At 40.3% G+C, this 72089-nt stretch overlaps 1 protein-coding gene, 1 long non-coding RNA gene and 1 other non-coding gene across 3 annotated transcripts; 2 read left to right on the plus strand and 1 right to left on the minus strand.

Moving 5' to 3' along the window:
* Positions 1 to 13251: 13251 nt before the first annotated feature.
* Positions 13252 to 18945, minus strand: LOC128774497 (P antigen family member 3-like). The gene is made up of 5 exons (XM_053893581.1): positions 18839 to 18945; positions 17678 to 17769; positions 16707 to 16815; positions 14758 to 14908; positions 13252 to 13380 (listed from the first exon to the last, which is right to left on the minus strand). Exons 2-5 carry the CDS (start codon positions 17759 to 17761, stop codon positions 13377 to 13379), a joined length of 348 nt encoding a protein of 115 aa, XP_053749556.1. The 5' UTR covers positions 17762 to 17769; positions 18839 to 18945; the 3' UTR covers positions 13252 to 13376.
* Positions 18946 to 35319: 16374 nt separating this feature from the next.
* On the plus strand, positions 35320 to 46140 carry LOC128774491 (uncharacterized). The gene is made up of 2 exons (XR_008419037.1): positions 35320 to 36019; positions 45389 to 46140. It is a non-coding gene; the product is annotated as an uncharacterized LOC128774491 (long non-coding RNA).
* TRNAH-AUG (transfer RNA histidin (anticodon AUG)) lies at positions 36577 to 36661 on the plus strand. The gene has a single exon. It is a non-coding gene; the product is annotated as a tRNA-His (tRNA).
* Positions 46141 to 72089: the final 25949 nt, after the last annotated feature.

Genomic DNA, 72089 nt, shown 5'->3' on the forward strand with positions numbered 1-72089 from the left:
TTTCAAAGAAACAGCTATTGTTTTCATTGATCCATTCTACTGATTTTGTTTGTTTGTTTGTTTGTTTCTATATGATTCATTTCTGCTCTCATTTTTATGAATGGTGCTAGTCTTCATTTATTGTTCTTTTTCCAGCTCCTTTAGGTATAAGGTTAGGTTGTTTATTTGATATTTTGCTTGCTTCTTGAGGTAGATCTGTATTGCTTCCATCTTATACTTCCATCTTATAACCACTTTTGCTGCATCCCAAGGGTTTTGGACTGTCATGTTTTCATTCACTTGTTTCTGTGTATTTTTAAATTTCTTCATTAATTTCTGGTTGACCCACTCATTCTTTAGTATGATGTTCTTTAACCTCCACGTGTTTGTTGTCTTTCCAAATTTTTTCTTGTCATTTTCTCCAAGTTTCATAGTGTTGTGGTTGGAAAATATGCATGGTGTGACTTCGATATTCTTGAACTTGTTGAGGCTTTTTTCGGGGGCCTACTATGTGATCTATTCTGGAGACTTTTCCATGTGCACTTGAACAGAATGTGAATTCTGTTGTTTGAGAATAGAATGTTCTGAATATATCTGTTAAATCCATCTGTTCCAATGTGCCATTCAAAGCCATTGTTTCCTTGTTGATTTTCTGTTTAGATGACCTGTCCATTGCTGTAAGTGGCTTTAAGTTCCCCTACTATTACTGTATTATTATTGATTAGTTCTTTTATGTTTCTTATTAACTGCCTTGTGTATTTTACTCCAGGCATTTTTCAAACTGCTGCTTCTATGCTGTCTCTCTGGGGGCTGTTTGTTATGCTGTCTTTTTAAGAGCAGGGATTCGGTACATTGTCAACCTTAGGCTCTCCAGAGCAGAGCCTGCTGATTTTAAATGCCAGATGTTAAGCTCCACTGATGGTAAGAACTCAGGAAATTAAGCCCCAGTGATTTTCAAAGCCAAATGTCATGAGGATTCATCTTCTCAGTGTGGATCCCCCATGTCTGGGATATCTAGTGTGAGGTTTGCTCCTCTCCCTTCTCCAGGCCTCCAGCGTCCCTCCCTCTGGCAGTCTTGGTGGGTCATTTTGTCTCCCAGCCATGTCTCTTCCCTTCCTACCTGTTTCAATGTGGCTTGTTCTCTACATTTAGCTGTTGAGAGTCTGAGCTGCCACTCCTCAGGTCGTTTTCTGGGCTATTTACACTGGTTTGGGTGTTATCTAGGTGTATCCATGGCATGAGGTGAACTTAGGATCCTCCTACTTGCCATCTTCCCTGGGAGTCCCCATTGGTATTTTGATAGGGATTGCACTGAATGTATAGATGGCTTTAAGTAGTAAGAACACTTTAACAATATTTACTGTTCTAATCAATGAACATGAGATGTAGAATAAAAGCCTCAAATAAACCACCTAACTTTGCATTTCAAGGAACTAGAAAAAAAAAAAACAAAATAAACTAAGCTGAAAGCGGAAGGAAGAACATAGTTATAGGGCAGAATAAATGGGGGAAAAAAAGCCAAAAACTAATTGAAAATATCTTACAGTGGATTTTTTTAAAGAGATAAACATTGATAAAACTTTAGCTAGACTAAGAGAAAAAGAAAGGGGAGTGAAAGAAATTCAGAGCCCAAAGAAGACACATTGTCGTGGATGCCACTGAAGTGAAAAAATTCATAAGAGAATACTATGAACATTTATACTCCAACAAAGGGTATAACTTAACATAAATGGGTAAGTTACTCAAAACCTACATTCTACCAAGACTGACTCATGAAGAAATAGCAATAGAAATTATGAATATACCGATAAATGAGTTAGGAGGTGGAATTAAATATCATAAACCTCCCAAAAAGAAAACTCTATGACCAGATGACTTCACTGGTGAATTCTACCAAATATTTAAAAGATAGTTAATACCAACCCTTCTCAAAGTCTGCCCAAAAATTTGAAGAGAAGAGTAGCTTTCCAAGCTCATTCTACATGGCCAGCATTGTCCTGATACCAAAACCAGATAAAGTCACTATAAGAAAACTGTAGACTAATATCTCTGATGAATACAAACATAAAAAATTTCAACAAAATATTATCAGACCGAATTCAAAAACACATTAAAATGATTATACATCAGGACCCAGTGGCATTTATTCCTAGGATGCCAGAATGGTTAAATATATGCAAATGAATACATGTAATATATTGCATTAACAGAATGAAAGATAAAAATCATGAGATCATTGCAATAAATACAGAAGAAGCATTTAACAAAATTCAACACCCTCTCATGATAAAAGCTTCCAATGCACTGAGCATAAAATGAAAAAAAAAAAAAAAAAAAAAAAAAAGGCAACCCCTCAATGTAATCAAGGCCCAGTACAACAAACCCACAGCTGACATTACCCTCAATGGAGAAAGTTTGAAAGCTTTTTCTCTCAGAAACAAGACAAGGATGCCCACTCTTAGGCAAGACAAAGGGGGAAAAAAGCATCAAAATCAGAAAAGAAGAAGTAACATTGTCACTTTGGGAGATGCTATGATTTTGTATATAGAAAACCTTAAAGATTCATTTAAAAAACTGTTGGAACTAATCAAAAATTTCGATACAGTTGTAGGACATAAAATAAACATAAATGAATCAATTTCATCTTTATACACTAATTATGAAACATTTGATGAGAAAATGAAGGAAACTGGCCCATTCTTAATACGCTCAGAAATAATAAAATACTTTGGAATAGATTTAACCAAGGAGTTAAAAGATGGTGTAGTGGAAACCATAAAGTATTGACCAAAGAAATTAAAAGGACAAATGTGTTGACCCTGAATAAGATCTTCTCTTATTCTTAGTTATTTTTTTAATGAAATGACGATAACTGAGCATACAGATTTTTTTTTTAATGAAAAGGGGCCATTCTGATTACAGTTGATTCTTGGGCAACACAGGTTTGAACTATACAGGTCCACTTATATTCAGACTTAGTTTTTAATAAATACAGTGCAGTGCTTGAAATGTATTTTTCTTCCTCATGATCTTTTTAGTAACATTTTCTTTTCTCTAGCTTACTTTTTTGTAAAAGTACATATATAATACATACAAATAAAATGTACATACAAACAAAGACATACAAACAAAATATGTGTTAGTCGACTGTTCATCAGTAAGGACTCTCATCAAAAATAGCCTATTAGTAGTTGGGGTGCCTGTGTGGCTCAGTCAGTTAAGCGTCCAACACGATGTTAGCTCAGGTCATGATCTCAGGGTTTGTGAGTTCAAGCCCCACAACCGGCTCTGTGGTAACAGTGCGAAGCCTGCTTGGGTTTCCGTCTCCCTCCCCTCTCTCTCTGCCCCTCCTCCGCTTGTTCTCTATCTCTCTCCCAAAACAAATTGAAAAAAAAAAAAAAAAAAAAAAGAAAGAAAAGTAGCCTACCCACTTTTGGGGAGTCAAAAGTTATTCACGGATTTTTGTCTGTGTGGGGCAGCAAGGGGCAGTGTCAGCACCCTTAAACCCTGTGTTGTTCAATGGTCAACTGTATTTAGTCTTTTTTTTAATGTTTATTTATTTTGAGAGAGAGATAGAGAGTGAGCAGGGGAGGGGCAGAAAGAGAGGGAGAGAGAGAATTCCAACAGTGCAGAGCCCAGCGTGGGGCTATGAGATCATGACCTGGGCCAAAACCAAGAGTTGAACGCTTAACTGACTGAGCCACCCAGGCACCCCTATATTTGGTTTTTAAGTGTGATACAAGTCTACTTATTTTGGTTTTAAGTGTGAGGCATAGATGTCACCCAGCCTTCTATCAGCAGGATCATGTATGCAGACACAGGGATCCGTGGATGTGGGAATCCAGGGGACCTCTTTCACTCTAACAGTGAGTCTTCTCTCCTGGTTTTCCTCCTGTTTCCTGGCCACCCAGGAAACTGTTCTTTCTGGGTCCTTTTCCTGTGTTTCTCCTTTGCATGTTACCCCACTTCTCTCTGTTTGTCTGCCCCACCTGTGTTATATCCCTTGTAGCAAGCACTGCACATTGCTGGTTCTTTTAATTTCCAGCATCACAGATATTTCCTGAACCATGTTAGGAATCAATCCGTGTGTACTGAATTAGTTAATATTTTGTAACGATCCTGACAGTAAAAGCACCTGGTCTATATAGGAGTCAATATTACACAACTTATACTTGTAGGAACCGTACATATGGCCCTTTGTTTGGAGGCAGGGACTGTGTGGGACCGTCTCTGCCTTTGTGCCCTGACAACTTTGCATGTCCTTACTTGGGCCACGTAGGCAAAGCTAGACTGCAGGAACCTGAGTTTTGGCAGAACACCATGTGAATCCTCTTGGAGCAAGGGGAGCTAAGCAGTCTAATGAGAAACCGCCACCAGGTAGTTTCACACCTGACTACCTATCTAGCCGGAGGCTGACACAAGTCATTATTCACCCATCCCTGGCTTCAGTCGAGTTTAGGCTTCTGAAAGTACATCTGTGGGCTACAAAGATACTCACTGCATTAGGGTACTGCTGTGAGCTTCTCACCAGCAGAGAGACCCAAGACCTACGGTGTCTGTCACTGAACAACTCTCATTCAGTGTCTATTCCTGGGGGGCTAGGGATGCAGGGTACTGACACTAAGGCAATCTTGCTTTCGCTGTGTCTGTAAGTAATGAACTGTCTGAAACCATTGGTCTCACTGTCATCTTACTAACCCAAGTCTGTGGGACTGTAAAAAGCCAATATAACAGCTGTTGTAGTTAACCATGTGGTCCTGGTAGCATCTGCTGGGCTACTTAAGGATGACCTGACCACATGACAGATAGACTCTGGTTTTGAGTTGTGTGGGTTGCCTGATCAAATATTGACTTATTTTATTTTTGGCATCACACATAAGAAGGAATGCATTTTTTAGCACATGCCATTACTTAGATCAGCCTTGTCTGACCTCAGTTATTTACAAACACACTTTAGATTGGATGCCATGTCTGACATCGTTGTCGTTGCTATTTCATCACTATATTTATTTAAATTAAATAACCTTGTGAAAAGCAGTATGGATGTTCCTTAAAAAATTAAAAATAGAAAAACCATATGATCCAATACTTCTAGTACTGGGTATTTACCCAACTATCATAAAAACACTCATTTTTGCATAGTTTATTGCATAATTTAGAATAGCCAAGATATGTAAGCAACCTAAGTGTCCATAGATGTGGTACACAGTCACATGCGCGCACGCACACACACACACACACACACACACACACACACTGGGATATGATGCGGCCATAAAAAAGAAACAGATCTTGTCATTTGTGACAATATGGATGGAGCTAGAGATGTAGAGAGTATTAGGCTAAGTGAAATAAGTCCAATACCATTTGAGTTCACTTATATGTGTGGAATCTAAAAAAACCTACAAATCAATAAACAAAAACCATAATTATACCTATAAATACAGAGAACAAAGTGATGGTTGCCAGAGAGAAGGGGTATAATGGGAGGGGCAAAATGGGTGAAATGATGTGGGAAAAGAGGCTTTCAGTTATGGAATGAATAAGCCACGAGAACAAACAGCACAGCATAAAGAATGCAGTCAACGATGTGGTAATAGCGTTGTATGGTGACAGATGGTAGCTACCCTTGTGGTGAGCATAGCATAAGATATAGAGAAGTTGAATCATTATGTTGTACACCTGAAGGTAATGTAACATTGTGTTAGCTATACTCAAATAAAAAAAGTAATTAAAACAAGCAAATCAAATAAGTTTCTAGCTCAAATCATTTAAAAAGTTAGCTTTGTATCCCTACTTGAAATTCAAAATATGTGTCTCTTACTAGAGATATAATTGTAATGGTAAATAACATAAAAACTATTTGAAAGTTTAAATGAAAGGAATATAATAAGCCACATCCATTTACAATATAATGCCTATTTCATATATGTTATCTCATTGATTCCTCATAGCAATCATTTAGTGTAAGTATTGTGATTTCTACTTTAGATACGAGGAAATGGTCCCAATGGATGTAAATAATTTTCCCACCATCACACAGTGTGTGTTAGAGGCAGGACTGAACTCCATTGCTATTTTCATGCCTTAGCCTATAGGGAGACAGTAGGCAGTCCCCCTGGTTCCTTTTTCTTTCCTTTTACCTGTGCCCTAGTATATTCATCCAGCTCCACAACATAGAGAACTCCCACATATTTTGTGGCAAAGCAGAACACCCCAACTTAAGTCTCACTTTTAATTTGAACCTTAGACTATCAGTCTTTTTCACCAGGAAATATTTTAAAACTCTGTGAGTACACAATTGTTGCTTGTAATCTACTGCCATTCCGTAAGGATGGTGAATTCTGAGTATATCCCTTAGTTGCAGAAATATTTTTTGGATGTGAGGATGCAAATAGGAGCTCACAGATGTAACTCTTGCATTGTGTACAGTAATAGGGGTGTAAGGTACAGCCAGGCTTCTGTATCGTTAGGGTGATAGAGATGTATGTAGAGGGAAACAGGGATTTGTGGCTTCTCTGATCATGCCATTGTTTACTTTTGGAATTTTACTACAGTTACTAATTTTACTTTTTTAACTTTTTAAATTCCAAATAGTTAACATGCAGTTTAATATTAGTTGTAGGTGTACAATATAGTGATTCAACCCTTCCATACATCAACCAGTGCTCATCACAACAGCACGCCTTTATCCCCATCACCTATTTAACTCACCCCTCAACCTGCCTCCCCTCTGGTAGCCATCAGTTTGCTCTTTGTAGTTAAGTGTCTGTTTCCTGGCTTGACTACCTCTATTTTCTCCCTATGATCATGTGTTTTGTTTCTTAAATTCCACATAGGAGTGAAATCATATGACTTTTGTCTTTCTCTGGCTTATTTTGCTTAGCATAATACTCTCTAGCTCCATCCACATCGTTGCAAATGGCAGGGTTTGATTAGTTTTTATGGCTGAGTAATATTCCATTATATATATATATATATATATATATATATATATATATATATAAAATCTCCTATATATTAAAACAAATTTTTTAAATGTTTGTATTTGAGAGAAAGACAGAGAAAGTGAGAAAGTGGGGGAGGGGCAGAGAGAGCCAGAGACAGAATCTGAAGCAAGATCCAAGCTCTGAGCTGTCAACACGGAGCCCGATGTGGGGATCGAACCCACGAGCTGTGAGATCCTGACCTGAGCCGAAGTTGGACACTTAACCTACTGAGACACCCAGTACCCCTATACTACATCTTTATCCATTCATCATCAGTTGATGGACACTTGGGCTGTTGCCATTGCTTGGGTATTGCAAATAATGCTGCTATAAACATCGGGGTGCATGTATCCCTTTGAATTGGTATTTTTGTATTCTTTCGGTAAATACCTAGTAGTACAACTGCTGGACAATAGGGTAGTTCTACTTTTCACTTTTTGAGGGGCCTCTGTAGTGTTCTCCAGAGTAGCTGCACCAGTTTGCATTCCTACCAAGAGTGCAAGAGGGTTTCCCTTTCTCCACATCCTTGCCAACACCCGTTGCTGCTTCTGCTGCAGTAGACATGATACTCTTGTTTAAACCCCACCCCCCCCCCAAAGCGACTTCACCAAAAGATTGCTACGACTGATACATGAATTTAATAAAGTCACAGGATGCAAAAATCAACATACAGAAATCTGTTGCATTTCTATGCAGCAATAGGGAAGCAGCAGAATGGGAAATTAAGGAATCAATCCCATTTACAATTGCACTGAAAACAATCAGATACCTAGGAATAAACCTACCCAGAGAGGTGAAATACTTGTAGTACTCTGAAGACTAAAACACTGATGAAAGACATTGAAGATGACACAAAGAAATGGAAAGACATTCCATGCTCGTGGGTTGGAAGAACAAATATTGATAAACTGTCAAAACTACGCAAAGCGATCTACACATTTAATGCAATCCCTATCAACATACTGCCAGCATTTGTCACAGACCTAAAACTGGTAGGGAGCCACAAAAGACCCAGAATAGCCAGAGCAACCTTGAAAAGGCAAAGCAAACCCGGAGGCATCACTATTTGGGACATAAAATTGTATTACAAAGCTGTAGTGATCAAAACAGTATGGTGCTGCTACCAAAATAGACACATAGATCGATGGAATGGAATAAAATACCCACAAAGGAACCCACAAATATATGGTCAATTCATTTTTGATAAAGCAGGAAAGAATATCCATGAGGAAAAAGACAGGCTCCTTAACAAATGGTTAGGAAAGCTGGACAACAGCACGCAGAAGAATGAAACTGGACCAGTTTCTTACACCACACACAAAAATGAAATACAAACAGAGAGGGAGGCAAACCAGAGGGACTCTTAAATACAGAGAACAAACAGGGTTGCTGGAGGGGTGGGCGGGTGGGTGGGAGGATGGGTTAAATGGGTGATGGGCATTAAGGAGGGCACTTCTCAGGATGAGCGCTGGCTGTCACACGGGGGAGATGAATCACTGGGTTCTACTCCTGAAGCCAAGACTATACTGTATGTTATCTAGCTTGTATTTAAATAAATTAAAAAATAAAAATTAATTCAAAATGGATCAAAGGCCTAAATGTGCGACCCAAAACCATCAAAATCCTAGAGGAGAACACAGGCAGTAACCTCTTTGACATCCGCTGTAGCAACTTCTTTCTAGATATGTCTCCCGAGGCAAGGGAAACAAAAGCAAAAATAAACCACTGGGACTTCATCAAAATAAACACCTTCTGCACAGGGAAGGAAACCATTAACAAAACTAAAAGGCAACCTACAGAATGGGAGAAGATATTTGCAAATGACATTTCTGATAATGGGTTAGTATCCAAAATATAGAAAGAATTTATAAGACTCAACACCCAAAAAAACATATAACCCAATTTAAAACATGGGCAGAAGACATGAATAGACACTTTTGTAAAGAAGACCTCCAAATTGCCAACAGACACACGAAAAGACGCTCAACATCACTCGTCAAATACAAGTCTATACAAATACAAAATACAGAGCATTGGAGGGTTCCGGAAGATGGCGGCGTAGGAGGACGCTGGGCTCACCGCGCGTCCTGCTGATCACTTAGATTCCACCTACACCTGCCTAAATAACCCAGAAAACCGCCAGAGGATTAGCAGAACGGAGTCTCCGGAGCCAAGCGCACACGAGAGGCCCACGGAAGAGGGTAGGAAGGGCGGCGAGGCGGTGCGCGCTCCACGGACTGGCGGGAGGGAGCCGGGGCGGAGGGGCGGCTCGCCGGCCAAGCGGAGCCCCCGAGTCTGGCTGGCAAAAGCGGAGGGGCCTGACGGACTGTGTTCCGACAGCAAGCGCGACTTAGCGTCTGGGAGGTCCTAAGTTAACAGCTCCGCTCGGAAAGCGGGAAGGCTGGAGGACAAAGGGAGGGAGAGCTGCTGAGCCCCCGGACGGCAGAGTTCAGCTTGGCGGGGAACAAAGGCGCTCGCCAGCGCCATCTCCCCCGCCCATCCCCCAGCCAAAATCCCAAAGGGAACCAGTTCCTGCCAGGGAACTTGCTCGCGCAGCGCAAACACCCAACTCTGTGCTTCTGCGGAGCCAAACCTCCGGCAGCGGATCTGACTCCCTCCCGCTGCCACAGGGCCCCTCCTGAAGGGGATCACCTAAGGAGAAGCGAGCTAAGCCTGCCCCTCCAGCCCCCGTGCACCTTGCCTACCCACCCCAGCTAATACGCCAGATCCCCAGCAACACAAGCCTGGCAGTGTGCAAGTAGCCCAGACGGGCCACGCCACCCCACAGTGAATCCCGCCCAGAGGAGAGGGGAAGAGAAGGCACACACCAGTCTGACTGTGGCCCCAGCGGTGGGCTGGGGGCAGACATCAGGGCGGACTGCGGCCCCGCCCACCGACTCCAGTTATACACCACAGCACAGGGGAAGTGCCCTGCAGGTCCTCACCACTCCAGGGACTCTCCAAAATGACCAAACGGAAGAATTCCCCTCAGAAGAATCTCCAGGAAATAACAACAGCTAATGAACTGATCAAAAAGGATTTAAATAATATGACAGAAAGTGAATTTAGAATAATAGTCATAAAGTTAATTGCTGGGCTTGAAAACAGTATACAGGACAGCAGAGAATCTCTTGCCACAGAGATCAAGGGACTAAGGACCAGTCACGAGGAGCTGAAAAACGCTTTAAACGAAATGCAAAACAAAATGGAAACCACGACGGCTCGGCTTGAAGAGGCAGAGGAGAGAATAGGTGAACTAGAAGATAAAGTTATGGAGAAAGAGGAAGCTGAAAGAAAGAGAGATAAAAAAATCCAGGAGTATGAGGGGAAAATTAGAGAACTAAGTGATACACTAAAAAGAAATAATATACGCATAATTGGTATCCCAGAGGAGGAAGAGAGAGGGAAAGGTGCTGAAGGGGTACTTGAAGAAATTATAGCTGAGAACTTCCCTGACCTGGGGAAGGAAAAAGGCATCGAAACCCAAGAGGCACAGAGAACTCCCTTCAGACGTAACTTGAATCGATCTTCTGCACGACATATCATAGTGAAACTGGCAAAATACAAGGATAAAGAGAAAATTCTGAAAGCAGCAAGGGATAAACGTGCCCTCACATATAAAGGGAGACCTATAAGACTCGTGACTGATCTCTCCTTTGAAACTTGGCAGGCCAGAAAGGCTTGGCGCGATATCTACAGTGTGCTAAACAGAAAAAATATGCAGCCGAGAATCCTTTATCCAGCAAGTCTGTCATTTAGAATAGAAGGAGAGATAAAGGTCTTCCCAAACAAACAAAAACTGAAGGAATTTGTCACCACGAAACCAGCCCTACAAGAGATCCTAAGGGGGATCCTGTGAGACAAAGTACCAGAGACATCACTACAAGCATAAAACATACAGACATCACAATGACTCTAAACCCGTATCTTTCTATAACAACACTGAATGTAAATGGATTAAATGCGCCAACTAAAAGACATAGGGTATCAGAATGGATAAAAAAACAAGACCCATCTATTTGCTGTCTACAAGAGACTCCTTTTAGATCTGAGGACACCTTTAGATTGAGAGTGAGGGGATGGAGAACTATTTATCATGCTCCTGGAAGCCAAAAGAAAGCTGGAGTAGCCATACTTCTATCAGACAAACTAGACTTTAAATTAAAGGCTGTAACAAGAGATGAAGAAGGGCATTATATAATAATCACAGGGTCTATCCATCAGGAAGAGCTAACTATTATAAATGTCTATGCGCCAAATACCGGAGCCCCCAGATATACAAATACAAAATACAAAACTATAATGAGATATCACCTCACACCTGTAAGAATGGCTAATATCCCTGCCATTAAATAACTTTTGAAGAAAGAAGTTTTGCAAGAGATCTGTGTTTTTTTGCCATGGGGCCTGTGACATCATTCTTTGTCTTTGGATAAACTGTTCCAAATAGCTTTGGTGTTGTAGTTATTATAGTATAGCACAGTAAAATAAGTATGCTATTATTTTAAAATTAAAAATTTTTTTTTGTATCAATGAAATCATCTGGAAAACCATGTGAAGTCTGTGTGCCACATTTTGTGAAACCTTTCCTTCAAAAGGACAAAGCCCTTCATGTCAAACATTATAAAATTACTCTAAGTTTTTATGAAAACGTCAGATTGCCAGTATCGTCATCATGTACACCATCAGTTTTCCTGGCCAACATTTCCAGATGTATTTACTTTGAGGATGACCAAGGGCTTCTTAGAACTGAATCCCGAAATCTACTGCTTATTAGAGTCAAAAGTAAGTCGTGGGTACACTCTGACACACCTTTTTGTGAAGATTAAATGAAGTTATACATGTATGGAACCTAGGAGAAAGAAGACACTGACATATAGTATACATGCTATCAATAGAGGAGCTTTTATAGTAACTCATTCTTTAAAAACTCAATAAATGGATCTATTGTCCTAAGCGCACACAATCAGTGGATGGCCAGCTATTCACAATTATAGAGCACAGATCAAAATTATCTAGTTATAACAGAGCCATGACTTTTAACTTTCTGGGAATAGAAGATTAATAACAGCGTAGAAACTGGAGGAGGTAGCTTTCGGAGTGATGGCATCATTAGAGGCATCTTGCAGGGAAGATGGGCACCTCACCAAATTTGAAATGATGCGGATCTGGAGGTTCCTCGCCATTTAGGTAGGGTCCAATTTCCAAGAAAGATGCAATCCAGAGACAGCTGAACATGGGAAACTCTAGTCCAACATTACTCATAGCCTTTCAGGGTCTTCAGATCCAGAGGATAGAAAAAGAGGTCTTACATACCAATAAATTTTATGAAGCCAGTATATCCATGATACTAAAATCCAAGAGTGTATACGAAATAAAAGTAGATGCTAATGTCACTCATGGAGATATTAATACAAATTCTAACCTAATTAATATGATGTAGGTTATTCAGAAAGATCATAGATCATGAACATTCCCTCCCAGCAGCGTATGGTTGACTTAAACATAGGAAAATATTAGGGCGCCTAAGTGGTTCAGTCGGCTAAGCGCCAGACTTCAACTCAGGTCATGATCTCACGGTTTGTGGGTTTGAACCCCACGTCAGACTCTGTGCTGACAGCTCAGAGCCTGGAGCCTGCTCCAGATTCTGTGTCTCACTGTGTCCCTGCAACTTCTCGGCCGACGCTCTGTCTGTCTGTCTCTCTCTCAAAACTAAATAAACATTAAAAAAAATTAAACATACGAAAATATGTACGAAATTCATTACGTTAACAGATTAATGGAAGAAAACCGCTACAACCATCTCAATAAACGTCCTACAAGTGCTTGATGAAAGTCAACATATATTCAACAGAAATGTTGTTAGGAAACTAACCTAAGAATGGAACTTCTTTTATGTCACAGTAAATACAGTCAAATGCTAAAAATTTTCTAATTCCGATCAGAAATAAGACAAGGATGTTCATTATTTACCAATACTTCCCAACACTGTACTGGGTGGGTCTGTCCAATATTGTGAAATGAGAAAACAAAGAGGGGGGATAATGTTTAAAACAGCAGGAACAAACTGTTAGTATTCAAAGATGATAGAATTGCGTATGTTGAAGCTCATAATGGATGTTGACATACACCTCTGGCATTAAATCCTATGCAGCAAGGCTTCTGGAGAGAGTACTGATGTACAGATATATCTGCACTTACCAGCTCAATCAGAATACAAAATTTCAAAAAATGACACAATTTTCAATAGCATCTAATACTTAGAGTAAGTTTAACAAAGGTTTGAAAAGAGTCTTTGGAGAAAGTTGTAAGATTTTATTGAGGGATTTTTAACAGTGAAGTGTCCTTCCTACATGAGAGCAGTTTGCATGGTTTCAGCTTCTTCTTGCTTACACTTTCGGTTGTCCTTCACCTGTAAGACAGACACAGAGTTGGAAACATTACTCAGCAGAATTTATTTACATTAATGATATACAGAGGACACTATAGTTTTTATTTTATAAGATAGAATTCCAAGCGTATGCTTTACCAACATTTTTGGAACACACCACACTTCCTATAGGTACAAGAAAAGAAAAAAACACTTCAGGTTCAGAACAGATAAAATGAAATAAACCTATTAAAAGGTAGTTTCATTTTTGCATCTTTGTGTTTAGATTCAAGTTAGTTAACATCTAGTGTCGCACTGGTTTCAGGAGTAGAGTTTAGGGATTCATCGCTTACATATAACACCCATGCTTGCACCCTACTTGATGTAGGGAGAGTGCAGAAACTAGAAACTAGACTATCTCTTGCCATTTTATCACTCAGTCATTTGAGCCTTCATTGGGGAAAGGTTTCAAAATGCACGTGTTCTGTAAGAGCCACAATAATTTAGAGTCTGACAAAATTTAAGAACAGGTATCCAGGTCTCCATAGAGAAAAACCAACATCAAGCAGTGTGTTTTCTTGTTCTCAGTAGCAATGAAATCTCAACTCAGATGTTAAAATTTGACCAAAGATGTTATCTGATGACAAATAAATCATACAAAATGGAAGATTTTTGTATTCCATGTATATTATCCAATAGAACCACAGAATACAAAAATCAGCAATAAAAACTGACTGCAATATATCTGGTTTGAAATCACTAAATATATGAGCCAAGATGCATTCAGAAGTGAAGGGATCCTCCCAGAATCACACAACTTATGTTAGAGCTGGTATTAGAACCTACTTCAGTGCCTCAGCATATTTCATACAAACTGGTATTTACTCCAAATCCATTTTGTGGTTTTTAAAAGAGGAAATTATAGAAGATTCTGAATTTAAGTAGCCATCAGTTAAAGTATTTACAGTGTATTTTATTTATTTTTTAAAGTCTATTTCCTTATTTTGAGAGAGTGAGAGAGAGCGAGCACAAATGGGAGAGGGACAGAGAGAGAGGAAGAGAGAGAGTCCCAAGCAGGCTCCATGCTGTCCGCACAGAGCCCAACGTGGGGCTCAATCTCACAAACTGTGAGTCCATGACCTGAGCCAAATCAAGAGTCAGATGCTTAACTGACTGAGCCACCCAGGCGCCCCAGTATTTACACTTTATAAAAAAGGAAATGGTTTCATTTTTTATTATTTAAGAAGGCTCTGACCCAATTTAAGTCTATATCTGATAGGGTATAAGTCAGGCAGTCAGGAAATTAGGGTCTGAACTACTTATGAAAGCTACCTTTATGTGTAAACTCTGTCATTAAAGTATCAATAAAGTCATATCTACATAAGTAAAGATATAATATTCAGGAAAATATCTGCATACTTTGCATTCTCAATGGATAACATATCTGCTTCAGGCATCTTCACGGGCTCCAGTGTTGGGACATCCGCCCCCTTCACATCACTGTCATCTTCACTTTTGCCCCCAGTCTTTGGCACAGGCAGTTCCTGGATACCAGATTCCAGGTCAGGGCCTTACCGAAAAAAAAAAAAAAAAAAAAAAGATGATAATCAACTTAAGGAGTAAACATAAAATGTAAAGAAAGAAGTGATAATATGTATTCTTGCCATTATATGAAATACAAGCCTGTAGACTTAGGGTAACAAAAAAAGCGATGGAAAGATGGACTTCCCATCTTTGTTTTCCTGTAATATGAAACCTTATTTCAAATAACAATCTAAAGAGAAACCACACTAAATCTACATTTGCATTATATTACCACAGTGTACTAAGAATAGAGAGCATCAGCTAAGAAATCTTAAATGTACACCATGCACAGGATTTTTTTTAAGTTTATTTATTTATTTAGAGAGAGAATGATCAGGGGAGGGGCACACAGAGGGAGAATGAAGAGTATCACAAACAGGCTCTGCACTCCTAAGTGCACAGCTGGATGTGGGGCTCAAGCTCACGAACCCTGATATCATGACCTGAGGCAAAATCTAGAGTGTGACACCTGACTGAGTGAACCACCCAGGCACCCTGCACCATGGATAGGATTTTAATGAAAATTAAAATTTAATTTCCTGAACAATTAGCTGAGTGCATTTGTGGGCCTATGACAAATCCTACACTAATGACATACATCTCCTATTGGAGCAACCTGAAAGCTATTTTGTGAAATTTAACTAGTTAGATTTAGGGGCAAAGTCTCTCTCTATAACTTATGATAAATGAATCATGCAGAGAACCAAGTATCAAAAATAACAGCAAAATATTAGTGACTTATAGTCAAACTTCTGTCTTACAGTGAGAATAAAGGGAGCAGGGTGGAAAGAAATTAATGGACTTTGTCATCAGTCCTATCGTAGAAACCTCTTACCAGCGAATTCCTAAAATAATCCACGGCCTGAATGATGTCAATAATTCCATACAAGTATCTGATGAAAATACTTTCTTTGGAAGCTGGTAATTTCCGTTTCATGATCATTTTAAGATACTTTTGATTTTCCTAATCATAAGTTGTTAAACACCTCCTAAAGCCACTTAAAAATCACACTAATATAGTTTACCTATATGCCAGTCTCCCAAATTATACAGCGTTTCCCAAATGTACCATATCAAATGATTAAGCAAAGGAAATGGTGGCTCTCATTCCTCGAGCCTTTTTCTGGAGTCTACCTCTTGCTCCACTGAACTTCATTTATTCCTGTGCCTGTACTACGCTATTTTACAGTACAGACACATTTGAGTATTAAGCATTTTATACAAAAGCATTCACATTTTGGTATAACAACACAGATGGTAGGAAGTACAAAAACCGTGTAATGAAATATGAGTTATGTCTCCATGTGTCAAGCAGTCTTTGGCAAGCCACAATCCCTGAACCTTAGTTTTCTTATTTATAAAATGAGGCTACCATCCCTATGCAAATCTTCTTTATTCCTGATGTTATAAGATATGCTGACTTGGCACTCTGCACACACTGTTAAAACCAGCTTACACTTTTGATGCAGGGAAGGAAAAGGCCACGCAAAAATGTTCTAAGAAGAACAAATTCAACTAGTGAAAAAATGTATACTTTTGTAGTAAACAGTTTCCTCTGATTTAGAACAGACTGCATGTTCAAGCAGATTAAATCTTGAAGAAAAAGGGGAAATTCGTTAGAGTGAATACAGCTGTAAACTATACTCTATTCACATTTTGAAACAATTTTCGGGAAATGGCTGAGATTCTCTTCTAAGGTTTTGTTTTGTCCTGTTACGTCATAATGCGTGATGCAAAAATATACCCTGTGCCCCCATAAGCATTCTTTTTCCCTTTCCCTTCACCTTCATCCAGAGGTGCTTCTTCAACTGCTTTCTCTCGCTCCGGCATAATATCCTGACACTCAGTGGGTGCCTCCTTTTGTTGAGGCTGCTCATCACTGGGCTGCTGGGCCTAGGGTGTGCGTGTGTGTGTGAACAAAAAGTTGCATTAATGCATGCCAATAATATAAACCTATGTTACGCATTTTATATCAAATAATAAATAAGTATAAAAACACTTATAAAATATAATTCTATATTGTATTCCTAAAAGTTATATGGCCATTTATATACACATACATATAATGGAATATTAGTCATCAAAAGGTATTAAAATCTTGCCATTTGCAACAATGTGGATGGGGCTAGAATGTATTATGCTAAGTGAAAGAAGTCAATCAGAGAAAAACAAGTACCCTATGATTTCACTCATATGTGGAATTTAATAATAAAACAGAGGAACATATGGGAAGGGAAGTAAAAATAAAGGAGAGGGGGAAACAAATCACAAGAGACTCTTAAGGATAGAGAACAAAGTGAGGCTTGATGGAGGTAGGTGGGTGGAGGATGGCACAGATGGGTGACAGGTGATAAGGAGGGCACTTGTGATGAGCGCTGGGTGTTGTACGTAAGTGATGAATCACCGAAGTCTACTCCTGAAGCCAATATTGCACTGTACGCTAAGTAAAATTTAAATTAAAAAAGAGTTACTCTTCCCACAGAGTAGCTACCCGGAAGAGGTACCCACAAGCACTCTGGAGGCTATTTTAAACTATGCTGGGATGGATACGTACAACTTGTTGTTAGTAAGCATGAGAAAGGAGTCATAGGGTATATTTACCCAGGGAACACAAGTATGGAATCCTTCTGGTTCAATGTTTCCTGCCCCTTCCCAGCAAAGAAACTTTTATCACTGTATCTGTACGTTTGTAGGTCAACAAAATTTTCAGAGAAATAAACTGATGGTGTAGAACATCAATTGCTGAAGTACTCACAGCCACAGGTGCAGCTGGCTGGTTAGCCTTGCCATCATCCTTTCTTTGTTTAGATTTAGATCTTGTTCTCACACGCCCACTCATTTTTCACCCTGAAAGTAGAATATCAGTATTTGGAAAATGTATTCTAAAGGCTAGGTACACCACCTCCAAGGCGTAACATTTTAATTTTTTTTTACTTTGAAAATACTTTCAAAATCAACCTTGCGTAAGGATAGTGTACATGCTGTGGTCACACCAAATAAACGGGCTGCAAGATCACTCACATCGGCCAAACTGGCAGTCAAATCACCTTAAGGACAGGAGAAAACGCGAGGCTTAGTTTCACAGCTAGATTCCCCATCATAAAGGCATGTGAGAAAACAATGCTGGATATTTAAACCTGAGTCGCTATTGTTTTCACATTCCCAGTTACTGGGCCCATTTTACCCTCTTAAATAAGGTTTCCCTGGAACACAGAGAAGTCTTAATCGTTTGCGTACTGCCTATGGCTGTCTTCCCACCACAAGGGCTCAAGGTGTCTAGTTTCGATACTGACCAGTGAGCCGGCTCCTCCCTTGACACCCTGCACAGTGCGATACAAATCTCCGGGACGCAGCTCCAACCCCACACCGTTCCCCGTTTCCAGCCCCACGCACCGTTTTTTGTTTTTTGTTTTAAGTAGACTTCACGGCCATCCTGGAGCCCAGGTGGGGCTCGAACTCACCACCCTGAGATCTAGACCTGACCTGAGATCCAGCGTCAGCCACTTAACCTACTGACCGCTCCCCACCCCCGCCCACAGGCACCCGTTCCAGACCTGTTCTGTACCGCCTGGCCCGCCTCCCACCCAGGGTCCCACTGAGGACTCTGGCTTCAGTGCTCCGCCGGCACTTCCAGGTGCTTGCAGGACTCAGATACCTCAAAGAACGCCCCCAAGACCCACCCTGTCTTCACCTCCCCCGTCCTCGGCCGCCAGCTGTCCTCACTTGTCCCCGTCCCACCACCACGAGGACGAGGGCCATGGCGGCCGCGACGCCTGTGAGGAGAAGAACGCTAACTCCTGGCAACTTCCTCCTCCGAGGCCACAGATCTACCGTCCCGACCCGCCCGAGGCCCACTGGCACTCTCCTCACAGTCACTCACACTTAAAGTCCTGGAAGGACTGATTTGTGGACCTACCGGTTGAGGGCAGGCAGCCAGAAAGACCACGACACCGCCCACACCACTCCACGCCACTTCTTCCTCAGCTCTGCTCACAGGACGCGTGGGCAGCAGGGCGCGTGCTCAGCAACGGTCTTTCTTAACAATGGGCATGCGCAGGAAAGGCCTGGTACAACGTGTGTGCGTACTGACGTGGATATGTGCGTACTGACTGGGTGTATGCGTACTGGCGTGGGTGTATGCAATGTTCGTGGACTTCTTCCCACGCCTGCAGCCAAGGCGTGGGAAGGCAGTGTCCGCAGAGTACCCGACATGGTGCTTGAAGAGTGGCCTTTTTCCTCCTGCCCGAGCTCTCTTTTGCAACCACATACTTTGGGGACAGACAGTTACAAGTCACCGTTAGTGCTGAATGTTTCTCAGAAAGATATCTGTAACAAAAATAGATACTAAGTACTTTAATACTATTTTTATACATGCTTTGATCAATCATTCCCTTCCATGCTTCTGGGTTTGCTGTCATACTTGAGTGAATTTGCTCTCCTCTGTATAATAAATACATTAACAACTGTTTTCTTTACCTTTTTTGCTTGTGTTACTGCACATTTAAACCTGTGGTTTGGTAACTGATTTCTCTAAGTACCTGTGGTCCTTCAATCAGTGCACATTTCAGAAGTTTCTATCGATATTGGTCCTGGGGTTTAAGCTCAGTCCACTGGTTCATTACGTTCAGTAATGGAGACTATGCTTGTCATGTACTGTGCTTTCCAAAAATCAAACAACTTGATAATAAAGCTGACTTTACTGGATAACTCTGTCAGGGAAAACACTACCTGGACAGGGTCTTAGCAGAGTCTTTGAGGTGGCCGGACAGGAGAGATACGTATTCAAATTGTGAAGTCGGAGTAGAACAATTCTTTCAACGTTGGGGGAGGTTGTGATGAAGACTGAGTAAAAATAGGGCTAAAATGGTGTAGGTTTGGTGGACACAGCAAGGCAAGAATATTAAGTCGAAAGTTTCAAATTCCTTATGGTTGAAAAATGTCATTTGGCACTTTTTACTGAAGAGTTGATGGATCTTTCAGTTAGTTCCTGGAAGGGACAGTAATGTTATTTTCAACTTTTGTCTTCCTAGGCAAGAGATGATTTTGATAGCAACGTTATGTTGATGTAGCTCATGGTGAGAAGGAAATCTGGGAAGGGCAGGTAAAAAAAGGGGGCCAGCTAGATGTCCGAGACCAGATTTTCCCTTGCATGCTTTTGTCTTCTGTCATCTTGCTTACCTCCTGCATCTGTCAAGTTCCCGTGTAGCACAATCAATATGTGCACCCCCCTTTTTTCCCCTTATACCCCTACAATCCCACACATAAAAGAAGGCCAGACCCAGGGTTCAGGGCTAAGTCTTCTGACCTGATTCCACTGGGCTGGCACTGGTGCAGAATAAATAGTCTTTTCCAATCCCTTGAGTGTGTGTCGCTTGTCTCTTCCTGGCCACCAAGTATTTGCTGTAACATTTTTGGTGCATTGGTCAGGAAGCCCACAGCCGCGCTTGCCCTTTGAGTCACCATTGTCGGAGGCCAGCAAGAAGGCCACTCTTCTTGGGCCCCTGTGACAGAAAGGAAGGCATGCCACCGGTGATTTCACTGGATCCCCCCCCCCCGCCCCCCCTCGCAGGGCCTGACAATATTTGGCCACCACTTCGCTGAACGGACTCCAGGGGGAATAGGAAAATTCTGCCGATGGGACATCAGATTGGGTAAATGTCCCCGGGGACCTAGGACGGAATTCAGGCCTGCCCTAGAGGCAGAAGGGGAGCTTGATCACCTCCCTGGTGATATAGTCTCCACATAGGACAGGGAAATCCTGGGTGGAAATCTGTCATCTGTCTAAATGTGTGTGTGAGTGCCTATGCTCCACGTTTTCGGCTATGGAGCCTGAGTGGGTCCTACCCTGAGATTCCGTGAAGACCTCATATGGCTCAAGGCAGAATCAGGTCCGCAGAGGCCTGATATAAGTCTGGGGTTTATACTGACCTGCCAATGCTAAGAGGTGTCTAAATCCCCATGAGGGGAGAGACCAGGTGGACAAAATGACCTCTTCCCTCATGCTTGTCCTGCGACAGTGTTCATTGGGAGGTACCCATCTAGGATACCAGGATGGGGAGAATTCCTCAAAACCAACTGTTAGAGCCAATGGTCTCTGGTCAGTCTACCTCAGAACGGGGACCTTAAGAAATATTCCCCAGCAGCTGCCCAAACTCACTTTGTTTCAGGGAAATTCCCTGTCTGCTCCAGACTGACATGGACTGCCTAATTCCACTAGTGGAAAACAAAACAAAACTTTTATTCTATCTAGATTTGCTGAAGGTCAGATAAGCTCATGTTATCTCTGTTCCAATTTGTTAGCAAAAGAATAACTTAAATAATGGTTAATGTTGTCTGTCTCATAGTTTTCATGGGTAATTGTTAAAATAGCTTCCAAAGTCTTTGGTGACCTAAAACGTTAAAGTTTTACTTGCATGATTAATTAAAATTAAATTCATTGTATGTCTAATGAGATAAAAGTCAAAAGCACTAATTACTAGATGTGGGTTTGTGCTTTTTTTTTTTTAATTTTTTTTTAACGTTTATTTATTTTTGAGACAGAGAGAGACAGAGCATGAACGGGGGAGGGGCAGAGAGAGAGGGAGACACAGAATCTGAAACAGGCTCCAGGCTCTGAGCGGTCAGCACAGAGCCCGACGCGGGGCTCCAACTCACATACCGCGAGATCGTGACCTGAGCCGAAGTCGGACGCTTAACCGACTGAGCCACCCAGGCGCCCCAGTGTGCTTTTGACTTGTTGCAGAAAAACTAAGGATATTTGGGTCTGTTAAAAAAACATGTTTTGTGCTTAATTGATTCATAAGTTTGACATCTAAGGAATCCTGATGTAACAGACAGTTCACAATTGACTACTACTGAGTTTTCCCTGGAGACTAAGGTTTCTAGGAGTTACAATTCTGCTAAATGTAATTAAGACTGATGGAAATAAAAAAACAACTCTGTATGTAAAAAAAGATGGATATGTAAGAAAAATATAAGGAATGGAAATACATTTTTGTGAAAGGTAAAAGAAAGTAATTTTGTCCTCAATGAGACTGGCTATTTGGAGACAAATGGCTTGGGACAAAATCTGAATACAAAGGAAAGTTTAGAAGGTTCATGAGGGAAATCTTTAAAAGGAAATTTTATATTAAATGGACTTTAAATATACACTGGTTTAAGATTTTTAAAAAATTGAGATACATGTAAGTACTCTAAGGTGGATCCTGATTTAATGGCAACCCTTTCTGGAGGGGAAACAATTAAGGGCCCCTTACCTGTATCCAAAGCAGACCTAGAGAAGGAGGAAAGGAAGTCTTCCACCTCCACCTCCTTGGGTCCTCAATCTATATAAAAAGTGCAGTTCTGCTCCCTACTGCCCACCTCATCTGGGCCTGCCCTGTAATATAACAGACATGTTTCCCTTATGAGAAGCTAGAATGCCAGAAGGAGAAACCTTTTACATTACAAGGTTTAAGACAGATAAAGGAGAAGTAGATAAATTTTCTCATCGGATAAGTATATAGAGGTTTTTCAGCATATTACATATGTTTTTGAGTTGACCTGGAAAGATATAATGCTTTTGTTAAATCAGACTCTTAATGAGACAGAAAATTGTGGGGTTCAGGCAGCAGCTAAGAGATATGGGGATGGGCAACTCATTAATTACCATGGGACTGGAGGTCCTATAGGGAACTTGCAACTCCCTAACTAGAACTCAGGCAGTTCCACCTCAAAATCCTGATTGGGGAATGGTATTGCTGCCACTTCCAAGCTTGTATTTTAAAAAAACATTAAAATACCTAAGACTCAGCCCTTAAATTATACTAAATTAGCCACTATTTTACAAACACAGAATGAGAGCCCAATAGCCTTCCTACAGAGTTTGAAGGAGACCCTCATTAAATATATGGCTATCTCCCTTGACACCCCTGAGGCTGAGATAATTTTATTATGTTTTATTTATTTTATTTCTTTAAATATGAAATTTACTGTCAAATTGGTTTCCATACAACACCAGTGTTCATCCCAACAGGTGCCCTCCTCAATGCCCATCACCCACTTTCCCCTCCCTCCCACCCCCCATCAACCCTCAGTTTGTTCTCAGTTTTTAAGAGTCTCTTATGGTTTGCCTCCCTCCCTCTCTACCTTTTTTTTACCCTTCCCCTCCCCCATGGTCTTCTGTTAAGTTTCTCGGGATCCACATAAGAGTGAAAACATATGGTATCTGTCTTTCTCTGTATGACTTATTTCACTTAGCATAACACTCTCCAGTTCTATCCACGTTGCTACAAAAGGCCATATTTCATTCTTTCTCATTGCCAAGTAGTATTCCATTGTGTATATAAAACCACAACTTCTTTATCCATTCATCAATCGATGGACATTTAGGCTCTTTCCATAATTTGGCTATTGTTGAAAGTGCTGCTATAAATACTGGGGTACAAGAGCCACTATGCGTCAGCACTCCTGTATCCCATGGATAAATTCCTAGCAGTGCTATTACTGGGCCATAGGGTAGATCTATTTTAATTTTTTGAGGAACCTCCACACTATTGTCCAGAGTGGCTGCACCAGTTTGCATTCCCACCAAAAATGTAAGAGGGCTCCCATTTCTCCAAATCCTCTCCAGCATCTATAGTCCCCTGATTTGTTCATTTTAGCTACTCTGACTGGCATGCGGTGATATCTCATTGTATTTTAAAAAATATGTATCAAAACTAGATAAATCATGTTTTGATTTGTATTTCCCTGATGAGGAGTGACATTGAGCATCTCTTCATGTGCCTGTTGGCCATCTGGATGTCTTCTTTTAGAGAAGTGTCTATTCATGTCTTCTGCCCATTTCTTCACTGGATTATTTGTTTTTCAGGTGTGGAGTTTGGTGAGTTCTTTATAGATTTTGGATACTAGCCCTTTGTCCGATATGTCATTTGCAAATATCTTTTCCCATTCCGTTGGTTGCCTTTTCATTTTGTTGATTGTTTGCTTTGCAGTGCAGAAGCTTTTTATCTTGATGAGGTCCCAATAGTTCATTTTTGCTTTTAATTAATTCCCTTGCCTTTGGAGACGTGTCAAGTAAGAAATTGCTGCGGCTGAGGTCAGAGAGGTTTTGTCCTGCTTTCTCCTCTAGGGTTTTGATGCCTTCCTGTCTCACACTCAGGTCCTTCATCCACTTTGAGTTTATTTGTGTGAATGGTGTGAGAAAGTGGTCTAGTTTCATTCTTCTGCATGTTGCTGTCCAGTTCTCCCAGCACCATTTGTTAAAGAGACTGTCTTTTTTCCATTGGATGTTCATTCCTGCTTCGTCAAAGATTACTTGGCCATACTTTTGTGGGTCTAATTCTGGAGTCTCTATTCTATTCCGTTGGTCTATGTATCTGCTTTTGTGCCAATACCATGCTGTCTTGATGATTACAGCTTTGTAATAGAGGCTAAAGTCTGGGATTGTGATGCCTCCTGCTTTGGTCTTCTTCAAAATTACTTTGGCTATTCGGGGCCTTTTGTGGTTCCATATGAATTTTAGGATTGCTTGTTCTAGCTTCGAGAATAATGCTGGTGTAATTTTGATTGGGATTGCATTGAATGTGTAGATAGCTTTGGGTAGTATTGACATTTTAACAATACTTATTCTTCCAATCCATGAGCAGGGAATGTTTTTCCGTTTGTTTGTATCTTCCTCAATTTCCTTCATAAGCTATGTATAGTTTTCAGGATACAGATCTTGCACATTTTGGTTAGATTTATTCCTAGGTATTTTATGCTTCTTGGTGCATTTGTGAATGGGATCAGTTTCTTTATTTGTCTTTCTGTTCCTTCATTGTTAGTGTATAAGAATGCAAGTGATTTGTGTCATTGATTTTGCATCCTGCGACTTTGCTGAATTCCTGTATCAGTTCTAGCAGACTTTTGGTGGAGTCTATCGGGTTTTCCATGTACAATATCATGTCATCTGCAAAAAGTGAAAGCTTCACTTCATTTTTGCCAATTTTGATGTCTTTGATTTCCTTTTGATGTCTGATTACTGATGCTAGAACTTCCAACACTATGTTACACAACAGCGGTGAGATTGGACATCCCTGTCGTGTTCCTGATCTCAGGGGGAAAGCTCTCAGTTATTCCCCATTGAGGATGTATTAGCTGTGGGCTTTTCATAAATGGCTTTTATGATGTTTAAGTATGTTCCTTCTATCCCGACTTTCTAGAGGGTTTTTATGAAGAAAGGATGATGAATTTTGCACTTGCTTTTTCTGTATCGATCAATAGGATCACATGGTTCTTTTCTTTTCTTTTATTAATGTGATGTATCACATTGATTGATTTGAGAATGTGGAACCAGCCTGCACCCAGGAATGAATCCCACTTGATCATGGTGAATAATTCTTTTTATATGTTGTTGAATTCGACTTGCTAGTACCTTATTGAGAATTTTTGCACCCATATTCATCAGGGATATTGGCCTGTAGTTCTCTTTTTTTGCTGGGTCTCTGTCTGCTTTAGGAATCAAAGTAATGCTGGCTTCATAGAATGAGTCTGGAAGTTTTTCTTCCGTTTCTATTTTCTGGAACAGCTTGAGAAGGATAGGTATTATCTCTGCTTTAAATGTCTGGTAGAATTCCCCTGGGAAGCCATGTGATCCTGGACTCTTATTTGTAGGGAGATTTTTGATAACCGATTCAATTTCTTCGCTGGTTATGGGTCTGTTTAAATTTTCTATTTGTTCCTGTTTGAGTTTTGGAAGTGTGTGAGTGCTTAGGAATTTGTCCATTTCTTCCAGGTTGTCCAGTTTGCTGGCATATAATTTTTCATCGTATTCCCTGATAATTGCTTGTATTTCTGAGGGATTGATGGTAATAATTCCACTTTCATTCATGATTTTATCTATTTGGGTCATCTCCCTTTTCTTTTTGAGTAGCCTGGCTAGAGGTTTATCAATTTTGTTTATTTTTTCAAAAAACCAACTCTTGGTTTCATTGATCTGCTCTACAGTTTTTTTTAGATTCTCTATTGTTTATTTCTGCTCTGATCTTTATTATTTCTCTTCTTCTGCTGGGTTTGGGGTGTCTTTGCTGTTCTGCTTCTATTTCCTTTAGGTGTGCTGTTAGATTTTGTATTTGGGATTTTTCTTGTTTCTTGAGATAGGCCTGGATTGCAATGTATTTTCCTCTCGGGACTGCCTTCGCTGCATCCCAAAGGGTTTGGATTGTTGCCTTTTCATTTTCGTTTGTTTCCATATATTTTTAATTTCTTCTCTAATTGCCTGGTTGACCCACTGCTTCTTTAGTAGGGTGTTCTTTAATCTCCATGCTTTTGGAGGTTTCCCAGACTTTTTCCTGTGGTTGATTTCAAGTTTTATAGCATTGTGGTCTGAAAGTGTGCATGGTATGATCTCAATTCTTGTATACTTATGAAGGGCCTTTTTGTGACCCAGTATGTGATCTATCTTGGAGAATGTCCCATGTGCGCTGGAGAAGAAAGTATGTTCTCTTGCTTTGGGATGCAGAGTTCTAAACATATCTGCCAAGTCCATCTGATCCAATGTATCATTCAGGGCCCTTGTTTCTTTGTTGATCCTGCATCTAGATGATCTATCCATTGTTGTTAGTGGGGTATTAAAGTCCCCTGAGATTACTACATTCTTATCAATAAGGTTGCTTACATTTGTGATGAATTGTTTTATATATTTGAGGGCTCCCGTATTTGGCGCATAGACATTTTTAATTGTTAGCTCTTCCTGATGGATAGACCCTGTAATTATTATATAATGCCCTTATTTATCTCTTGTTACAGCCTTTAAAGTCTAGTTTGTCTGATATAAGTACAGCTACTCCAGCTTTCTTTTGACTTCCAGTAGCATGATATATAGTTCTCCATCCCCTCACTTTCAATCTGAAGGTGTCCTCGGGTCTAAAATGAGCCTCTTGTAGACAGCAAATAGATGGGTCTTTTTTTTTTTTTTATCCATTCTGATACCCTATGTCTTTTGTTTGCAGCATTTAATCCATTTACATTCAGTGTTATTATTGACAGATATGGGTTTAGAGTCATTGTGATACCTGTAGGTTTCGTGCTTGTAGTGATGTCTCTGGTACTTGGTGGTCCTTGCAACATTTCACTTACAGATTCCCCCTTAGGATCTCTTGTAGGGCTGGTTTAGTGGTGATAAATTCCTTCAGTTTTTGTTTGTTTGGGAAAACCTTTATCTCTCCTTCTATTCTGAATGACAGACTTGCCGGATAAAGGATTCTTGGCTGCATATTTTTTTTTCTGTTCAGCACATTGAAGATTTCCTGCCATTCCTTTCTGTCCTGCCAAGTTTCAGTAGATAGATCTGCTACTACCTTTATGTGTCTACCTTTGTATGTTAGGGCCCATTTATCCCTAGCTGCTTTCAGAATTCTCTCATTATCCTTGTAATTTGCCAGGTTCACTATGATATGTCGTGCAGAAGATAGATTCAGGTGACGTCTGCAGGGAGTTCTCTGTGCCTCTTGGAATTCAATGTCTGTTTCCTTCCCCAGATCAGGGAAGTTCTCAGCTATGATTTGTTCACGTACTCCTTCAGCCCCTTTCTCTCTCTCTTTCTTTTCTGGAATTCCTATGATGCAGATATTGTTCCATTTGATTGCATCACTTAGTTCTCTAACTCTCTCCTCATACTCCTGGATTTTTTTCTCTCTCTTTTTCTCAGCTTCCTCTTTTTCCATAATTTTATCTTCTTTTTGTTTTAATGTTTATTTATTTATTTATTTATTTATTTATTTATTTATTTTATTAATATATGAAATTTACTGTGAAATTGGTTTCCATACAACACCCAGTGCTCATCCAAAAAGGTGCCCTCCTCAATACCCATCACCCACCCTACCCACCCTCCCACCCCCCATCAACCCTCAGTTTGTTCTCAGTTTTTAACAGTCTCTTATGCTTTGGCTCTCTCCCACTCTAACCTCTTTTTTTTTTTTTTTTCCTTCCCCTCCCCCATGGGTTTCTGTTACGTTTCTCAGGATCCACATAAGGGTGAAACCATATGGTATCTGTCTTTCTCTGTATGGCTTATTTCACTTAGCATCACACTCTCCACTTCCATCCACTTGCTACAAAAGGCCATATTTCATTTTTTTCTCATTGCCACATAGAATTCCATTGTGTATATAAACCACAATTTCTTTATCCATTCATCAGTTGATGGACATTTAGGCTCTTTCCATAATTTAGCTATTGTTGAGAGTGCTGCTATAAACATTGGGGTACAAGTGCCCCTATGCATCAGTACTCCTGTATCCCTTGGATAAATTCCTAGCAGTGCTATTGCTGGGTCATAGGGTAGGTCTATTTTTAATTTTCTGAGGAACCTCCACACTGCTTTCCAGAGCGGCTGCACCAATTTGCATTCCCACCAACAGTGCAAGAGGGTTCCCGTTTCTCCACATCCTCTCCAGCATCTATACTCTCCTGATTTGTTCATTTTGGCCACTCTGACTGGCGTGAGGTGATATCGGAGTGTGGTTTTGATTTGTATTTCCCTGATAAGGAGCGACGTTGAACATCTTTTCATGTGCCTGTTGGCCATCCGGATGTCTTCTTTAGAGAAGTGTCTATTCATGTTTTCTGCCCATTTCTTCACTGGGTTATTTGTCTTTTGGGTGTGGAGTTTGGTGAGCTCTTTATAGATTTTGGATACTAGCCCTTCGTCCGATATGTCATTTGCAAATATCTTTTCCCATTCCGTTGGTTGCCTTTTAGTTTTGTTGGTTGTTTCCTTTGCTGTGCAGAAGCTTTTTATCTTCATAAGGTCCCAGGAATTCACTTTTGCTTTTAATTCCCTTGCCTTTGGGGATGTGTCGAGTAAGAGATTGCTATGGCTGAGGTCAGAGAGGTCTTTTCCTGCTTTCTCCTCTAAGGTTTTGATGATTTCCTGTCTCACATTCAGGTCCTTTATCCATTTTGAGTTTATTTTTGTGAATGGTGTGAGAAAGTGGTCTAGTTTCAACCTTCTGCTTGTTGCTGTCCAGTTCTCCCAGCACCATTTGTTAAAGAGACTGTCTTTTTTCCATTGGATGTTCTTTCCTGCTTTGTCAAAGATGAGTTGGCCATACGTTTGTGGGTCTAGTTCTGGGGTTTCTATTCTATTCCATTGGTCTGTGTGTCTGTTTTTGTGCCAATACCATGCTGTCTTGGTGACTACAGCTTTGTAGTAGAGGCTAAAGTCTGGGATTCTGATGCCTCCTGCTTTGGTCTTCTTCTTCAAAATTACTTTGGCTATTCGGGGCCTTTTGTGGTTCCATATGAATTTTAGGATTGCTTGTTCTAGTTTGGAGAAGAATGCTGGTGCAATTTTGATTGGGATTGCATTGAATGTGTAGATAGCTTTGGGTAGTATTGACATTTTGACGATATTTATTCTTCCAATCCATGAGCAGGGAATGTCTTTCCATTTCTTTAAATCTTCTTCAATTACCTTCATAAGCTTTCTATAGTTTTCAGCATACAGATCTTGTACATCTTTGGTTAGATTTATTCCTAGGTATTTTATGCTTCTTGGTGCAATTGTGAATGGGATCAGTTTCTTTATTTGTCTTTCTGTTGCTTCATTGTTAGTGTATAAGAATGCGACTGATTTCTGTACATTGATTTTGTATCTTGCAACTTTGCTCAATTCATGTATCAGTTCTAGCAGACTTTTGGTGGAGTCTATCGGATTTTCCATGTATAATATCATGTCATCTGCAAAAAGCGAAAGCTTGACTTCATCTTTGCCAATTTTGATGCCTTTGATTTCCTTTTGTTGTCTGATTGCTGAAGCTAGAACTTCCAGCACTATGTTAAACAACAGCGGTGAGAGTGGGCATCCCTGTCGTGTTCCTGATCTCAGGGAAAAAGCTCTCAGTTTTTCCCCGTTGAGGATGATGTTAGCTGTGGGCTTTTCATAAATGGCTTTGATGATCTTTAAGTATGTTCCTTCTATCCCGACTTTCTCAAGGGTTTTTATTAAGAAAGGGTGCTGGATTTTGTCAAAGGCCTTTTCTGCATCGATTGACAGGATCATATGGTTCTTCTCTTTTTTTTTTTTGTTAATGTGATGTATCACGTTGATTGATTTGCGAATGTTGAATCAGCCCTGCATCCCAGGAATGAATCCCACTTGATCATGGTGAATAATTCTTTTTATATGCCGTTGAATTCGATTTGCTAGTATCTTATTGAGAATTTTTGCATCCATATTCATCAGGGATATTGGCTTGTAGTTCTCTTTTTTTACTGGGTCTCTGTCTGCTTTAGGAAGCAAAGTAATACTGGCTTCATAGAATGAGTCTGGAAGTTTTCCTTCCCTTTCTATTTCTTGGAATAGCTTGAGAGGGATAGGTATTATCTCTGCTTTAAACATCTGGTAGAACTCCCCTGGGAAGCCATCTGGTCCTGGACTCTTATTTGTTGGGAGATTTTTGATAACCGATTCAATTTCTTCACTGGTTATGGGTCTGTTCAAGCTTTCTATTTCCTCCTGATTGAGTTTTGGAAGAGTGTGGGTGTTTAGGAATTTGTCCATTTCTTCCAGGTTGTCCAATTTGTTGGCATATAATTTTTCATAGTATTCCCTGATAATTGTTTGTATCTCTGAGGGATTGGTTGTAATAATCCCATTTTCATTCATGATTTTATCTATTTGGGTCATCTCTCTTTTCTTTCTGAGAAGCCTGGCTAGAGGTTTGTCAATTTTGTTTATTTTTTCAAAAAACCAACTCTTGGTTTCGTTGATCTGCTCTACAGTTTTTTTAGATTCTATATTGTTTACTTCTGCTCTGATCTTTATTATTTCTCTTCTTCTGCTGGGTTTAGGCTGCCTTTGCTGTTCTGCTTCTATTTCCTTTAGGTGTGCTGTTAGATTTTGTATTTGGGATTTTTCTTGTTTCTTGAGATAGGCCTGGATTGCAATGTATTTTCCTCTCGGGACTGCCTTCGCTGCATCCCAAAGGGTTTGGATTGTTGCCTTTTCATTTTCGTTTGTTTCCATATAGTTTTTAATTTCTTCTCTAATTGCCTGGTTGACCCACTCATTCGTTAGTAGGGTGTTCTTTAACCTCCATGCTTTTGGAGGTTTTCCAGACTTTTTCCTGTGGTTGATTTCAAGCTTCATAGCATTGTGGTCTGAAAGTATGCATGGTATAATTTCAATTCTTGTAAACTTATGAAGGGCTGTTTTGTGACCCAGTATATGATCTATCTTGGAGTATGTTCCATGTGCACTCGAGAAGAAAGCATATTCTGTTGCTTTGGGATGCAGAGTTCTAAATAGATCTGTCAAGTACATCTGATCCAATGTATCATTCAGGGCCCTTGTTTCTTTATTGACCGTGTGTCTAGATGATCTATCCATTTCTGTAAGTGGGGTGTTAAAGTCCCCTGCAATGACCACATTCTTATGAATAAGGTTGCTTATGTTTATGAGTAATTGTTTTATATATTTGGGGGCTCCGGTATTCGGCGCATAGACATTTATAATTGTTAGCTCTTCCTGATGGATAGACCCTGTAATTATTATATAATGCCCTTCTTCATCTCTTGTTACAGCCCTTAATTTAAAGTCCAGTTTGTCTGATATCAGTATGGCTACTCCAGCTTTCTTTTGGCTTCCAGGAGCATGATAAATAGTTCTCCATCCCCTCACTCTCAATCTAAACGTGTCCTCAGATCTAAAAGGAGTCTCTTGTAGACAGCAAATAGATGGGTCTTGTTTTTTTATCCATTCGGATACCCTATGTCTTTTGGTTGGCGCATTTAATCCATTTACATTCAGTGTTATTATAGAAAGATACGGGTTTAGAGTCATTGTGATGTCTGTATGTTTTATGCTTGTCGTGATGTATCTGGTACTTTGTCTCACAGGTTCCCCCTTAGGATCTCTTGTAGGGCTGGTTTCATGGTGACAAATTCCTTCAGTTTTTGTTTGTTTGGGAAGACCTTTATCTCTCCTTCTATTCTAAATGACAGACTTGCTGGATAAAGGATTCTCGGCTGCATATTGTTTTCTGTTTAGCACACTGAAGGTCTCATGCCAATCCTTTGTGGCCTGCCAAGTTTCAAAAGAGAGATCAGTCACGAGTCTTATAGGTCTCCCTTTATATGTGAGGGCACGTTTATCCCTTGCTGCTTTCAGAATTTTCTCTTTATCCTCGTATTTTGCCAGTTTGACTATGATATGTCGTGCAGAAGATCGATTCAAGTTACGTCTGAAGGGAGTTCTCTGTGCCTCTTGGGTTTCGATGCCTTTTTCCTTCCCCAGGTCAGGGAAGTTCTCAGCTATAATTTCTTCAAGTACCCCTTCAGCACCTTTCCCTCTCTCTTCCTCCTCTGGGATACCAATTATGCATATATTATTTCTTTTTAGTGTATCACTTAGTTCTCTAATTTTCCCCTCATACTCCTGGATTTTTTTTATCTCTCTTTCTCTCAGCTTCCTCTTTTTCCATAACTTTATCTTCTAGTTCACCTATTCTCTCCTCTGCCTCTTCAATCCGAGCCGTCGTCGTTTCCATTTTGTTTTGCATTTCGTTTAAAGCGCTTTTCAGCTCCTGGTGACTGTTCCTTAGTCCCTTGATCTCTGTAGCAAGAGATTCTCTGCTGTCCTCTATACTGTTTTCAAGCCCAGCGATTAATTTTATGACTATCATTCTAAATTCACTTTCTGTTATATTATTTAAATCCTTTTTGATCAGTTCATTAGCAGTTGTTATTTCCTAGAGATTCTTCTGAGGGGAATTCTTCCGTTTGGTCATTTTGGATAGTCCCTGGAGTGGTGAGGACCTGCAGGGCACTTCCCCTGTGCTCTGGTGTATAACTGGAGCTGGTGGGTGGGGCCGCAGTCCGCCCTGATGTCTGCCCCCAGCCCACCGCTGGGGCCACAGTCAGACTGGTGTGTGCCTTCTCTTCCCCTCTCCTCTGGGCGGGATTCACTGTGGGGTGGCATGGCCCGTCTGGGCTACTTGCACGCTGCCAGGCTTGTGTTGCTGGGGATCTGGCGTATTAGCTGGGGTGGGTAGGCAAGGTGCACGGGGGCAGGAGGGGCAGGCTTAGCTCGCTTCTCCTTAGGTGATCCACTTCAGGAGGGGCCCTGTGGCAGCGGGAGGGAGTCAGATCCGCTGCCGGAGGTTTGGCTCCGCAGAAGCACAGAGTTGGGTGTTTGCACAGAGGGAGCAAGTTCCCTGGCAGAAACTGGTTCTCTTTGGGATTTTGGCTGGGGGATGGGCGGGGGAGATGGCGCTGGCGAGCGCCTTTGTTCCCCGCCAAACTGAGCTCTGTCGTCCGGGGGCTCAGCAGCTCTCCCTCCCTTTGTCCTCCAGCCTTCCCGCTTTCTGAGCGGAGCTGTTAACTTATGACCTCCCAGACGCTAAGTCGCGCTTGCTGTCGGAACACAGTCCGTCAGGCCCCTCCGCTTTTGCCTGCCAGACTCGGGGACTCTGCTTGGCCGGCGAGCCGCCCCTCCGCCCCGGCTCCCTCCCGCCAGTCCGTGGAGCGCACACCGCCTCGCCGCCCTTCCTACCCTCTTCCGTGGGCCTCTCGTCTGCGCTTGGCTCCGGAGACTCCGTTCTGCTAATCCTCTGGTGGTGTTCTGGGTTATTTAGGCAGGTGTAGTTGGAATCTAAGTGATCGGCAGGACGCGCGGTGAGCCCAGCGTCCTCCTACGCCGCCATCTTCCCTCCCTCCTCAACCCTCCATAATTTTATCTTCTAATTCACCTATTCTCTCCTCTGCCATAGCATTTCAATCCATGCTATGGCCACCTGCATTTTATTTTGCACCTCATTTATTGCATTTTTCAGCTCCTCATGACTATTTCTTACCCCTTGATCTCTGTAGCAATAGATTCTCTGCTGTCCTCTATGCTTGTTTCAAGCCCAGAGATTAATTTTATGATGATTATTCTAAATTCTTGTTCCGTTATATTGCTTAAATCGGATTTGATCACTTTGTTAGCTGTCGGTACTTCCTGGAGTTTCTTTTGAGGAGAATTCTTCCATTTCATCATTTTGCGTAGTCCCTGTGGTAGCTCCAAACTGCAGGGCACTTCCCCTGTGCTGTCAGAAGGAACTTGTGTTGGTGGTCGGGGCTGCAGTCGGACCCGATGTCTGCCCCCAGCCCACCGCTGGGGCCACAGTCAGACTGGTGTGTACCTTATGTTCCCCTCTCCCAGGGGCAGGACTCACTGTGGAGTGATGTGGCTCCTGTCTGGGCTGCTTGCACACTGCCACGCCTGTGGTGCTGCTTCAATGGGACCTGGTGTATTAGCCAGGGTGGATCCAAGGTGCACAGGGGTGGGAGGTGTAGGCTTAGCTCACTTTGCCGGCGGTGGTCCCCTGCGGGAGGGGCCCTGCAGCACCGGGAGGGAGGCAGGCCCAGTGGAGGGATGGATCCACGGAAGCACAGCGTTGGGCATTTGTGTGGTGATAGCAAGTTCCGTGACGGGAACTGGTTCCCTTTGGAATATCGCCTGGGGGATGGGAGAGGGAGATGGTGCTTCCCAGGGGGCTTTTTTCCCCTGCCAAGCTGAGCTCTGTCTCCTGGGGCTCAACAACTCTCCCTCCCGGTGTCCTCTTGGCCTACCTGCTCTCTGAGAGCAGAGCTGTTGACTTTTAACCTTCCAGATGTTAAGTCCCATTGGCTGTCAGAACTCACTCCACCCGGCCGCTCTGCTTTTGCAAGCCACACTTCAGGGGCTCTGCTTTGAAGGGCGGGCTGCCCCTCCACCGCCTCAGCTCCCTCCCGCCAGTCCGCATAGCACGTACCGTCTCTCTGCCCTTCCTACCCTCTTCCGTGGGCCTCTTGTCTACGCTTGGCTCCAGAGAGTCCATTCTGCTAGTCTTCTGGCGGTTTTCTGGGTTATTTAGGCAGATGTGGGTGGAATCTAAGCGGGTCAGCAGGATGAGGTGAGCCCTGTGTCCACCTATGTCGCCATCTTCTCCAGACTTCTTCCCAAATCTCTTCTTAAATCATTCTTGCCACAAGCTTCTGTCATCTGGTCCCTCAACTTCTAGGGGAAGTTTAGGTACATTCGTATTGTCGCCCACTCAATCTTCAGAACCCTTTTCACGTTGCAAAACTGAAACTCTTTATCAATTAACTCTTTGTTCATCTTTCTCCCAGCCCCTGAAACAACGACTGTACTCTGTCTCTATGAAATTTAGAGAATTATAGCATTTTTACTACCCAATCTGAACCTTATTTGTAAAAATTTCATAGTTTTATTTTCTTTTTCCTATATTTAATTAGTTGCGTACTTGTGTGTGTGTGTTTTTTTTTTAACTAAATGGTGCTTTTTATTTAAAGAAAATTATTAAGTCACAGTTCAGGTGCACTACAGAGAAAATAATAACTCTAAAGTAAAAATTCAAACACTTATTGACTGTGTTTGGGAATTTATTTGCTTGATTGAGTCAATATTCAGTGATACCTAGCAGGAGTTTAGCAGTGTCCTGGAGAAATGGTTTCCAAAGATCAGGGTCCTTGCCCTGGAGGTTCTTATAGTTTCATGGGGGAGCCAGACCAATCTGTTCAATCTAGGAAGATTTATTAAGTGCCTACAATGTGCCAAAAAATGTTCCAGATGTTTGGGTTACAGCAGTACACAAAATAGACAAATATCCCCGTGTCCCCCAAATCTTATTCCCTCAGAAGCACTAAAGGGTGAACATATTAATAATTTATGGGTCATCTGATCCAGACACATGTCCAGTCTCTGTCAGTAGTATTTGGGGCGGGAATATACCATAACTCCTTGTTATGTACTATGATATTTTTATTCCACCCTCCCCCAAAAGTAAGGTAAAGTAAAGTAAAGTAAGGTAAAGTAAAGTAAAGAAGTAAAGTAAAGTAAAAGTAGAGGCATTAGGATTGAAGAGACGTAATAGGATGTGGTCCCAAAAATGGCACCCCTAGTGTGCCCTAGCAACACAGCCTTGTAATTGTGAGGTAGATCCATGATGTCACTGTGTCCTAGAGGATTCATAAGGGTGGAGGACCAGGGTGACTATCACCCTTCATCCCCAGCTCAGCTAACTACCATCCTCACTACCAAGCTATCTTGAAGTTCTCTTCATTCATTTAAATTCTATTTTGAGTGGTAAGTAAAGTTTTATTATTTCCTTCTATGACACACTACGAATTTCATTTTGGATTTTCTCAGTATTTCATTTTAAGATATTTCCCAAGTGATTCTCTTGCTTTTGTGGGCATATAATATTGATACACAAAAATCATGTCTTTTCGATCAACCAGTGACTCTGTTTATTTCACATCGATTTTAATATGAGATTTGTACTATCTCAGATTTTCCCCATATTGTTCTCCTTTTCTACATGTCCACTGTTCAATATTTGCTTTTTATTATTTTTTTTTAACGTTTATTTATTTTTGAGACAGGGAGAGACAGAGCATGAACGGGGGAGGGTCAGAGAGAGAGGGAGACACAGAATCCGAAACAGGTTCCAGGCTCTGAGCTGTCAGCACAGAGCCCGACGCGGGGCTCAAACTCACGGACTGCGAGATCATGACCTGAGCTGAAGTCCGACGCTTAACCGACTGAGCCACCCAGGCGCTCCAGCGCTCCAATATTTGCTTTTAACGTTATTGAATTTTAAAAGAAAATAAGTCAATTTAACAATGAAACAATTTAGGGGCGCCTGGGTGGCTCAGTTGGTTAAGCATCTGACTATGGCTCAGGTCATGATCTCATGGTTTGTGAGTTCGAGCCTCACCTCGGGCTCTGTGCTGACAGCTCGGAGCCTGGAGTCTGACTAAGATTCTGTCTCCCTCTCTCTCTGCCCCTCCCCCACTCGCACACTGTGTCTCTCTTTCTCTCTTGATAATAAATAAACATTTAAAACTTAAAAAAAAATGCAACAATTTAACAAAACATGCTGGACCAAAAAAAAAATGTATATAAAGTACATTTTAATGCTGTAAAGTATATGTACATATATCCATACCGACACATAGAAACAAAATGGTTGGATAGAGATATGTAAAAATGTTAGTGTTTGCCTGTGATCTATTTTCTTTTCTGTGTGTTTGGAGTTATATGACTCTCTGAATATTGTACCTTTATTATTTTATAGGATACAATGTATACTATTTGGTAGAAAATTAAAGATTCATGTGCTATGTCTTAGGTTGCATATATCAATTATGTGAAAATTCTATTTCTAATTACCTTCATATGAGCCAAAATTAGACTATTTTTTATTCAGTGTTTTTGAGCTTCCATCATATTCTATCCAGTGAAGCTCTGTGAATTCTCAAGCAGCTTTAACCTCTGTTTGTTGAATAAAAAACTAGCTAAGTATTCATATCTGCCTGTGAACCCAATCCCATCATTTGAAGTTTATCTATAATACAGTTTTCCTAAAAAAGTGAATATTGGAAATCTGTGAGACAAAGCTCACAGGTTGATCTGGTAAATCAGTGCATTGCCTCTTATTGACTCTATTAACCTTAGTCTAGTTATGTTCCTTTGCTAAGTCTGTTCCTCGTCAGTTAAATAGGCCTAATAAATCTTATTATAGTTTTATGTGTTCAACACTTGGTGATTGTCAATAATAATCATTCTCTGTACTCCTAATTGATCTTTAACAGAACGAACACATCAGGTTGCAGTGAAAACATTTCTCTTTCTCATGGCAACATATCTGTTGTTGACATTTACAGTTGAACATGGTATGACTAGGAATTTTAAGCACTTCAAATGTAAATGTGAGGTTTGATGTGATGTCATAGAGGAAACTACCAAACAATCCAGCTCCTGCTTTCTGCCTCAGTGTCCCTCTCCATGCTGGGTGTGGGTGGCTGACTAATAAGGACAGCCTGTACTCTGGGGAAGTGAGAGGCACCCACTTAGTCCAAAACAACTGTCAGGACTGTACTCTGGGTAGAACTAGGTGGATGGTGGTGACCACATCCAAGCAATTTCCTCCCTCTGTGTTTAGCAATTTGCACTGTTCTCTGACTACCTCCTGTCCAGTATCACTCAACCAGGAAAGCAGCATTAATAAAGCCTACCATTTGCTGAACACCTACTTAGCATCGGGCACTTAATTCATTTCAGCCACAAATATTGATTAAGAATAATCTATGTGCCAGGCAGTGTTGTTGGAGCAGGGGATGCACCAGTGAACTAAGCAATCTAAAATGCCTGCCCTTGTTGAGTTTTTATTCTAGTGGGAGAGACAATGATAAACAATATAAATAAATCAACAAACGATGAAATGCAGTCAAAAGTAATGTGCTGTTAGAAAAGTAGTGAAAGAAAGGAGGAGTGGGAGTGCTGATTGGTGGGTATGCAGTTTTAAATGGTGTGTTCATGGCCAGTCTTGTTGAGAAGGTGACATTAAGCAGATACTTGAAGACGGTGAGGGATCAGAGAACAAGGGTATGTAGAGGAACAATGCTGCAGGCATTGAGAAGAACCCTACACACTCCTGAAGAGGGAGTGTGTATTCTATGAATCCCAAGAACACTGAGCTGGGCACTGCTGTTACAACTCCGAAATCACACTCTAGTGGGCTTGGGAGAGATACATGATTGTATGAGCAGTTACAGCAAATTTGTAAGTACTTACCTAAGTTAGAGAGAATAAAGGGGACTTTGTCAGCATCTGCCTTTTAGAGAAGTCAGATGTGCTTGCCTGAAGAAGTGCCCTGAACCTCAGAACTGAAGGGATAGAAGTTAATCAGGATGAGGGAAGGAGTTATCCAGACAGAGGCATTAGCGTGACTGCCATTAGGAAGCACATCTCATAACTCTGCCTGTAGGGAAGGTAATTGTCTTAGGCCACCAGCTATTGCATTCTGAAATCCATCTCCACATTTTTATTAGACCACATTTCCCACAGGCTGCTCTCAGTCCATGACTGAGTGTGGCAGTGATAATAAGATAAGACTATTCCTGGGAGGCTGATTTTGTTTCTGTTCCATATGCACTTTATTCCCTTTCTGCCTTTTTCTGCCTTTTTGGTAATATTTTCTGGTTCCATTTTATCTTTTGTTGGCTTATTAGCAATAACTTTGGTTGTTACTTGAGGGTTTGATCTTGAGCTTAAAATGTACTTTTATTTTATCACAGTATACTTTTAAATAAAGCTATGTTTATTTAACTTAATGAGAACATTACATTAATATTTCATTTCCCTCCTCCCAACCTTTGTGGGTTTTTCTCCATACATTTTACTTTTACATATGTTTAAAACAATTTTAATGTTTATTTATTTTTGAGAGAGATAGAGACAGAACACAAGCAGGGGAGGGGCAGAGAGAGAGAGAGAGGGAGACACAGAATCCGAAGCAGGCTCCAGGCTCTGAGCTGTCAGCACAGAACCCGACACGGGTCTCAAACCCATGAACCATGAGATCATGACCTGAGCCAAAGTTAGATGCTTAACCGACTCAGCCACCCAGGTGCCCCTACTTTTACATATGTTTAAATCCCTACATTACATTGTTATTTTTTCATGAAGAGTCAAATATCTTTCAAAGAGTTTAAATAGTAAGAAAAAAAATCTTATACCTCTACCCATGCAGTTACTATTTCAGGTACTTTCCATTGCTTTGCAGAAATCTATGTTCCCATTTGGTGCTGTTTTCCTTCTGCCTGAATGACTTGCTTGAACATTTCTTATAAGGGGAGGTCTGCTGTTGATTAATCCTCTTAGATTCTGTGTATGTGAAAAAGATGTTATTTAAGACATTATTTTGTCATTATTTTTGAAAAAATATTTTCACTGCTTATAGAATTCTAGGCTCAGAGGTTTTCTTTTTGCTTTAGCAAATGTTGCTTACGTTGTCATTACTTGGGTTGTTTCTCAGGAAAAACCCCTCTGGGTAATTAACATTTTTTACCTTTCTGGTTGCTTTAAGATTTTCTCTTTATCACTGGTTTTGAGCAATTTGATTATCATGTGCCTTAGTATAGTTTCCTTCATGTTACTTGTGCTTTATTGAGTTTCTTCCATTTGTGGGATTATAGTTTTCATCAATATGGAAAAACTGGGGGCATTATTTCTTCAAATGTTTTATCTGTCCCCACCTCTTGATCCACTCCTCCAGGGACTCCAATTGCACATATATGAGAGCTGCTGGAAGTTCTCTCACAGCTCACTGATGCTCTGTGAATTTATAAAAACATTTCTTTTTCCTCTTCATTTAATTTTGGATAACTTATATTGCTATCTTTAAACTTCAGTACTTTTTCTGCAATATCTAATGTGCCTTTAATCACACCCAGTGTATTTTTTATCTTTCACATTGTACTTTTCATCTATAGTCCATTTGTGGGTTTGTTTGGGTTTTTTTTTTGGTATTTTACATATCTTGACTTTTTTCAATTTAATTTTTAAAATTTTCATTCCAGTAAAGTGAGAATACAGTATTATATTAGTTTCAGGTGTACAATATAGTGATTCAACTATTCTATATATTACTCAGTGCTCTTAACTTTTTAAACATATGGAATATTGTTATAATAACTGTTTTACTGTTCTTATCTGCTATTTTTAACTTCTGTGTCAGTCTGGGATATTCTCAATTGACTCATTTATCATCCCATTATGAGTTGAATTTTCCCGCTTATTTGCATGCCTGCTAAGTTTTGATTGAATGTATGATAATGGATGCTACCTTATCGAATGATGGATATTACTGTGATGCTAAAATTATTCTTGTGCTTTTTCTACTATGCAATTAAATTACTTGGAAACACTTTGATTCTTTGGGTCTTCCATTTAGGATTTAGTATAACTGGAGCTGTAGATGGAGCAGTAGATGGCTAATTATTCTCCATGACCAAGAAATGATCCTTCTGAGTACTCTACCTAACATCCCATAAATCCTGAGGTTTTCCAGCCTGGCTGTTGGGAACAGGTACTTTTCTAATTTCTGTGCAAGTACTAAATATTGTCTTCTCTAATCCTAGCACATGATTCTTTCTCTGTCCTCAGAAATTACCTCACACCCAGGTGTTGACGGGAACCCTCTTATGATCCTATAGATTTTACATTTAAATCTTGACATATATTCCTAACCTACCCTCCAGTCACACCAGCAGTGTATGAAAATAATGTTTATCCCTCAACTTCTCCAATATTTTTTGTGTATTCACTTATTTATTTGTTCATTCGTTCATCTATTTACTTATGTTTTAATACTATTCGGTGGAACTAGAGCAGCACCAGGTCTGGGGATACTTACTCCCCACTACTGACAAAAGACTCTTCTGAGTACTAATCCAGTTACCCATGTATCCCTAGGTTTTCCAGTCTTACTGATTTAACAGGCACAATTACCACCTACTCCAAGCACTAGGCACTGTTCCTTCTAATCCTTTCAGATGGTACTTTCCCCGGCATCACATACATGTGCTTAATACATGAGGGAGACCTTTTGACCCCTAAGGTTTTCTCTCATTGCAGCTTTCTCCTCTCTGGTATCTTTTGAACACTAGTTGCCTTGATCTCTCAGAAACTCAGTTCTCTCTTCTCAACTCAGAAAGTCCACTGGCTCCATCTGGGTCCCCCACCCACCCACGTGCTGTAGCCTGAAAACCTTCTCTAAGCAGTCATTGTTCACATCTCTTTTGTTTCTTCTCTCTCAAGGATCACCGTCCTTCACATTACCTGATATACAAGGGTTTGCCAGCAAATGTTTTATATATTTGGTCTGTTTTTTCATTGTTACAAGTGGGAGTTCAAAGTTAAATATACCATTTTGGCTAGCAATACAAGTAGATAGCCAATTGTGACACAAGGACTCGCCCCCACCCCAGTGACTTTGCAAACTCTACTTAGAACTGATGTGTTGGGACACCTGGGTTGGTTAAGCGTCTGACTTTGGCTCCAGTCATGATCTTACGGTTTGTGAGTTCAAGCCCCGTGTTGGGCTCTGTGCTGACAGCTCAGAGCCTGGAGCCTGCTTCAGATTCTCTCTCTGCCACTCCCCCACTTGTGAGCTCTCTCTCGCGCTCTCTCTCCCTTTTTCTCTCTTTCTCTCAAAAATAAATAAATAAACATTAAAAAAAAGAACGGCTATGTAGTCAAAGATGCTTTTACCCAACTTTTATTCCTTCTCTGTTCTTCACTAGAGTTCAGACCAGAATAAGGTTCTAAAGGCTCTCCTAGCTTCCCCTGAATTCATGCTTTCTCTCACAGATGTTTCCCCTAATAAATTTTTTGCACATTGAATTCTGTTTTAACATCAGCTCCTCCCAGGTTCTGAACTAATGCAAAAGTAAGATACTCTGATCCACAAGAGGGATATGTTCTTTGCGATGATAATATTTTCTCTACAGAGGCTATGTCTTATTTACTGAGTGTGGCCTGAAACCTTAAGTTTTAAATGCATATTACCCTGTCCATGGAACTAGTCTATTTTATTCAACCAAACCTTTATGGATGTATATTTAAGTTCTTTCCGGTTCTACACCTTTTCAAATATAGCTAGGGTAAATATCTTTGTTCAGAAAGCTTTGTACATCAATCTGATCATTTGATTAGAAGACATTTTTAAAAAGAAAATGTATGGACCCTATGGAGTTTACATTTAAATCTTGATGCATATCCCTAGCCTGCCTCTCAGTCTCACTAAGAGTGTATGAAGGTAAGTGTTATCTCTCATTCTTTCCAACGTTATATATTTACTTACTTCTGCTTAGTAGTATTTATCAAGGGATGAGATTAAAAAGGAATTAAACAGGTCTCAGAGTTTATACAATAATCTTGTTCTATGGATAATTATGTCTCCCTTGTAACTGAAGCTTTCCTGCACTTCAGACTTCAGGGAGTGAGTATGTCTTGAATCAAACGTGACTTTGTCGTGGTTCCCACAACCACTCAGTAAAACATTTGGATTTATTGTGCCTGTCCCCCTAGGAAACACCTCACAGCACAGATGTGTCTCCACTGACTCTGGCTTTGAGGAAAAGCATATCTGAAGCAGAATTCCAGCCCCATCACTTACTAACTGTGTCTGTGACCTTAAGCAAGCTGCTGTACCTCTGGGTGCCTCAGTTTCTGGTACATAATTGAGGGTCAGGAGGTGTGAGAGGCATAGGCAAGTTTTGAGCCCTGGTCAAAGACTTAAACATAGCACCTGAGGTTCCATTCACCTGTGAAGATGAGGCTCTGAGACCCAATCCTTCTCCTCCTGCTCTCCCCAGAAGGAAACATATGAGGCTGCAAACAGCCTAGTTATGGTCTAAAAGATGCCATTAATGCCAGGCTTGGGAAAGTCACACATGAGTGAGGAGGGGAAAAATGCCAGGACTCCTGACAATCTCCTTTAGTTTCACAGCACTCAGTGATTGCAGGGGTAAGATCATTCCAATTCATAAGGGCCGGTACAAAAACATCTAGGGATTTTACAAACCAGTTGTTAGATTGTCAGCAGCTTGAAATCAGTAAAGGCAGGAGTGTTTACATGACAGAAATTAGCCAACATATGTTACAGTCTGGTGCATTCTCCCCTCCCCCTACCAGAACCAGTTTACCAGTGCACTACCAATGTGCAAAAGTCGATGGGGTTGGTGCCACTTGTATGCTTTTCTCTTAGTTTACCTATCTAAAACACTCACTTTATTTCATCCTTGGGTGAGTTGTTTAAGTAGAGGTAAAATAATATATTGTAAAAGTAAGGATCTAACACCCATAGTTTATTCTGTAGCCTATTGTACCATCATTCAGGTCCCCACCTTTAAATGAACATTGTAGAAACTGGCACACCTTGGGTGGGTTTAAGGAACCTGTTGGGGAATCCAAAGGTCATGGATGAAGTTTGTCAAAGTCACTGGGAGGGTTCCCAGCAGTCAACAGAGGACTTAACTTTGTCTCCCTGGTGACAAACAGCCACCAGAAATAAACCACTAGAGAGAACTAGAATAACTTAGTTAAGACTCACTCTTGACATAGCAGAAAACATAATTAAATTAGTTTAACTTGTGATAAGAAATTATGTCAGAGAAACAAAAGTCCACTGCAGAGTAGTTATATACATGATTAACTTCATAAGTCAATGATGCCATAAAGTAACAAACTCCATATTTCTGAGCTTCTATTCTCACTGGATGGGCTTCTCCTAAGTCCAGATCTCCTTGTGGTACAGAAATTGTTGTCACAGGTCCAGGCACCATATCCAGACACATCAGCATTCGATGGAAAACAAAGGTCTGACCCTTACCGTGTGTATGGTATTCTGAGTAAGGAAGCCTTTCCCCCCAAAGCAGAGCTCTCAGACTGCATTTCCAATCATCTTATTTCGAACTTGAATAAAATGTTGATATATTTGTAGTTTTACAAGGAATGTCTATCATATTTCATCTATTAAAAATTAAATTTATTAGCTACACTCTTCTATTTAACATTTAATCTTTGTTGGATGAACAGGATTTGATGTATGGTTTTACATTTGATTATTTCTCCCTCCTAACATCTGATATTTAACTATGGCACTAGATATATAAAACATCATCCCAGATTATGTTAGGATCTAGGATTGAAGAGAGGGAAAGACAGCATGATCTCTGACCTCAAGGAGCCAACTAGTCTGTTGGGAGACATTCAATAAAACAAGCACTGACAAGAAACTGTGATAAGTGTTTTCTATTAGAGAGAAGATAATTGTATGGACTTGTCTGCACTTAGCAGGAAATGACCTAATTCCAGAGGGTGAGAGAAAGCCTCCTGAGAGTGAAGGTAACTAGCAATCAGCCAGATTAAGATGGAGGAAATCATTCCTGACAAAGGATGTATGAGGTTGTGCACAAGAGCAAGTATGAGGTTGTGGAAATTAGAGCACAGGCCATGTGATGAATAGAAAGAGGATGTAATTTGGCTGAAACATAGCATGTGGGATGCTGACTCAAGATACTGCATGAAACATAGTGAGCTTTACTGAATATTTATTGAGTTAATTACTTTTTTATAATATCACTGATTGGAAGAACAGTCTCTAAATTCTTAGGTCAGTACTGATGGATTATTTCCATAGGCATCTGTCTTTAACAGTTCCTCAGACTTTTAAGGATGCCATATTATATTTGACATTTGTTTCCTTAGTCTTCTAGAACCAACAGTTTCTCTTAGGAGCCCTGGTTCCATTTATTAGAAAATGGTATAAAGTAAAAAGACTAAGACCTGGATGCTGGGTTTGCTCATTATGACTAATAATACAAAACTCTCCAAAACAGGATAATAATTGCCAAACTGGTGGATTTTTGTGTCCCATGTTTACAGGAGAAAAGTAGAGTCTGGATAAAGAATGTCACTGTAATATGTCTTTCACTCTATGTTTAATCATTAATATGCTTCATTATTATTGGTTTCATCCCCATTAGAAAATAAGGATATTTCTCTACATTAAAAAAAAAAAAAACAAACTAATTTTTTATGACCCTCCCTGTTCTTTCTTCTCCTTCCACCACTTTTTTTCAGCTTGACAGCTTTTGGCTGCAGTCTTTTTTCTTATTAATTTCAAGCAAACTGAGAACCTTGAGTTTCAATTTCCTGTCCAGCCCTGAGATTCAAAGGTAGCTTTGAGCTGAGACTATTCGTCCATGGATCCTCCACGTAAAGTTACCCCACCTTTTAATTCTGATTCATTGCTGATTCCACCAAAAGAAATGTCCCAGAAACTTACATCAACTTCCCAATCATCTTTCTCCAAAGTGCAAAACCTGGATCGTATTAACTTTAGCCCCAGTTTTAATAGCAACTACCTCACCCCTCTACCAGAGGAAACGATCCAACAGCAATACAGAGATGAGATGAGCCAACATGAGAGGCGGTGGGAGAAGTCAGCGTTCCCTCAGAGGAAAAAGACATTCATGGAGAACATGAGACAGAAAAGTTACTATCACATGGCACCTTATCGGGTTGAAAGGGAAGGAAAGATCTATTTCTCACATGATAGAGATCAGAATAAGTGTAAATGCCATTATTGCCTCATTCAAAGGGAAGCTATTTCCGGGAACTCTAAAGGGCAAAATGCATCCTCTTGGAAAATGCTAGTAGAAGGCTTTAGCCACTTGAACATCAACTCTGATACCACAGAGTCCCGCTGTCCATCAGAAAAGCTTCCACAGGAGTAGAAAAGAAAGAAGAGCCATCAATAGAGGGAGAAGAAAATCAAACAATTCCTCAGAGGCTCTGAAAACAATAATTGAAATAAACCGAAACTCATCCTCATGTGATGAGATCAGAATTAATTCAGATGTGTGAATATTGATTTTTATCCAAGTCCTTGGGTGGAACTTTTTGGGAAGCAAATAATTAGGGATGGTCACTAGGAGAAGCAAGATCCAATGTCTGGCAAAAAATCATATTACAAAGAAACAATGTTTCAGTGATTTTAGGGTGATTCTGGGGCATGCTGGGAGCAAACTACTCTGAGGCTGGGAAGATGGTTAAACAATGGCTTTTAATCTGCCATTATTTCGTTTTCATGATGCAACTTGCTTTTTCCCTCCTGGGATCTTTTTTTCTCTTATATATTGTCATTAAGGTATAAAGGACCCATGTAGTGTGAATGTCTGGCTGGTTGCAAAGTGCTTTTGTTCTGTTTTATGGGTTGGCCACAAGAAAAAGCACTGTGTCTGATGAAATGCATGTGTGTTTTGGAATTCTGAAGTTAATGATAAGATGAGATCCACATCTAAAGTTTTGAATTAAAAGAATGTGTTGTAAAGGGATGTGTGAATAGAGCTTGTGGGCTTCACACTGAATTGTTTTGGTAGAACATACTTACCAAGAAGCAAGTATAGGTAAATATTTTATGCTTCTTTAAAATTGAGTATTAATCTTCCCTATGAAAAAAAATTCTAATGTGTTGCCTCAATTGTCAGCACCAATTACCTGTGTATATAAATAAGCCTATCATTCAAAGTCAGATATTTTATTCAGTATTGCCTGGCTCATATTTTGTCAAGGGACACTACATATGTAGATTTAGAGTAGAGGTGTAGGAAAGAGGTTTTGAAACATTTGCATTACTCTTTGGGATACCATAGTCAGGATGGCGTGAGGAGCAACCATGCCATTGGATGGACCAACTTCTCCATCTGGGTAGCAATGGGAAGCAGAATATCCTGCCTGGAGTGTAAGCATCTGCATGTTGTTCAGTTACCACTGGCTTAGGCACTCCATGATACGTTCTTCACTCTCAGGTGCTCCTTCTATGTTTAATATGAACAATACTCCCATGCCTGCTGTAGGGAATTAAAAGCAGAATCATGTTGTTTGTACTTCTCCCAAAATTATGACAGAGATTAGAGATGTGGTTTGGGTTTTCATGATATGAAATTAGCTACATTTCTCAACTTCGTTCCTGTAGAAATTTCTGACAGTACCCCACCACAGAACATAACATTCTGTTAATGGGAAAACTACCTTAGCTCTGGAGCTATCTCCTTTCCTACGCAGTCTTCAGCAATGTGACTCAGTAAAATCCATGATATTTTCACACATGGAAATTACTTCAAGACTTACCAATTAACAGGGACTGGATTCCAGTTTTGTGATTGCACCAGAGAGTATGGGAGTTAAACTAATCCTATATGGTTTATACCACAATTCAAGGGGACAATGTAAAAAAACAAAAACAAAAGTTTATACAGTTAGAATTTCATAGCCTACTTTCCTTATGTAATTCAGATGAATATTTGAGAGAAATAAAATAGTTTGTTTGCTTCATTTGAACCTGGCAATACTCTAAGTGTTTACAGGTACATGTACATTTAGATATAGAACTAATCTGCAACTGACCCAAAACAAAGTAGGGTTTTGGGTATAGATATTGACATACTTCTGCTAAAATTGGTATGTGAATGCAATGAATAGCAAACACAAGCTTGAAGAACAAAGTTATTTATATTACATATGTATCAGTTATCAAGCCTTACTAGATAGAAGTCTGTACTAATTCAGATGATTCCGTATCAGCATAAGAACAGACAAATAGAGTAGTGGAAGAGAATAGAAAGTCCAGAAACACTTCCAGATTAAACACTATAGATATATATTCCCCTGTAATTCAGTGGGGCAACATTATTTCAATGTGGAAAAAATGAACTTTGATCACTACCTTACAGCATACAAAACATTAATTTAAAATTGTTTGGGGCGGGGCACCTGGGTGGCTCAGTCAGTTAAGCATCCAACTTCAGCTGGGGGTCACGATCTCGCGGTTCATGGGTTCAAGCCCCATATCAGGCTCTGTGCTGACAGTGCAGAGCCTGGAGCCTGCTTTGGATTCTGTATCTTCCTCTGTCTCTCTGCCCCTCCCCCGCTCTCTCTCTCTCTCTCTCTCTCTCTCCCTCTCTCTCTTAAAATAAATAAATAAATAAATAAACATTTAAAAAATTAAAAATAAATAAATTAAAATAAAATGGTTTGGGGCACCTGGCTGGCTTAGTCAGTATAGCATGTGACTATTAATCTCTGAGTCTTGACTTCAAGCCCCACATTGGATGTGGAGTTTACTTAAAAAAAAAAAAAATGATAAAATGGTTTATCAAACTAAACTTGAAAACCAAATCAGTAACATTTTTAGAAGAAAACAATATATCTTTGTGACTTTAAGCATACAAAGACTTTTAAAGAGGATATAAAAAGCACTACCTATAAAATCAAAATTTGATTAATTGTCCTTAACAAAATTAACAATTTTAAGAGGTTAGGAAGATGGCTTGTAGGAGGACCCTAAGCTCACCTTGTCCCATGGATATAACTAGATAATACATCAGTGTATACAACTAGATAATACATCTGTGTAAACAGCCCAGGTAATGACCCAAAGATTCGCAGAACAAACCCTACAAATAAAGATGAGGTCACATAAAAGAGGGTATAAAGGGCAGCGATGTGGGGGAGAGTTAAACACTATGGGTCTGGCCACCGAAGGGAGGAAGTCTTGGGTGCAGAGAAGGGTAAGAGATAGACTTTCACATTGGGGAGCCCACAAAGGGAAGATGAATCCCCATAACATTTGGCTTTGAAAGTGAGAGGGGCCAAATTTTATGAGTTCTTACAACCAGTGGGACTTAAGCCTGTAATTTTAAAAATCAGCAGGCTAGGTTCTGGGAGAGCCCAGAGGGTGTTAGGAAGCTGAGTCCTTGCCCTTAAAGAGACAGCATGACAAAGAGCATGTGGAGAGCCACTGTAGAAGCAGCAGTTCAAAAAATGGGACATACAAGAGGGAGAGTTATTTGTTTATCTCAGTGTTGGCCCTGGAGAGGCAGGACTCACAGGGAGACCCCTCCAGTAACAAAGTTGGCAGGCAGCATTTCCCTCCCCCTGCCTCAGCATAAACACATGGCCACCTGCAGAAACCATTGCAGAGCTGACACTAGCTACCTAACTTGGTTACATCAAGGCCCTCCTCCCAACCTTTCAGCAGACCCACCATTTCCAGTCATGCTTGCCTCAGTCCCAGCATTGCCGGTCCCCTCCCCCAGAAAAATGATGTAAACCTCAACAATACCATGTCTCCTGACCTGTACCTTTTGTGGGGCCTCAGTCCTGGCTGTAGTAGCTGGTCACTTCCTGGGGAAGACATGAACACCTTGTTAAAGCTTCATCTGCTGCCCACATGCACTTTCAAAGTGTCTCTGGCTAGCCCCTGTCTCCACAGCAGCTGCTGCATGTCCCCTGTGGAAGAGACCAGCACACAGCCTGTGGGCACCGTGTCCCCACCTGCATGCACTTTACTAAGTGACCATGGCTACTCTCTGAAGTGACTGCAAGTTCTCTGTGGAAGAGGACCAGTACCACCTTGTAAACAGTGCCTGCCCCACCCATTACTTTCAAGAACAGAGGGCCTTCCTGACTTTCCTAATGCACAGAAACAGACACAGATAATTATTCAAAATGAGGAGACAGAAGAATATGTCTCAAATGAAAGAACAGGACAAAAATACATCAAGAGACCTAAGTGAAACAGATATAAGTACTATACCTGATAGAGAATTTAAAGTTATGATTATAACCATACTCGTTGAACTTGAGACAAGAGTGGAGGACCTCAGTGAGACTCTTAACAAATAGATAAAAAAGAACCAAGCACAGATGAAGAACAAAATAAATGAAATTAAAAATACAATTGAAAGAATAAATAGCATCCTAGAGGAAGCAGAGGAGCAAATTACCAACCTGAAAGACAGAATAATGGAAAGTAATCAAGCTGAGGAGGTAGAACAAAAATTTACGCAAAGTGAGGATAGATTTAGGAAACTCGGTGACTCCACGAAGCATAATAATATTTTCATTATAGAAATCTCAGAAAAATAAGAGAGAAAAGAGGGCAGAAAATTTATTTGAAGAAATAATAGCTGAAAACTTCCTTAATCTGGGGAAGGAAACAGATATCCAAATCCAGGAGACACAGAGATCCTCCAACAAAATTAGCCCAAGGAAGTCCACACCAAGACACATTAGTAATAAAAATGGCAAAAAGTAGTGATGAAAAAAATTTAAATCGCCAAGAGAAAAGAAGACAACTGTACACGAGGGAAACCTCATAAGGCTCTCAGTGGATTTTTCAGCAGAAATTTTGCAGGCCAGAAGACAGTGGCATGATATATTCAAAACGCTGAAAGGGAAAAACCTGCAGCCAAGAATACTCTATCCAGCAAGGCTATCATTCAGAAGAGAACGAGAGATAAAGAATCTCTCAGGCAAACAAAAAATAAAGGAGTTTATGATCACTAAGAAAGTACCTCAACAAAAATTAAAGGGGACTCTGACTGGAAAGGAAAGACCATAAGTAAGAGTATAGGAAGCAGGAAGCACAAAAGCAGCAAAAATACATACATCTGTAAAAATCAGTCAAAAGATTCACAAAATAAAAGGATGTGAAATATGACACCATATACCTAAAACATGAGGCGGAGAGAAGTAAACAACGGATTCAGGCATAAGTGACCATAAACTTAATATAGACTGCCATATACAGAAGATGTCATATATAAACCAAATGGTAACAACAAATCAAAAACTAGTAATAGATATACAAAGAATAAAGAGAAAGAAATCCAAGTATATCACTGGGGAAAGCCAGCAAACCATGAAAGAGAGCAAGAGAATAAAGCATCAGAGAAAAACTACAAAAACAACCACAAACCAAGTAGCAAAATGGCAATAAATACATAACTATTAATGATTATTTTGTTTTTAAAATAAGCTTATTTATTTTGAGAGAGAGAGAGAGAGAGAGAGAGAGCAGGGGAGGGGCAAAGAGAGAGGGAGAGAGACAGAATTCCAAGCAGGTTCCACACTGTCAGCGTGGAGGCTGATGCAGGGCTCAAACTCATGAACCACGAGATCATGACCGGAGCCTAAATCAAGAGTCAGATGCTTAACTGACTCAGCCTCTATTAATAATTACTTTGAATGTAAATGGAATAATTGCTCCAATCAAAAGACATAGGGTGACAGAGTAAATTTAAAAACTTAAGACCCATCTATATGTTGCCTACAAGAGACTCATTTCAGACTGAAAGCCATGTGCAGATGGAAAGTGAGGGGATGGAGAAACATTTGTCGTGCAAATGGATGTGAAAAGAAAGCCGAGGTGGCAATACTTATATCAGAAAAAATACTTTTTTTAATTTAACATTTATTTTTGAGAGACAGAGAGAGTCAGAGCATGAGTGGGGGAGGGGCAGAGAGAGAGGGTGACAGAATCTGAAGCAGGCTCTAGGCTCTGAGTTGTCAACACAGAGCCTGACACAGGGCCCGAACTCACAGACCACGAGATCATGACCTGAGCTGAAGTTGGACATTTAACCAACTAAGCCACCCAGGTGCCCCCAGAAAGAAAAGACTTTAAAGGAAACACTGAAACAAGAGACAAAAAAGGACACGTATAATCATAAGGGGGGAGGGGGCAATTGAACACAAAGATGTAACAATCGTAAATATTTATGAACCATATGGGAGTATCCATATGTAAAACAGTTAATAACAAATATAAAGGAACAAATCAATAGTAATACAATAATAGTAGAAGACTTTAGCACCCCACTTGCATCAATGGACAGATTATCCAAACAGAAACTCAACAAGGAAACAGTGGCTTTGAATGAAGCATTGGACCAGATGGATTTAACAGATATATTTTAAACAGTACATCCTAAAACAGCAGAATATACATTCTTTTCAAGTGCACCAGGAACATCTCCAGAATAGATCACATAATTAGGCCACGAAACAAGTCTCAGCAAACACAAGAAGATTAAGGCATATCATCCATATTTTCTGACCACAGTGCTATGAAACTAGAAATCAACCACAAGAAAAAAATCTGGAAAAACCACAAATACATAGAGGTTAAATAACATGCTACTAAGCAATGAACGGGTCAATCAAGAAATCAAAAGTTACATGGAGACAAATGAAAATGGAAACATAATGGTCCCAAATAATTGGGATGCAGCGAAAGCAATTCTAGGAGTAAAGTTTATAGCTAAACAGACCTCAAGAATAAAAAAAAAAAAAACAAACAAACCCTCAAACAATCTAACTTTACAGCTAAAGGAGCTAGAAAAAGGAGAACAAAAAAATAGTAAAATAATAAAGATTAGACTAGAAGGAATAAAATAAAATAGCTGATGGGGATAAAAGAATACACTTGTGATGAACACTGGGCGTTATTGAAGTGTTGAGCCACTAAATTGTACACCTGAAGCTAATATTACACTATATGTTAACTAGCTGGAATTTAAATCAAAACTTTAAAAAAATTAAATTTAAAACTTCTTTAAAAAAATATGTAAGAATGGAAACCTGTGCACAGTTTACTATCTACACTAACAAGAGTTTATATTTCACTGGCTTCATCAACATAACTACACTAATCCAGGAAACTTTTGCCTAAAAAGATAAAGATTGCAAGTAACTTACTTGTTTATCATAGGAATTACCTTAAAGACCCATCAACTCTTCAATAAAAATTCCCAAATGACATTTTTCAAACCCATGAGTTTTTTAACTGTTTATCTTAAAATTCTTGACTTAATATGTCCAGCAAACCCAAACCATTCTATCACAATTCTTACTCGATGCTAATTACACCCTCCTCCTATATTGCAAGATCTGCTTTACACCAGTCTTCAAGACCTGTGTGAGTATCTCTCCTGCCTGCCACCTCTGAGACTCCACTAAGGCTCTGCCCAGGAAATGATCTCCCTGATAGTGTCATGCAACAAAGTCAGCTTTCCTTACAAGTAGTTTGACTGATATTTGGGGATTACAGTATGTGAAGAACATAGTCACCACTGCTGTACACCATGGGACAGTGGACTAGGCCTAAATCTTAAGGTCAATATATATGGATATTTCTGAACCATTCACTGACTGAATGATCACAGGTACACACAGAGAAATCAGTTACCAATCTAGAGGTTTAAATGTACAGAAACACAAGCAAAAAAGTAAACAGGTGTGAATATATTTATTGTAAGGAAGCAAATTCATTGCAAACATAACAGAAAACCCAGAAGCAGAGAAGAAAATGATTAATCAAAGCATGTATGAAATAGGTATTAAGTTCCTTAATATCTATTTCTGTCACAGCCATCTTTCTTTTTTTTTTTAAGGAAATTAATGATATTTCTTTTAATTTTTATTTTTGAGAGCTAGAGCATGAGCAGGGGAGGGGCAGAGAGATGGGGACAGAGGATCCAGAGCACTGACAGCAGCGAGCCCCATGTGGGGCTTAAACTCAGGAACCGTGAGATCATGACCTGAGCCAAAGTCCCACACTCAGTCAGCTGAGCCACCCAAGCACCCCTGTCAGAGCCATCTTTCTGAGACATATTCTCCCCTAAGCATAACATGGGGCTGTCTGTCCCCAAAGTTTCTGGATGCATAAGAAATATTGGCCGGGAGGAAAAAGCACTCTTTAAGCCCCCTTTCTCACCCTCAGGAGACCGTGTGTTTCCTGGTCTAGACAGTACCAGAGGAAAAACCTCAAACACATTGCACATGCCTAAGTCATTGTGCATGCCTATTGGAGCCATGGCCACTGCTGCTGATACCCATTGCTGTGCATGTCCCTTTGCAGTATATGCACCTTGCTGCTCTAGTTTACCGAGCAGAGCTGAGGCAGAGGCGATCGTGTTCCTTCCATCTTGATTCTAACCAAAGACTCAACTGGTAGGTCCACAGTTCAGTACTTCCAGGAGATTAAGTGTGAGTGAGTACGAGGAGGGAGCCTGCAGGCCTCAGGCTGGTCAGAGTAGCATGGTCTGTGCTCTTCCTCCAAGGAAGAGGATCCTCAAGATCTTTGTCCTTCTCCTCACAGGCATCACAGCCACCAAGGCCCTTATCGTTGTGGTGGGGCAGGGACAGGGGAGGATGGTGGGCTGCAGAGAAGGGGTCAGATGAATACATGGCGAGTTTTGATGTTATTTGAGGTATCTGAGTCCTGGAAACACCTGGAACTGTCAGCAGAGAAAGCGCAGAGGCCAGAGTCCTCAGTGGGACCCTGGGTGGGAAGCGGGCCAGGCGGTATAGAAAAGGTCTGGAAATGGGGAACGCTGCGGGGTTATAACTGTGTCATCAAGGTTTGTAGTGCACTGTGCAGGGTGTCAAGGGAAGAGCGGGCTCACTAGTCAGTATCGCAACTAGACACCTGAGCCCTTGTAGTGCGAAGACGGCCATAGGCAATACACAAAAGATTGTGCTTTCTATGTTCCAACAAAACATTTAAGGAAGAAAAATGGGCCTAGTACAATCAAAAAGAATGAAATATTGCCTTTCGCAACTACGTGGATGGAACTAGAGGGTATTATGCTAAGCGAAATTAGTCAGAGAAAGACAAATTATCATATGACTTCATTCATATGAGGACTTTAAGAAACAAAACAGATGAACATAAGGGAAGGCAAACAAAAATAATATAAAACAGGGAGGGGGACAAAAACATAAGAGACTCTTAAATATGGAGAACAGAGGGTTGCTGGAGGGGTTGTGGGAGGGTGGATGGGCTAAATGGGTAAGGGGCATTAAGAAATCCTGAAATCATGTTTGCACTATATGCTAACTAATTTGGATGTAAATTAAAAAAAATAAAATTTAATTTAAAAAAAGAAAGAAAAATGGGCCTAGTAAATGTGAGTGTGACAAAAGTAATAGTGACTCAAGTTTGAACTTTCAGCGGTATTTTCCCAAATGTCTTCATCATGAGGAATCCAAATGTGAAACCAATCCTCACCTTTTACCTATGCTTAAGGCTATCTTACTGTCAGCTTGGCTAATGTAAATGGTCTTTCAAATCCCTATGTTTGGTGTTACTACAAACCATATACACATATTCTTACCCTGGGTTGATTTTGGAAGTATTTGCTAAATAAATCAATCAATCAATCAATAAATAAATAAAACATTTAGCCATGGTACTGGTATAGCTATCCTCTTAAATACAGTTTCCAAATACCAATATTCTACTTTCATTTTTAATTTCATTTATTTATTTTGATGGGGGGAGGGGCCAAGAAAGAGGGAGAGAGAAAATTCCAAGCAGGCTCCATCCACACTGTCAGCACAGTGCAGGGCTTGATCTCATTAATGGTGAGATCATGACCTGAGCTGAAATCAAGAGTCAGATGCTTAACCAACTGAGCCACCCAGGTGCACCATCAATATTGTTCTTTCAGTGTGAAATATGAGTGGGTGTGTAAGATCAGCGTCCAAATCTAAACAAATAGGAGATAATCAAGGGTCTTTCCAGCCTGTTGAAACTGGCTATGAGTACTTTAATATTTGGTGTTTTCCATTGCCAGAAATTTATTTTTCTGAAAATTTTGTTGAATTACTATGGATACAGTGATAAATTTCCCCATACTGATGAAGGGAAGGCAACACTGATTAAGAAAAATTCCATTCTGGCTTCGCCTGTGGAAATACACCCTATGGCTTTTTTTCATGCTTATCAACAACAGAACACACACATCCATCTCAGCATAGTTTCAAATAACCAAAGTCCTTATGAGTACATCCTCTTGGAGTAGCCACTCTGTGGGAAGAGTAACTTCCTTTAAAAAACAGTATATAGTATCGTGTTTGATAAATGGCTTTAACTTATTTATAATTACATATATAAATGTAGAATGTAGAGGCACCTGAGTGGCTCAGTCGGTTAAGCATCCAACTTTGGCTCAGGTCATGATTTCACGGTTTGTGGGTTCAAACCCCGTGTCAGGCTCTGTGCTGACAGCTCTGAGCCTGGAGCCTGCTTTGTATTCTGTATCTCCCTCTCTCTCTGCTCTGCACCCTGCTCTCTCTCTCTCTCTCTCTCTCTCTCTGTCTCTGTCTCTGTCTCTCTCTCTCAAATAAATAAACATTTAAAAGTTTAAATGTAGAATGTGTATTTCTATTCTCAGCATGTAGTAACAACAAAACTTTTTATCTACACACACACACACACACACACACACGCACGCACACACACACACACCTAGGCCCAGCAGACTATTGATGAGCGACCTCAAATAAGAGGAGCCATGAACTGAGAATCAGTATATTATACCTGAGCAAGAGAAAGAAGTTAAAGAAGCATGTGTGGTTCGAGGTGAAGGGAAAGGGAAGAAGAAAGCAGGAGCCGTATGTGTGCATTATGCATTATGACATATGCAGGAGGAAAGAAAACATTAGAAAAGAATCTCACAGCTTTCTGAAAATTGCCTGAAAATGTGAAGAGATTACAGTGTGCAGCTTCATGCAGTAATGCACTTTAGGATTTAATTGGTGCTCTTGAAAAATGCAGTCCTTACTAAATCAGAGGAAAATGTTTACTTTTAACTACAAAAATGTACATTGTTTCACTATTTTAATTTGTTCTTCTTAAAACACTGTTGTGTGGCCTTCTCAGCCATTGCATCAGTAGTGAACTCAACTTTTTACAGTACGTGCAGAGTGCCAAGTCAACATACCTTGGCTGTAAGTAATGCAGGGCTAGACTTTCCCACATTCAGCTGTTTCTGGATTGTATCTCTTGTCTATCTCTAGACCCTACCTGAAGGGCAGTGACCAAAGGGACAGCTCCAGGTTCTTATCCCTTCTAACTTTGTGAGGCAACCATCATCCCCGCAAAATACCTCTAATGATATTGTCACTCTGAAAGCCATCCACTCCAGTTTCTATGCTGTGATTAATCTATGCACAAAAAGTTAAAAGTCATGGTTTATTAACTTGCCTAGATAATTTCCAACTGTGCTTAATGATAGTGAATGGCCGACCAACCCAGAGCTGTGTAGCGTTATGACAATAGCTCCATTTATTGACTTCTTCAATAATAACAGAAGTTATTGGGGCACCTGGATGGCTCAGTAGGTTAAGCATCCGACTTTGGCTCAGGTCATGATCTCATGGTTCGTGAGTTCGAGCCCCACGTTAGGCTCTGTGCTGACAGCTTAGAGTCTGGAGCGTGCTTCAGATTCTGTGTCTCCCTCTCTCTCTCTCTCTCTGCCCCTTCCCCAACTCACACTCCTGTCTCTCTCTCTCTCTCTTTCAAAAATAAATAAACATTAAAAATTGAAATAATAGCAGAAGTTATCACAAAAACTCCCATTTATATGGTGTGTACTATTAGCCACTTCTTTCTCCTAGGTTCTATACATTTATAACCTTATTTAATCCTCCCCAAAAAAGGTGGGTCAGAGTATACCCAAAACATATCTGACTCCAGTAAGTAGCAGATGGGGATTCAAGTTCTAAGTTAGAAGCCCTTGCTCTTTCTCAAAGTAAATACTTCTGAAAACGTTGGCCAGGAAAACTGATGATGCACATGATGACTACCATGGTACTCTCATGTTTTCATAAAAATTTATAGTAATATATTTTTTTCATTGTTTGACATAAAAGACTTTGTTCTTCTCTTAAAGGGAAGGTTTCCCAAAATGTGGCACACAGACATCACATGGTGCCCAGATGAAATCATTTATACAAAAACAAACATTTGAAAAATTTTAATAATAATATACTTATTTCATTGTGATATAAAAAATATAACTGGAAGGGCGCCTGGGCGGCTCAGTCAGTTGAGCGTCTGACTTCGGCTCGGGTCATGATCTCACAGTTCATGGGTTCGAGCCCCGCATTGGGCTCTGTGCTGACAGTGCAGAGCCTGGAGCCTGCTTTGGATTCTGGGTCTCCCTCTCTCTCTGCCCCTCTCCCACTCATGCTCTCTCTCTCTCTCTCTCTCTCTCTCTCTCTGTCAAAAACAAACGTTAAAAAATTTTTTTAAATATAACTGGGATATTAAAGTCATTTACAACAGTTTGTAAGGAGAAAGAAAGAATAACTGATATCACAATCCTCATGGAAAATGTCACAACGTCTCTTGCAAAACTTTTGAAATTTCATTAAAAGTTATTTAAAGGCAGGGAGGGAAAAGCACAAATCTCCTTTTCCCTCCATCAGCCTAACAATCACCACATCTCAAAAGCACCTCCAGAGGCCTGGCTCTAGCTTTATACCCCTATCACTTTACATAATACAAGAATTACATCTCTGAGCCCCCATGTGCATTCTCACACCCCCAGAAATACTTCTGAGGACTTCTGGGCAACTAAGAGCCCTAATCAGAATTCACCCTGCCTAGAGAATGGCAGGGGAGTACAAGCAACAGTTTTTCCCCCTCTTACAGAAGGTTAAAATATTTCCTGGTCAAAAAGGTCTGAAAATCTAGGGTTCAAATTGAACATGAGACTAAAGGTAGGTGTCCCGATTTGCCACAAAATATGTGAGAGGTGCATAAGTTCTGGAACTGGATAAATGAGGGCCTTGATTAAAAAAAAAAAAAAAAACACCAAAAGAAACCAGGGGAACTGACTGAGGCAAATAGACTTGTTGATTTGGGTCCTACCTACTCTGTCCCCTTATAGGATGTGGCATGAAGTAGCCATGGGTTTTAATCCTGCCTCTGACACACACTGAGTGTGTGATGATACAAAGGATATTTGCATCCTTTGGGACTGTTTCCTCAGTTCTAAAATAGAAATTATAATATTTACACTAGATGATTGTTATGACGATTCAAGGAGTTGATGTATATGAAGTGGGCATTACATTGCAAATGGGTATGGCCCATTATATTCTTTTTTTCATTTACGTTTAAATAGTTTTTATTTCATTTACCATTACATTTACATCTCTAGCAAGTGATGTTGATTCTGAATTTCAAGTAGGGATGTGAGACTAACTTTTTAAATGGTTTGAGTTTAGAAACTTAACTAGAAGTAAGTTTGTAAATAACTGAGGACTGACAGCGTTGCTCTAAGTCGTGGTATAGGCTTAAAACTGTATCCCTTGCTGTGTGTGATGCCAAAAAAGTCAAAATTCTCCTCATGCAGCCCGCACAACTCAACACCAGAGTCTGTCAAATGGTCAGGCAGTCTTCAAGTTACAATGCAGAGGCAAACAGGACCACATAGTTAACTCCCCAGCTATTATTTTGGCTTGTTGCATTTCTATAGATTCAGCCAATCAGATGACAATGAGCTCAAATGGTTTCACACATTTTATCACTTAAAAGACACAGCAAAAGCAAGATCAGCTTGGTGTCAGCTCCCTGCAACCCTAGTGCTGCAGGGACTGAGACTGAATAGAAGGTGTTCAGTGACAGACACTACAGGTGGTGGGGTCTCTCTGCCAGTGGGGACTCCACATCTGCACCCTAAGGCAGTGAGCATTTTCTGTCCAGAGCTGTACTCTCAGGTGGAGCAAGGAGCACATCCTGTACTCAACTGAAAAGAGATGGATGAGGAACGACCTTGTGTCAGCCTCCAGCTAGAGAGGGAGGCAGGTGAGAAACTATCTGGTGGAAGTCCCTCATCAGGCTGCTTACCTTCCCCTGCTCCAAGAGGAATCACAAAGTGTTCTTCCAAGAGTCAGGTGTTTACAATCTAGCTTTACCTACACAGCCTACATGGGGACACACAAAATCACAAGGGCACCAAGGCAGACATGGTCCCCTACACAGTCTGTAACTAAAAAGGTCATATGCATGGTGCCTGCAAATGTAATATCTCTAATACTGACTCCTAAATGCTAGAGATGCTTCTATTGTCAGGATCATTACAAAAGATTAATTAATTCAATACACATGCACAGATTCTCACCATGTTTCAGGAACTATGTGGGATGCTGGAAATGAAAAGACCAATGTACTTGTTATGGGGGATGCCAAACTGGTGGGGCAGATACACACATAAACAGAAAATCAGTTGAAATGCAAAGGAGAAATACAGGGAAGGGGCCCAGCAGAAAAAAAAATAAAAACGTTGAGAAAAGTGGCCAGGAAGTAGGAGGAAAACTAGGAGAGGAGATTCATTGCCAGAGTGAAGGAGCTCACCTGAATTCCCACATTCACTGGTCACTGGGTTTATATACTTGATTCTGGTGATATAAGACTGGGCGACATCTATGCCTTACACTCAAAACTAAAATTGGCCTCTCACTTAAAAACTAAATATAATTGACCCTTGAACAATGCAGGGGTTAAGGGCACCAACCCCTTTGCACAACTGAAAATCCATGCATAACTTTTGACTCCCCAAAAGCTTAACTACTAATAGACTACTTTTGACCAGAATTCTTATTGATAACATAAACAGTTGATTAACACTTATTTTGTATGAAACCATAAAACAGACTCTAAGTATAGATAACAAACAGGGTTGCTGGAGGGGAGGTTGGGAGGCAATGGGTTACATAGGTGATGGCTATTAAGGAAGGCACTTGTTATGATGAGCACTAGGTGTTATATGTAAGGGATGAATCACTAAAGTCTACTCCTGAAACTAATATGACACTATATGTTAACAACTGGAATTTAAATAAAAACTTGAAACTAAAAAAAAAAAAACTTACCTCATATGTATTATGTATTGTATTCTGAGAATAAAGTAATCTAGAGAAAAGAAAATGTTATATAAAGAATCATGAGGGGCGCCTGAGTGGCCCAGTCTGTCAAGCATCTGACTCTTGGTTTCAGTTCAGGTCATGATCTCACGGTTTGTGGGTTTGAGACCCAGGTCAGACTCTGTGCTGACATCTCAGAGCCTGGAGCCTGCTTCAGATTCTGTGTCTCCCTCTCTCTCTGTCCCTTCCCCTCTTGCACGTGCTGTCATGCTCTCTCTCTCTCTCTCTCTCTCTCTCTCTGTCTCAATAAATAAGTAAACATTTTTTAAAAAAGAATCATGAGAAAGAGAAAATACATTTACAGTACTGTACTATTTCACCAAAATCTGCATATAAGTGGACATGCATAGTTCAAACCCGTGTTGTTCAAGGGTCAACTGCAATCAGAATGGCCCCTTTTTATTAAAAAACGTATCTATCTGCTCAGGTATTCCCATTTGATTGAGGAGATAACTAAGGATGAAAGAAGATCAATATCTTACTCAAGGTCAACACATTGGTCCCTTGAATTTCTTTGGTCAGTATTGTACAGTTTTCACCATACAGTCTTTCACCTCCTTGGTTCAATTTACTCCTAAGTATTTTATTCTTTTTGAGGCTAGTGTGAATGGGATAAATATAGTTTTAGGTAATAAAGTTTTCTTTATTTCCTTATCAAATGTTTCTATTAGTGTATACAAATGAAACTGATTTCTGCATGTTTATTTTATATCCTTCTACTTTACTGAAATCATTAAGGAGTTCCAATGAAATATCATATCATACCTGTTTGGATAGCTAGTTCCAAAAAAATAGTAAAAACTTAACAGGTGTTGTGGAGGATGTGGTGAAACTGGAACTCTTATACACTTTGGTCAGAATATAGCATGGCACAGCCATATGGAAAACAGTGTGGATTTTTCATAAAAATTAGAAACAGAACTACTGTATGATCTACCAATCTTAGAGTATATTTCCAAAAGAATAAAATCAAAATCCCAAAGATATACCAGAAACCCCATGTTCATTGCATCATTATTCACAAGAGCCAAGATAGGAAACAACCAGGGGTGCCTGAGTGGCTCAGTCAGTTAAGCGTCCAGCTCTTGGTTTCAGCTCAGGTCACCATCTCATGGTTCCTGAGTTCAAGCCCCACATCATGCCCTGTGCTGACAGCACGGAGTCTGCTTGGGATTCTCTCTCTCCCTCTCTCTCTCTCTGCCCCTCCCCTGGTTGCTCTCTCTCTCTCTCTCTCTCTCTCTCTCTCTCTCAAAATGAATAAATAAACTTAAAAACATTTTTTAAAAGATAAGAAACAACCCAAATGTCCATTGACAGATACATGGATAAAGAAAATGTGATGTACTGGCGTGCCTGGGTGGCTCAGTTGGTTGAGCTTCCGACTTTGGCTCAGGTCATGATCTCATGGCTTGAAGGCTCGTGAGTTTGAGCCCCATGTCGGGCTCTGTGCTGACACTTCAGAGCCTAGAGCCTGCTTCAGATTCTGTGTCTCCCTCTCTCTCTGCCCCTCCCCCCACTTGCACTCTGTCTCTCTCTCAAAAATAAATAAACATTAAAAAAAATTTTAATATGATGTGTACATACAATGAGATATTATCCAGCCTTTAAAAAAGAAGGAAACCTTGACATTTGTGACAACATGAATGAACCTAGGACATAATGCTAAGTGAAATAAGCCAATCACAGAAGGACAAATACCACATGATTCCACTTATATAAACTATTGAAAATAGACAAATTCATAGAGGCAGAAAATAGAATGATGGTTACCAGAAGCTAAGGAAGGTGGAAATGGGGAGTTGTTTTTTAATATGTATAAGCTTTCTGTTATGCAAGATGAGTAAGCTCTAGAGATCTGTGCAACAAAGCATGTATAGTTAACAATGCAGTATTGTGTACTTTAAAATATGTTCAGGGTCTCCCGGATTGCTCAGTCGATTAAGCTTTCCAACTCTTGATTTCATATCAGGTCATGGGATCAAGCCCCATGTCAGGCTCCATGCTGGGTGTGGAGCCTGCTTAAGATTCTCTCTGTTTGTCTTTCTTTCTTTCTTTCTTTCTTTCTTTCTTTCTTTCTTTCTCTCCCTCTGCCCCACTCCCCCATTTGCACGCACATGCTCTCTCTCTCAAATAGCATAATAATAATAAAATGTATTAAAAATTAAATAAAATAAATTATGTTCACAGAATAGACCTCAAAGGTTTTTATCCAAAATACACACACACACACACACACACACACACACACACACATAAGAGAACACAATAAAATTTTTTTTTATTTTTTACTATCTTTGTTGTTTACTATCTTTGTTGTGGTGATGGTATCATGTGTGTATGCACATGCACAAACTCTTCTAAATGTATACACTAAATACATGCAATTTTTAAATATCTTTTATAACTCAATAAATCTTTTTGTAAATTCCAGTATAGTTAACATATGGTGTTCTATTAGTTTCAGTATAGTGATTCATCAATTCTATACACGACTCAGTGCTCATCATAAGTGTACTCTTTAATCCTTATCACCTAGTTCACCCATCTCCCCATCTTTGGTTACCATCAGTGTGTTCTCTATAGTTAAGAGCCTGTTTATTGAGGGGCACCTGGGTGGCTCAGTCAGTTGGGCGTCCGACTTCAGCTCAGATCATTATCTCAAGGTCCATGAGTTCGAGCCCCACATCAGGCTCTGTACTGACAGCTCAGAGCCTGAAGCCTGCTTCAGATTCTATGTCTCCCTCTCTCTCTGAACCTCCCCCGTTCATGCTCTCTCTCTTTCTCTCTCAAAAATAAATAAGCATTTAAAAAAAGAGAGAACTTCTCAAAGATGCTTCTACCCAGCCTTTATTCCTTCTCTCTTCTTCACTGGAGTTCAAACCAGAATCCTATTCCGAAGGCTCTCCCAGCTTCTTCCGAGTGCCCACTTTCTCTCAAAGTTGTTTCCCCTAATAAATTTCTTGCACGTTGAATTCTGTTTTAACATCTGCTCCTTGAAGGCTCTGGACTAACACAAGTGGCATGTGTAAGATACCTTGACCCAAAAACAACACAGGGGCTTTGTGTTCTTTCTGATGTTAACACTTTTCTCTACAGGGGCCAAACTTTATTTAGTGAGTGTTGCCTAAAGCTCTCTAGGCCTGCATAGAGTTTTAAAAGTATACTAACCCATGAATGGAATTAGTCTGTTTCATTCAATCAAACCTTACGGATGTTTATTTCAGTTATTTTCAATTTTGCACCATTTCAAATATAACTAGGGTAAATTCCTATGTTCAGAAACCTTTGTACATCTGTTGAATCATTTGACTAGAAAATATTTTAAAACAGGGGCGCCTGGGTGGCTTAGTCAGTTGAGCATTCGACTCTTGATTTTGACCCAGGTCATGATCTCACAGTCATGAGATCGAGCCTCACATTGGGCTCAATGCAGAGGGGAGCATGGAGCCTGCTTGGGATTCTCTCTCTCTCCCTCTGTTTCTGCCCCACCCCCACTTATGTGTTCTCTCTCTCTCTCTCTCTCTCTCTCTCTCTCTCTCTCTCTCAAAATAGATAAATAAACCTAAAAAATGCATTTAAAAAAGAAAATGTATGGATCATGCAGAGTTTACACTGACGTCTTGATGTATATCCCTAACTGGCCTCCCAATTTCCAGAAATGTAGCACAGTAACTGTTATCTCTCATCTTCTCCAGTGTTATTTATTTACTTTTTACTTACTTAGTTCTGCTTTATAGTCTTTTCCAAGGGATAGAATTAAAAGGGAAGTAAAGCAAGGCTCAGCCTTTATACAAAAACCTTGTTCTGTGGATAATAACGTCCCCCCTTGTTAAAGAACTGTGCCTGAAGCGTTCCTGCACTTCAGACTTCCGAGAGTGAGTATGTCATGGAATCAAACATGACTTTGGCATGGTTACCACAACCAGTTGGTAAAATGCTCTGGTTAATTACACCTGTTCCTCCAGAAAAGGCCTCACAGTACAGATGTGTCTGCACCAATTCTAGCTTTGAGGAAAGGTGTATCTGAAGTAGAATCCCAGCTCCATCACTTAGTAACTGTATCTGTGAGTTTAGGCAAGCTGATGCAGCTCTGAGTGGCTCAGTTTCCAGTACATATCGAGGGGTAGGATGTGTGAGAGGCTTAGACGAATTTTATCCCAGGTCAGACTTGAACGTGGCACCTAAAATTGCACTCACCTGTGAGGATGAGGCCCTGAGACTGAACCTTACTCCTTCTGCTATCCCCAATACGGGTCATGTGAGGATTCAAACAGCCTAGCTACATCTGAAAGATACCATTAATGCCAGGCTTGTGGAAGTCACACATCCATGAGGAGAAGAAAGAATATGGAACTTCCATTTCCACCTTCTGACCCCTGGACCCCAAATCCTGGCTATGGGAAAAATCGCTGCATATATTAGACACTGATTCAGAACATATACAGCCCCTTGGAGACCCTTGCCCCACTCCTACCTAGCTGCCACCTACCTGACACCATTACAGATTCTTCAAAAGGACATGCTACCATTCTGTCAAGCCACCAGTTTCTGAATAGTGAGGAACATGATAAGACTAGTGAATTCCATGACCATAGTGAGTTTCTTCATCAGACCATGCTGCCTGGCATACAACAGTGGTAGATAAAGCATTATGTAAGTCCACCGATGATAGTTTTGGCAGAAGCACTGTACGCAAATTAATCTCCACAGCACTTGTTTATTCTAGTAAGAACAAAATGTTCCCCTTCCGTGACGGAAGAGGTCCAATAAAATCAACCTGCCACCAGCTAGTTGGCTGATAACCCGGAGGTTGGTGCCATATTACTGAGTCCATGCATAACTTTCTCCCCTGCCTCATGGCCAATTTGTTCAGAAGCCCATCGGACAATGAGAGGGGTGGCTGATAAAAGAGGCTAACTAATATCCATAGAACAGTTCATCTATTCATTTTATTTTTAAAACGTTCCACTGCTGAGGTTACCCTGTGTTGGGCATTCACTTAGACAAGAAAAGGAAATAAATGGCATCCAAATTGGTAAGAGAGAAGTAAAACTTTCACTATTTGCAGATAACATGATACTATATATAGAAAACTCGAAAGACTCCACCAAAAATTTACTAGAACTGATAAATTACTTCAGTAAAGTTACAGAATACAAAATCAATGTACATAAATCTGTTGCATTTCTATACACTAACAATGAAAGAGCAGAAAGATAAATTAACAACCCAATTTACAACTGCATCAAAAACAATAAAATGTCTAGGAATAGATTTAACCAGAGTGTTGAAAGACCAATACTCTGAAAACTATAAAACACTGATAAAAGAAATTGAAGATGACACCAAAAAAAATGGAAAAACATTCCATGTCATGGATTGGAAGAACAAATATTGTTAAAATGCCCATACTACCCAAAGCAATCTACAGATTTAATACAATCACTACCAAAATACCAACAGCATTTTTCACAGAACTAAACAAGCAATCCTAAAATATATACAGAACAACAAAAGACCTTGAATAGCCAAAGCAAATCTTGAAAAAGAAAATCAAAAGTAGAGGTATCACAATTCCAGACTTCAAATTATATTACAAATCAGTAGTAATCAAAACAATATGGTAGTACAACTATATGGACAATTAACTTGTGACAAAGCAGGAAAGAATACCCAATGGGAAAAGAACAGTCTTTTCAACAAATGATGTTGGGAAAACTGGACAGCAACCTGCAAAAGTAATAAACTGAACCGCTTTATTACACCATACACAAAAATAAACTCAAAATGGATCAAAGACCTACATGTGAGACCTGAAACCATAAAAATCCTAGACGAGAACACAGGCAGTAACCTCTTTGACACTAGCCATAGCAACTTTTTTCTAGATATGTCTCCTGAGGCAAGGGAAACAAAAGCAAAAATGAACTATGGGGATTTCACCATAATAAAAACCTTCTGCACAGCAAAGGAAGCAATCAATAAAACTATAAGCAACCTACGGAATGGGAGAAAATGTTTGCAAATGACATGTCTGATAAAAGGTTAGTATCCAGGGTGCCTGGATGGCTCAGTCAGTTGAGTGTCCGACTTCAGCTCAGGTCATGACTCACTGTTCATGAGTTTGAGCCCCACATCAGGCTCTCACTGACAGTGTGGAGCCTGCTTTGGATCCTCTGTCTCTCTTTCTCTCTCTGCCCCTCCCCAGCCTGCAAGCTCTCTCTCAAGAATGAATAAACTTTTTTTTAAAAAAGAGTTAGTATCCAAAATACATAAGGAACTTATAAAACTCAACACCCCAAAACACGTATAATCCAATTTAAAAATGGGCAGAAAACATGAATAGATATACAACAGACACATGAAAAGATGTTCATCATCACTTACCATCAGGGAAATGCAAATGAAAATGACAATGAGATATCACTTCACACATGTCAGAATGGCTAAAATCGAAGACACAAGAAACAACAGGTGTTGGTGAGAATGTGGAGAAAAAGAACCCTTTTGCACTGTTAGTGGGAATGCAAACTGGTGCAGCCACTCTGTAAATCAGTATGGAGGTTCCTGAAAAAGTTAAAAATAGAACTACCTTATGATCCAGCAATCACACTACTGGGTATTTACCCAAAGAATACAACAATACTAATTCAAAGGGATACATGCACCCTTATGTTTATAACAGCATTATTTACAGTAGCCAAATTATAGAAGCAGCCCAAGTGTCCATCGTTTGATGAATAGATAAAGAAGATGTGGTAGGTATATACAATGGACTATTACTCAGCCATCAAAAAGAATTAAATCTTTGCCATTTGCAATGACATGGATGGGACTAGAGAGTATAATGCTATGCAAAATAAGTCAGTCAGAGAAAGACAAATATATGATTTTACTCATATGGCAAATTTAAGAAACAAAACAGATGAATATAGGGGAAGGGAAGGAAAATATAAAATAAGATAAAAAAAGAGAGGGAGGCAAGCCAGAAGAGACTCTTAAATACAGAACACAGAATTCGCTGGCGGGGTGGCGGGTGGGGGTATGGGCTAAATGGGTGATGGGCATCAAGGAGGGCACTTTCTGGGATGAGCAGTGGGCGTTGTATGTAAGTGATAAATCACTGAATTCTACTCCTGAAACCAATTCTACACTATATGTTAACTAACTTAATTTAAATTAAAAAAAGAAACAGATTCTTAATTATAGAGAACAAACTGATGGTTATCAGAGGTGGATGGGGGAATGGGTTAAATAGATGATGGGGATTAAGGACTGCACTCATCCTGAAGGGAATTGTTGAATAACTATATTGTACACCTAATATACTGTACTAATATAACACTGTATTAACTAACTGGAATTATAAACTTAAAAAAATAGATTAGTAGTTACAAATAAAAAATTAAAAATTTTTTATTAAAATTAAAAATTGCCTGCTAGGCAGGTTAGAATCCTTGCTTTCTGTAAAACTGTTTCTGCACAGCTGTGTGTATGCCTAAACACCAGTTTTGTTAGCTTTTGAACTATATATAAAGTGAATCATATAGCATGTCCTGTTTTGTATCTAGTTCCTTTCACTTAACATTTTATCTGTGTGGGGTTTAGTTCATTCCTTCTCATACCTATGTGGTATTCCATACTGTGAATCTAGCACAATTTACTTATGTATTTTTCTATTGGTAGGTATTTGAGTTGTTTCTAGTTTTTAGCTACTAGAAATAGAATTTGTATATGAGTATTATTGTATGTCAAAGAATGTTCACCATTGCTAGTATAAGATCGCAAAAACTTAAATCATACACCACTTATCCATCTATAAAAAGAGTGGTTGAATAAACTCTGGCTATAATAAATACTGACACATTATCAAAACCATTTCAGAACATGTGAGCCACTGTTTGAATAAATTACACTAGTACTAACCAAGGGATGCTGTGAAGATGACACATGACTCTAATGACTGTAGATGTTCACAGTAACCAATGGGGCAGTGAGCTCCCTGAGCTCATCCTGGGGTTACCCATGGGTAGGGATGAGGATAAACAAAACAGGGCCTGTGACACAGACGCCTGGTCACTACAGAGCACTGCAGAGACTTCAACTGGCCCATGATTCTGATTTCAGAGCTTCTCACCTGTCTGACTGTCCTGACCACTTCCAGAGAGGCAGACCCTGGCTGTACCTGAGGAGGTCCAAGTCAGGTCTTCTACAGCAACTCTAATCTGCTTCTCCTTCTCTTGGGCCAAATCTATTTTCTTATCACTTCAGATCCCCCTTCATTTAAGAGTGTCCTCTGTGTGCTAGGAATGCATTTCTGCCCATTGTGCAGATGAGGTGACCGAGACCCATGGAGGTCAGGAGCTGAGTCTGCAGCCCCACAGCAGGTCAGTGGGCGGGTATTTTTGGGTCATTCCTCATCCCATAGCCATATATCCCATCGAGCCACATGGAGCTTTTCTTCTGCTTCTTCCTCCAGGACTCTGTCTCCCCTAGACTAGCATCACGGGTGTGCCCCAGCTAGGACTTATAGACCCAGCATTCAGGCTGGAAGGGGACTGGGTGGAGGCAGAGATGCCAGCTGGTCAGAATCTGAATGGGGACTTGGGGCCTTTTCCTAAACCCCAGGCTCTGTTGGGGCTGTACCTAACGCCTTAGGATCAAGGCTGTACCTTCAGGAAAGGCCAAGCTGTAGACCAATTTCTCTTGGGGCTCAGGCTAAAAAGACAACCTGTCTCATTAATAAAAGCCTAAAAAAATCAACCTTTCAATGAGAAAAAGATTAAAAATATGAGAACTTACCCCTAACCACAGAAATGAGCTTCTTCTGGCAGGAAGAAGAGCAGGAGGAAAATGAAGGCCATCTGTAAAAGACTGAACAAAAGTGATGAAGACCAGGGTCCTCCAGGAAGAAGAGATAGAATTGGTCCTGGGCTTCCTTCAGCTGTCCACGTGCAGAGAAGAAGGCCCTGAGGGACACCCAGGACTGGGGCTCACACACCCAGACTCTCTCAAGTGTGAATGTTTAAGTCTATGTTTCTCCTCTGCCTTCACTGAGGCTTTCCTGGTCTTGGAGATGAGCCCTCCCCTGCTGGTAACAGTGGGTATCCTTGTAACATGGAGAGTCTATAGCTGTGCTGTGCCTCATGACACCAAGACTTCATCATGAAACCAAGGCTTTAGTCAGGCTTCCCTGAATGAAAGTAAAAGGCCACTTTTAAGTCTAAGTCTAAGTCTAGCAGAAAGCTCAGTTTGGACCTGGACTAATTGTGAACCCCAGACACCCAGAACAAGAAGTGGAGAAGTTGTGATATGTGGTTGGTGACAGCCAAGCTAGTTGTGAGAGCTGAAGACAGAGAGCAGGAGCCACAGTGAAGTGAAGATACTGAGCCTAGGAGGCTCTTCAAAAAGTTAAAAATAGAATTACCCTATGACCCAGCAATTTCACTATTAGATACTTACTCAAAGGTACAGATTTGAAGGGGTACATGCACCTTAATAGCAGCATTATCAACAACAGCCAAATTATGGAAAGAGCTCAAATGTCCATTGACTGATGAAGGGATAAAGAAGATGTGGTATATATATACACCACATATATATATGTGTATATATATATATATGTGTATATATATATATATATATACACATATATATATGTGGTGTATATATGCATACAGACAGTGGAATATTACTTAGCTTCCAAAAAGAATGAAATCTTGCCATTTTCAACGACAATGGCTGGAGCTAGAATGTATTATGCTACATGAAATAAGTCAGTCAGAGAAAGACAAATACCATACGATTTCACTCATATGTGGAATTTAGGAAACAAAACAGATGAACATATGGGCAGTGGGGGAAGAAGAGAGAGGAAAACAAACCACTAGAGACTCTTAATGATAGAGAAAAAACTGAAGGTTGATGGAGGGAGTGGGTGGGAGATGGGCTAGATGGGTGATGGGTATTAAGGAGAGCACTTGGTGTGATGAGCAATGGTTGTTGTATATAAGTTGTCAATCACTAAATTCTACTCCTGAAACCAATATTGCACTGTATATTAACTTGAGAAAGAAAGCTGGTAAAAAAAAAAAAAAAAAAAAAAAGCAAGGGGCAGCCAGATGTCCAAGGCCAGATACTGCCCTTGCATGATTTTGGCTTCTGCAATCTTGCTTGCCTCTTGTATCAGCCTGCAGCCAGCATCCAGAAGCTTGACTGTACTAGCTCCGCCCATCCTGGAAGCCCATACGTATAAAAGACCAGCAAAACCTGAGCCAGATGCCCAGCCTTTGAAGGTGACTCTGCTGGGCCAGCACTGGTACAAAATAAAGAGTCTTTTCTGATTCCCCGAGTGCATGTCACTTGTCCCTTCCTGGATGCAGAGTATTTGCTGTAATAAACTAACTAAAATTTAAATTAAAAAAGCTGAACTTCTTTAATTAAATAAAAGGGGGGTACCTGGGTGGCTCACTCAGTTAAGTGTCCAACTTTGGCTCAGTTCATGATTTCAAGGTTTGTGGGTTCGTGCCTCTCGTTGGGCTCTGTGCTGACAGCTTGGAGCCTGCTTCGAATTCTGTGGCTTCCTCTCTCTCTGCCTCCCCCACTTGCACTCTGTATCTCTCAAATAATAATAATAATAATAATAATAATAATAATAATAATAAGGGGCACCTGGGTGGCTCAGTTGGTTGAGTGTCTGACTTCAGCTCAGGTCATGATCTCATACTTTGTGAGTTCAAGTCTCACATCGGGCTCTGTGCTGACATCTCAGAGCCTGGAGCCTGCTTTGGATTCTCTGTCTCCCTCCTCTCTGCCCCTCCTTCACTCGCACACTGTCTCTCTCTCTCTCTCTCTCTCTCTCTCTCTCTCTCTCTCAAAAATAAATAAAAGTTAAACATTTTTTTACTTACAAAAATAATAATAAACTTTTTAGAAATTAAAAAAAAAAGATAGCGAGCCTAGAAACAAGGATGAGGGAGAAGAATATCAGGAAAGCTATTTTATATGAGTGAGAGAGAGAGATGTGGAGGTGGAGAGACAGAGAGATACAGAGAGAAAGAGAGACAGAGACAGAAAGGATTAAACCTAAAGCATTGCATTCCAAAGAAATCCTATTGTTACAGAAGAGGAAATAGCTATCAAGTAGGAAACACATTTTTTACTCTCATCTTGACATGAGGGATCAAATATCATAAGGTTTATTCAAATCCCTATGTCTTGGACAAGATCACAAAGT

This window comes from Panthera pardus, unplaced genomic scaffold (assembly GCF_024362965.1).
Source record: "Panthera pardus isolate Hobbes unplaced genomic scaffold, ASM2436296v1 HiC_scaffold_325, whole genome shotgun sequence".
NCBI lineage: Eukaryota > Metazoa > Chordata > Mammalia > Carnivora > Felidae > Panthera > Panthera pardus.

Excerpts from the sequence above, each read along its gene's own strand:
- LOC128774497 (XM_053893581.1), bottom strand. The coding sequence starts at position 17,761 with ATGAGTGGGCGTGTGAGAACAAGATCTAAATCTAAACAAAGAAAGGAT. Across the intron at positions 16,816-17,677 it reads AGCCAGCTGCACCTGTGGCT|GCCCAGCAGCCCAGTGATGA; the intron begins GTGAGTACTTCA and ends CGCACACCCTAG. Across the intron at positions 14,909-16,706 it reads AGAAGCACCTCTGGATGAAG|GCCCTGACCTGGAATCTGGT; the intron begins GTGAAGGGAAAG and ends TTTTTCGGTAAG.